Here is a 72089-nt window from a genome sequence, read left to right on the forward strand (position 1 = left end):
TTTAGTCTTAACCATTAATCCTAGCAATTCTCATCTTTCATTATTAATGGAATGAATCCTAATATTTTTGAATCATTTCAATATAGTCCATATATCATTATTTGGGGTATTACAATTCTCCCCCTAATAAAATTCATCCTCGAATTTCAAAGAAGTACCTGAAGCAAAGAGATGTGGAAACTGCTTTTTCATATCCTCTTCTATTTCCCAGGTAGCTTCTTCCACCTTATGATTCTGCCAAAGCACTTTGACTAATAGAATCCTCTTGCTATGCAATTCCTTGGTTTCCTTAGCCAAGATCTTCACCAGTTCTCCCTCATAAGTCAAGTCTGGTTGGATTTCTATCCCCTCAGGAGTGATAACATGTGAGGGATCTGATATGTACCTCCTAAGCATCGATACATGAAAAATATTATGGATCTTGTCCATATCTGGAGGCAAAGCTAATTGATAAGCCACGGGTCCAATCCTTTTCAATATCTCATACGGTCCAATAAATCACTGACTCAGCTTTCCTTTTCACCCAAATCGTAATACCTTCTTCCAAGGCAATATTTTCATAAATATTTTGTCTCTCACATGAAATTCTATTTCTCTCCTTTTTAAATCTGCATATGACTTCTGACGATCCGAGACTATCTTAAGATTACTTTGTATAATTTTCACTTTATCCTCCATACCTTTCATCAAATCCAGCCCGACTAGATCTCGATCTTTCAGTTCAAACTAATTTAATGGTGTTCAACATTTTCTCCCATAGAGGTTAATACGGGGCCATCTTTATACTGGATTGATAACTATTATTATACACAAATTCTGCTAAAGGCAAATACCTTTCCCATGATCTTATAAATTCAATCACACATGCCCTAAGCAGATCCTCCATTATTTGAATAGCTCGCTCTGACTGCCCATCTATCTGCTAGTGGAAAGTTGTGCTGAAGTTCAATCGAGTACCCAATGCCTCATGTAAAGACTTTCAAAATCTTGAAGTAAATATGGGGTCTCAATCGGACACTATCGATATCGGCACTCCGTGCAGTCTAACTATCTCTTTTATATAAAACTCTGCAAACTTATTAATCGAGTAGTCTACTCGAACTAGAATAAAATAAGTCGTCTTGGTTAATTTGTCCATTATAACCCATATCGATTCCTTTTTACCTGGTGACAACGGTAACCCCAAAACAAAATCAATTGTTACCCATTCCCACTTCCACTTAGGAATAGATATAGGCTGCAGTAACCCGGATGGCACTTGATGTTCAGCTTTCACTTGGTGACATGGTATACAATTAGCAACAAACTCTGTTATAGCTCTTTTCATCCCAGACCACCAGTAACGACTTTCCAAGTCTTGATATATTTTATTTCCGCCTGGGTGCATAGTCAGAGGGCTATAATGTGTCTCATATAGTAGATCCCTCTTAAATTCATCATCATCAGGTATACAAAGTCTTTCCTTATAGTATAGACATCAATCCACTTTTATTTCAAAGTCTTTAACTTTATTTCTCCCTACTTGTGACATTATCTTCAAACATTTCTAACTTTTACAACTCTTTAACTCGATCCAAAAGCGTTAGCTTTAACTTAAGCTCAACATTTAAAGCACCTTCTTTCTTTATTGACATGCGTGCATCCAAGGCTCGTAAAGAATCAAAAATCTTCTTTGTCTCAAGTTCAATTCTTTCTATATCAATAAATACTTCAGACTCTTGTGATCTGTATAAATATGGCACCGCTCACCATACAGATAATGACGTCAAATTTTCAGTGCAAACACAACTGCCGCTAATTCTAAATCATGCTTCAAATAATTTTTCTCATGATTCTTCAACTGTCTGGAAGCATAAGCTACAACCTTTCCATCTTGCATCAAAACATACCCTAATCCATTATGGGATGCGTCAAAACACTATGTATTCTTTTCCCGACTCCAGTTGTACAAGTATCGGTGCCCCCGTCAATATTCTCTTGAGCCCTTCAAAACTTTCTTGGCACTTTTCCTTCCATACAAAAGGCACATCATTCTGCAACAGCTTAGTTAGCGGCAAGGCTAACGTTGAGAAATTCCTTACAAATCATCTATAATAACCAGCAAGTCCCATTAAACTTTTGACCTCAAAAACGTTCCTTAGGGACTACCAATCCACTATAGCTTGGGTCATTCCTGGATCTACTCGAATACCTTCTATGGAAACAATGTGACGAAGAAAAACAACCTCGGCTAACCAAAATTCACACTTTGACAATTTGGCATACAACTTCTTCTCGCAGAGTGTCTGAAAAACTACTTGAAGATGAACATCATGCTCTTCTCTTGACTTGGAATATACCAAGATGTCATCTATAAATCTCACTACAAATTGGTCCATGTATGATTGAAATATTTGGTTCATTAGATCCATGAATGCCGCTGGTGCATTAGTCAAACCAAACGGCATTACTATAAATTCATAATGCCCATACCAAGTATGAAAAGTTGTCTTTGAAATATCATCTTCTTTGATCTTTAATTGGTGGTACCCCGACCTTAAGTCTATCTTAGAAAACATTGATGCTTCTTTCAATTGGTCAAACAAATCATCAATCCTCGAAAGAGGATTTTGTTCTTTATGGTGACCTTATTCAACTGACGATAATCGATACATAATCGTATAGTCCCATCTTTCTTTTTCACAAATAAAACAGGTGCTCCACAAGGAGAAACACTAGGTCTTACAAACCCCTTATCGAGTAATTCTTGCAGTTGGGCTTTCAATTATCTCAATTTAGTCGGAGCCATTCTATATAGAGCCATGGATACCGGTTCAGTACCCGGATGAATTTCAATCATGAATTCTACCTCGTGATCTGGGGGAAGTCCCGGTAATTCCTTAGGAAATACATCTGAAAATTCTCTAACTGTAGGAATATCATTTAATCTAACTTCTGAAATTTTGGTATCTATCAGATTGGCTAGAAAAGCTATACATCCTTTCAACACCATCTTCTTCGCAGTCATCACAGATATCACATTCGAGGGTAATTTATCTTTTGTCGATTATTACTACTTCTACACCTTCGACATTCTTTAAAAAACATTTCTTATGACAATCAACTCATCCATAATGTGAGGACAACCAATCCATACCTAGAATAATTTCAAATTCATTGAAGGGAAATTCCCTTAAATTGGCCAAAAACATAATCCCCTGGATATTTATAGGGAATTTGTTACATACTCTAGATACTTTCGCACTATGGCCCATAGGATTTATCATTATCATCTCACTTACTATTGGTTCTAAAGGAATTCCTCTAGCTCTAACCAACTTTGTACTAATGTATGAATGTGTACAACCAGGGTCAACTAAAACAAATGCAGGTTCATCGTAAAGATGGAAAATACCTGTTATGATTTCAGGGTCATCTCGATCCTCAGTGGTCTTAAGGTTGTAAATTCTAGCAACTCCTTAAGTCTCTTATCTTGGCATTGATTCTGTATGTCCCTTGGACTTACCTATTCCTCTGTTTCTATTTGAGGTTGCCACTGATATTTTCGACTGTGTCGAATTATCACCAGATTTCTTATGGTAGTTCTGCACAAAGTGACCCATATCGCCACATAGAAAACAAGCTCCACTGACAAATCTACATACTCCTCGGTGCAATTTGCCACAAGTTTGACATGGATTTCTTTCCACATAAGCTCTATGTGAGCTACCAGCAAAAGGTTGGGATTTCTACTCTTCTCTGATACTGCTGCAAAGCTATCTCTCTCTGAGAATCTGGAACTCGAGCATTTTCCTCTTTTAGCATAATGGGGAGAGAAAGGCATTTCAACTCTCTTCCCGCTTGAACACTCCGCTCTGCCGCTAATGTTTCCTCTTAAGCTCTTTCAATAGCTTTAGCTCTGTTTGTAACTTCTTGCAGACTCAACAAGTTCAAGGCCATTATCATCTATTTCATCTTTGACCTCAAACCCTCTATAAACCAATCACATCTGGTCTTATCATTTGGCACAATTTCAGTGGAAAAATGGCTCAACTTATTGTATTCAGCCTCAAATTCATGTACTGCTCGGTCACCTTGCCTTAAATTAAGGAACTTCTTCAACATTACTCATTTGAATTGCTCATCCATATATTTGTTTTTAAATTCTTCTTGGAAAAATTTCCATGTGACTTGCTCCGGTGGTGCATATATCATAGTATTGGACCACCATACTCGAGCTGAGCCTCTTAACAAAGATATAATTCCTCCCAACATCTCCTGATCTATAAATTGTAGGCTTTTAATCATAATCATCACATCATTTAACCATATATCTGCTTCCATATGACCCTCACCCTCATCTCCTCTAAACTCTAAAACTCCTAAACTCTTCAAATCTTTTGGAATCAAAATTTGAGATACTGGAGGAGCAGGGGGAGGTTGAAACTGTTACAGTTTTCCCAAAGGCCAATAATATGATGATTGTAATAATACTTTTATTTACCAATTTTATTGAATAAAGGCATTGCCACTATTATTTTCAGTTATATGTTTGTGTTTAACATAAACTAAAAGATAATAAAGTCCATATAATAACATTATTAAAAGATCCATAGTCAAGTATTATTATGGGCATGGACAATAATAATACGCTTAAGACTAACGTGTTATTGATTGATGACAAGGAGTTTTCATTGACATAGAGATGTACGAATTGATACAAGATTATATTGTTAGAGAACAATGTATTGGATTGACCCATCATGAGCATATGTCTTGCATTATTATGTAACGGTCATAACATTGCTCATGGTAATGACTATATGTATGATCCTCATACTTGAGATCAATGTTATCCAAACATATATTGTTGTATGTTTTGATATAATTAAACATGCTCCGTAACTGGTTGCACTATAAAGATTGTTATTGGATATATCTCGATATATGTAGTGGGGTGTATATGGTTAAGATAGGATTTGTCCTTCCTACATAATAGGAGATATATCACAGGCCACTTGATTGAGTGAGACTAGAAATGCATGGCCATACTCAAATAAGTTGATATGTAATATCATAAATTATTCGTTAATTATAGTCTACTCTAGATATCAAGAAACAATATATGTGCTATACAAGTGTGAATATTCTAAGACTTGTGCTTATTCTAGATATAAAGGACAAAAGGATGTAATACATAAAAGAGTTAATCACGAAGATGATATGTCGAATCATAATTTCTTGTAACTTAGGTTACAATGATATATTGCTAGATGTCACTCATTCCATGTAATATTAGAATTTTTCTAATAATTACTACTAACGTTACAAGAACCTAAGGGTCACACCCTAGGATTGAGATGAGAAAAAATGTACAATTTGTTTTATGTTACTAAAATATATCTAGAGTTAAGATATGTATATTTGATATACATATGATTTTAATTATCCCGAATATAATAAGTAAGCATTAAAAGAATGTAATTTATATTACAATTCTTTTAATTGGTATATATAATTCAGAATAATTAAATAAGTTTTTTTAAATAAACATTAAAGATTATAATTCAGATTATAAGTCTTTAATGTATATTTAATTGAATTAATTAAATAATATTTTATTTATTAATTTGAAATAACTTTAAAAATCCTATGTTAGGGTAATGGATATAAAAAGGTGTGTTAGCAGCCGTTTTTAACACACTCACATAAACCTTCAGCCGTTTTTTCTCAAAACAATTTTGGGGAAAACAAATACTGCTCTCAATCGGGTGAACTGAGTAGAGGCCGAGACGTAATTTCGTGGAGGCTTACTATTCGAACTGATCTACACTACCATTATTCACTGATGTTCTTACTGTTTTTCAAGGAACCCGCTGTAAGTATTTGCATCCCTTTCTCTCGATTTTGGTTTTACGTACTTGGATCGCTGATGAGACCGTTGAGTTTTGTTTCCGTTGCGCCATGAGGTGCGCCAACGGTTCCAACAGTGGTATCAGAGCCACTTGTATGATCCAAATTCAGGTTAAAATTTTGGATGATGCGATATGTATAGAATGCTTGTTCTAGTTTATCGATTTTGGTAAATATGATGATATCATAGTTCGAATCGATAACCGCAATGATTAATATATTAATTTCTTAATATGTTTTTCGATCGATTTGTTACTGCAAGGATTTTACGAAATCCATAAGTCAATCGTTGACATGATGATCCGTGGGAGTGCGATAGCATATCGCGTTTGGTAGTGGAACAAATGTTGTTCCGATGCATAAAAGCTTCGGGGTTGAAATCCCAAAAGCACGATTCTATTGATAAATGTTATCAAATTATGTGGTTTTTCTATAGAAACGTAAGAACTATTTTTCAAAAAAAAATCCCACTGGCCGCCGCGGTACCGATGCTGTATTTCTATAATATGTTTGTTTTGCACGGTGTTTGACATGCATGGCTATAGCCCTTGTTCACTTTATTATGGTTTAATTTGAAATACGGTCTGCGAGCTGTGCCTTTCTATATCTCTGTTGTATTTCTCTTCTCATCTTACTCCCTCGTATGTAAAATGAGTTTCTTTTAAAATTTTAAACCCATGAAGATTCACAAGGAGCAGAAGAATGGCGAGAAGATACCTAGATAGTAGTCTTAGGCTTTAGGGTTCTTGGTTCTCCCATTAGCTTGGGATGGGCCACATTAGTCATTATTTTGGGCTATAACCATTGCATCTTATTTATTGCTATATTTGTTATGTATGTAATGCATCAAATGATAAAATAAGAATGAATGTTGATGAGATCAATAAGGGCCTAATATTAAAACGAACAATGATGTGATATTCACCGGTTCAAATATTGGTAATAACTTAGCTAGGTTTAATAGGATTAGAAACCTAGAGGTTAAATATTTGGATAAGTCATGAGATGACTTGAACAAAAGTTGTTCACCAAAATGAGGAGTTACATGAGATGTAACTAGTAAAGTGTTACTTACCTAAATAATCATTATCCTAAAAGAAAAGCCAAAGTTGATTTAGGAAATTGATGTATTATGGATTCTCACCCACTAGAAAAATTTTCGTTGAATTTTTCTGAAATTAAAACAGAGGTTTTTTAATTTTGAATAAAATAGTGGGAGTAATTTGTAAATAAAGTCCTATTTATAAATTTTAATTCAATAAATTTACTTACTTTAATATTTCCATTGTTGTAGATTTAATGGCAAACAACACTTTATCACTGCGATCACTCCTTGAGAAGGATAAACTTAATGGCATAAACTTCCTTGACTGGTTTCGTACTTTGAGAATTGTTCTCAAACAAGAAAGGAATGAATATGTCATTGAGGAACCTGTTCCTGATTAACCCGCAACTAATGTTTCAAGAGCTGACAAAGACAAATTCAAGAAACATATAGATGATATGTTAGATGTTGGATGTCTAATGCTTGCCCCTATGACTCACGAGCTTCAGAAGTAACATGAGGACATGGTTACATATGAGATGATTCTAAATATCAAAGAAATATATGAAGGGTAAGCACGTCAAGAGAGATATGATACCTCTAAAGCTCTATTTTAATGCAAAATGGAAGAGGGAACTCCTGTAGGACCTCATGTCATCAAGATGATGGGCTACTTCAAACGTTGGAAAACTGGGATTTCCTCTCAAAGATGAATTGGCTACCGATGTTATCCTGCAATCATTGCCATATAGCTTTAGCCAATTTGTCCTTAATTTCAACATAAATGAAATTAACAAGACTTTACCACAGTTACTTGGCATGTTACGAACTACTGAAAGTAACATGGAAAAGGTTGGACCTAAGCCCATTCTGATGGTCCACAAGGACAAAGGAAAGGGAAAGAAAAATGTAATGGAAAAGTCTAAGGTAAATGGACCAAACCAAAAGGGAAAAATGCCCCAAAGGGTGAGTTAGAAAGTAAGGAAAATGTTTCCATTGCGATAAGATCGGACACTGGAAGAGAAATTGCCCTATTTACCTTGAAAAGGTCAAGAAGGAAAAAGAAAACGGAACGTTTGTTTCAGGTATTTATGATATAGATGTTAATTTGTCAACATCTGCTTCCTGGGTATTAGATATCGGTTGTGGTTCTCATATTTGTACTTCTGTACAAGGACTGCAAAAGAGAAGGAACCTGGCTAAAGGAGACGTGGACCTATGAGTGGGAAATGGAGAAAGAGTTGTTGCATTAGCTATAGGGACATATGTTTTATCTTTTCCTTGTGGACTTGATTTAAATTTAGAGGATTGTTATTATGTTCCTAGTTTGACTAAGAACATTATTTATATTTCTTCTTTGGACAAGATTGGTTTTGAGATTATTATTAAGAATAATTGTTGTTCTTTTTATTTTGATAGTGTTTTTTATGGTTCGGCACAATTGGTTAATGGTCTCTATATTTTGGATCAAGAAAACACCATTTATAACATAAATACTAAGAGATCAAAAACAAATTACTGGAATCAAACTTATCTTTGGCATTATCGTTTAGGTCATATAAGTGAGAAACGTATATCAGAACTCCATAAAGATGGATTCTTAGATTCATTTGTTTTCGAACAATATTACGTATGTGAATCTTGCTTGTGGGGAAAAATGACTAAAGCTCCTTTTAATAGTAAAGGTGAGCGAGCAAGTGATTTATTGGGGTTAATACATTATGATGTATGTGTACCAATGAATACACAAACCAGAGGTGGATTCCATTACTTTTTTACTTTCACCGATGACTTCAGTCGGTATGGGTATATTTATCTTATGTGCCATAAATCTGAAGCCCTTAAAAAGTTTAAGAAATTTAAAAATGAAGTACAAAATCAACTAGGCAAGAGTATTATGGCACTTCGATCAGATTGAGGTGGAGAATAGTTAAGGATAGAGTTTGATGAACTCCTAAAAGAATGTGGGATTGTCTCACTGTTTACACCACCTGGTACACCACAGTGGAATGGAGTTTCTGGAAGAAGGAATCGAACACTGTTAGACATAAATCGATCGATGATGAGTCATAATGATCTTCTGACTTTTTTTTGGACATGCACCTGAAACAGCCGCTTTCACACTAAATCGTGTTCCATCTAAATTGGTTCAAAAGACACCATACGAGATATAGATTGGGAAACGTACTAGTATGTCTTTTATGAAGATTTAGGGTTGTGAGGCTTATATAAAACATTAGATGTCTACAAAACTCAAATCTAAATCTCATAAGTGTATATATTTTGGATATCCTAAAGAAACTAAGGGATACTATTTCTTCAACCCTAACGAGAACAAAGTGGTTGTTGCTCGAACAGAAGTTTTTCTCGAAAGAGAATTTCTCTTAAAGAAATGGAAGGGTAGAAATATTGAACTTGGAGAAGTTCAAGAACAACAGATAAATGAACCTGAAGTTGAGCATGTTTCACAAGTTGTTGAGGATCATTCAACAGATTTAGAAACACAACCACTGCGTAGATCCACAAGAGAACGCTGTGCACCTGAGAGATTTGTATTTCTCGTTACGACATATAGAGATGTTCTTCTTATGGATCAAGATGAGCCCAGGACTTATCAAGAGGCAGTTTCTAGCCTAAACTCTGAGAAATGGCTTGAAGTCATGAGATCTGAGATGGATTCCATATCAGTAAACCAAGTATGGACTTTGGTTGAACCACCTGAAGGGGTCAAACCTATAGAGTGTAAATAGGTTTTCAAGAAGAAAACTGACATGGATGGTAATGTACAAACATGCAAGGGGCGATTAGTTGCTAAAGGTTTTCGACAAGTTCATGGTGTAGATTATGATGAAACATTCTCCCCTGTAGTTATGTTTAAGTCCATCCGGATCTTGCTCGCAATAGTTGCATTCCATGATTATGAAATCTGGCAAATGGACGTCAAAATCACTTTTCTTAATGGAAAACTTGAAGAGGATGTGTATATGACACAACCAGAAGGTTTTGTTATTCCAGGAAATGCTGGAAAGGTTTGTAAGCTATTTAGGTCTATTTATGGAGTAAAGCAAGCTTCTCGAAGCTAGAATCTTCGTTTTAATAATGCAACCAAAGAGTTTGGTTTTATCATAAATAAAGATGAGCCTTGTGTTTATAAGAAGGCTAGTGGGAGCACTGTTTCTTTCCTAATCTTGTATGTAGATGACATACTCATCATATGAAATGATATACCTACTTTACAGTTTGTTAAGACTTGGTTAAGTAGTTTTCCTATGAAATATTTGGGTGAGGCAATGTATATCTTAGGAGTTAAGATCTATAGAGATAGATCAAGACGACTTATAGGTCTAAGTCAAAGTACATATATAGACAAAGTACTGAAAAGGTTCAGTATGAAAGAATCCAAGAAAGGATTTTTGCCTATGAGACATAGCATTTCTCTTTCGAAGAAAATGTGTCCTTCAACTCCACAAGAAAGAGAACGGATGAATAAGATCTCATATGCTTCAACTATTGGTTCTATCATGTATACCATGATATGTACTCGACCAGATGTATCGTATGCTTTAAGCATGGCGAGTCCGTATCAAGCGAACCCTGGTAAAAATCATTGGGATGCGGTTAAAAATATCCTCAAGTACTTAAGAAGAACTAAGGATAAATTTCTTGTCTATGGAGGGGAGGAAGAGCTTTGTATAAAAGGTTATACTGATGCCAGCTTTCAAACTGACAAGGATGACTCACGATCGCAATCGGGTTTTGTGTTTTATCTTAATGGAGGTGTTATGAGCTGGAAAAGTTCAAAGCAAGACACAGTAGCTGATTCTACAACAGAGGCTGAATACATTGCAGCTAGTGAAATAACAAAAGAGGTTGTTTGTATCAAGAAGTTCATAATGGAATTAGGGGTTGTTCCCAGCATATCAGATGTTGTAGAACTCTGTCGTGACAATAATGGAGCCATTACTCAAGCAAAGGAATCCAGATCTAATCAACGATCCAAATATATTCTTAGGCAATTTCATCTCATTCGTGAGATCATAGAACGAGGAGATGTGGAAATATGCAGCGTACACACAGATGACAACATTGTTGATCCCTTGACGAAGCCTCTTACATAGCAGAGGCATGATCGTCACACAGAGTCACTCGGTATTAGATATGTGAGTGATTGGTCTTAGTGCTAGTGGGAGATTGTTAGAGTATGCCCAAAGACCAATCATATGATGATTATAATAATACTTTTATTTACCGATTTTATTGAATAAAGGCATTGCCACTATTATTTTCAGTTATATGTATGTGTTTAACATAAACTGAAAGATAATAAAGTCCATAGAATAACATTATTAAAATATCCATAGTCAAATATTATTATGGGCATGGACAATAATAATACGCTTAAGACTAACGTGTTATTGATTGATGACAAGGAGTTTTCATTGACATAGAGATGTCAGAATTTATACATGATTATATTGTTAGAGAGCAATGTATATGATTGACCCATCATGAGCATATTTCTTGGATTATTTTGTAACGGTTATAACATTGCTCATTGTGATGACTATATGTATGATCCTCATACTTGAGATCAATGTCATCCAAACATATATTATTGTATGTTTTGATACAGTTAAACATGCTTCGTAATTGGTTGCACTATAAATATTGTTATTGGATATATCTCGATATATGTAGTGGGGTGTATATGGTTAAGATAGGATTTGTCCTTCCTACGTAATAGGAGATATATCACAGGCCACTTGATTGAGTTAGACTAGAAATGCATGGCCGTGCTCGAATAAGTTGATATGTGATATCATAAATTATTCGTTAATTATAGTCTACTCTAGATATCAAGAAACAATAGATGGGCTATACAAGTGTGACTATTCTAAGACTTGTGCATATTCTAGATATAAAGGACAAAAGGATGTAATACATAAAAGAGTTAATCACGAAGATGATATGTCGAATCATAATTTCTTGTAACTTAGGTTACAATGATATATTGCTAGATGTCACTAATTCCATGTAATATTAGAATTTTTCTAATAATTACTACTAACGTTAAAAGAACCTAAAGGGTCACACCCTAGGATTGAGATGAGCAAAAATGTATAATTTATTGTATGTTACTAAAATATATCTAAAGTTAAGATATGTATATTTGATATACATATGATTTTAATTATCCCGAATATAATAAGTAAGCATTAAAAGAATCTAATTTAGATTACAATTCTTTTAATTGGTATATATAATTTGGAATAATTAAATAAGTTTTTTTAAATAAACATTAAATATTATAATTCAGATTATAAGTCTTTAATGTATATTTAATTGAATTAATTAAATAATATTTTATTTATTAATTCGAAAAAACTTTAAAAATCCTAAGATGTTAGGGTAATGGATATAAAAGGATGTGTTAGGTCTAGCAGCCGTTTTTAACATACACACATAAACCTTCAGTCGTTTTATCTCAAAACAATTTTGGGGAAAACAAATACTGGTCTCAATCGGGTGAACTGAGTAGAGGCCGAGACGTGATTTAGTGGAGGCTTATGATTCGAACCGATCTACACCACCAGTATTCACTGTTTTTCTTGCTGTTTTTTCAAGGAACCCGCTGTAAGTATTTACATCCCTTCCTCCCGATTTCGGTTTTACGAACTTGGATTACTGGTGAGACCGTCGAGTTTTGTATCTGCTACACCGTGAGGTGTGCCGACGGTCCAAACAGAAATCGAGTCAGTATAGCATCAAGGGCTTGCATGAAAGTTCCAAAATCATGTGCCAGAATCCCTTGAGATGCAGGTGCACTTGCATTTTCATAAGAAACAGGTTGTGCACTATTATCCTCATAACTTTCACTCTCCGTTCCCTCTTACATTTCTTGTTCTCCCGCTCTTCGCAAGTTAGATGATTCTAGCATCTAATAAAACATTCATAATAATAACAATACCATTAGTAAGAAGTTTTATCAATCACCTTCTACTGACACCATCTCAGTAACATTTACAACTTTATTGGCATGTAATCTTTAATCTTCTTTTTTTAAATAAATCTAGGTTTGGTCGAGAATCGGCTAAACATATAGCTCTGATACCAATAAATGTAACACCCATATACATATATACATTTTCGTATACGTATACAAGTGTCACATTACTTTAAAAACGGTTTACTAATTTTGTAAAGTCTTTAAAATTTTATTGCAAACTTAATTTCCACATAATTAAAAATATACAAAATGTTATGTTAAATTTAATTGCATGCCAACAAGTTTACAAAAGGATTACTATCGTCTTATTGTTACTGGTGAGTCAACCTTGGTGAATGATATCTGCCGCTACGGCTTCACTCCTTACTTGATTAATTCTGCTGCTACCTACGCGTGGAAATACACACGTTAAGTATATATTAGTGAGTTATAAAAAATAAATAACCTTTGAGTATTCAAACATATTTCATTCTCCATTTATCTTAATCCTTTGTCATGATTCTTTCTTTTCATTTGTAACCTCCATTTATGTTTATAATACACCATTATACACTTTAATCTATAACATTTTTTCTGTTGATAATGCACCCATATGCATTTCAACTATAGTATACTTTTCTGTTGATAATGTACTCATATACATTTCAACCATAGTATATTTTTCTATTGATAATGTACCCATATACATTTCAACTCTAGCATGCTCTTTTGTTGATAATGCACCCATATGCATTTCAACTCTAGCATGCATTTCTATTGATAATACACCCATATGCATTTCAACTCTAGCATATTTTTCTGTTGATAATGTACCCATATACATTTCAACCATAATACACCTTTATATTGATAATGTACCCATATACATTTCAACTAGGCATCCTTTCATGCAATAATGCACTCATATGCATTTGTATTTTCATACTCGAACTTATACACAATAAAACATACATTAACAATTAAACAATTTATATTAAATAATTGCTAATCATTTCCATCTAGATTGCATACAATAAAATGTACTCACCTGGCTTTCCTCGCTAAGTGTCCAAAAGTAAGGATGATTACTCCTGAACTTTACCCTTGCCTTTTGCCTTACTCGCTTCGGAAGCTTGATTTTGATCTATCCCACATTCATTAAATACATGTGTAATATCAATTGTTAGTGTATTTCCTAACAATTATAACTTAAACATTAATCAAAATACTTATTATTAACTTTTCTACAACAATATCACAACAACTTAAAAATTTTGGCCCTTCAGTATCGATACCACTACCATGGCATCGATACTACCCTACTTTGGTATCGATACCCCCTACTAGTATCAATACCAAAATTAGATTCAATGTTACTCGGTATCGATACCCTCACCATAGTAATGATACCACTTCGTTAGGTACCGATACTGATTGAATCAATATCGATACTTCTCAAATGATTTAGCCTAATTTTTGCCTATGGTATCAGTACGTTCTATCAGTACCGATACTCCTGCCCAGATTTTCGAGTTTTCAACTCGAAATTTACCTAACTTTGGCCAATTTTCCTCTCATTTACCCCTAAACATACTATATAACATTTCTCTACTTAACCCAACTAACTTTCCATCATTTAAACACTTAAAACATCTAATATTCCTTAGGAGCATTTGATTCTATGAATCACACCACAATTTCTAACTTGTTATTTCACTCAACCAATTCTTCTAATCTTTCATTTACCTTATTGACAAGTCAATTTTACCAACAAACATTAATAAACCTTCATATATTAACATATCATTATTAAACCCATTTCTAAAATCTCTTTTATTTCCTTTATCTCTTTGTTTTAATCTCATATAAACCTTCATTAATCTTCCATCATATACAAGGATTCATTAACTAGAAAAAATTGAAGGAATAAACCATTAGATTGAAAATTTACCTTTAAGCTTATGAGAGAACTCTTCTATGGGGAAAAGAAGAAGAAGACGAAAGAAAGCTTTTACCACCTAATCCCCTTTTCCCTTATTTTTTATACCAATTTAAAATACAATTAAATTCTCTTTCATATAAAAGACCAAAATGCCCTCTTAATAATCATTAGTCACAATTTAGTCTTAACCAATACTCCTAACCATTATCATCTTTTATTATTAATAGAATAAATCCTAATATTTTTGAATCATTTCAATATAGTCCCTATATCAGTATTTGGGGTATTACACCATGTTTAGGAAAAAATGTTTAATCTTGTTTTAAGGTTTTTCATGAAGGATTAAAGGTTGTAAAGCTTTATAATACTATTAAAAGGAAAAATAAAAGTTTGAAAATCCTAGAGATCATTTAATTTTTTTTTGTAAATATAAGGTTTGAAGATGGAAATTAATTTTGAGGTTTGTCATGAATGATTAATTATTTAGCATGGTTTAAAGTGTTGTATGAAGGAAGAATCCATGGTTAAATTATAGGGACCAATTCAACATGCTTAGAAGTTAAAGGGAAATTTGTGAAAAAAATGAAATTGAAGTGTTCAAGTTGTTTTCCATCACCTAAGCTTTATTTTGATGGTAAAATTATTGAATTTGGAATTGAAATAAAAGAACTTTTAGAAAGTTCTTTCTACATGTGTGCATGGTTAGAATGAATTCTAACGTATGCCTCACTAAAGGAAAGGAAAAGGATCAAGTCTAAGGTTGTTGGAGTGACTTTATTTTGAGTTTGTACAAAGTGTCAACGTGAGTGCATTTTTATGTTATTTGTTATTTATATATCATAAGACTTGTTATAAACCAACCTTGAAAATCTTGAAATGATATTACATTGATAATTTACTTAGTGATATGTTTCTTACATGTTTAAAAAAGTGATGTGACCCCATCTAGCAATCAATTCACCTTCACCTTTAAAGTTGCTAAGGGTGAACGTGGAGGGAGTTTTCTTTAAACACATCTTATATTATATCAAATATGCAATATTTATATTCATAAACATGAATTGGAAAAATAATCTAATTCTAGATGATCATGTCATTTGTCTTATTCATATTTATATTATGATTATATTTAATATTATATGTTTTGCATATTTATATATTATGATGCATTTCGATTCATTTTATGTTATAAATTTTCATATTATATGATTAGGATATTCATTCATGCATTCTACATATATATATATATATATATATATATATATATATATATATATATATATATATATCCATTTGTTGCATTTATATTATATGTTGCATGATTAGGTTTCATATTCATTTGTGTTATATATTATATATACTACTAATGTCCAACAGCCGTCGCCAAGCACGAATTCCAACCGTTGCCGCTCAGACTCTTCACCTTCTAGTGCGTCGATCGAGAGCCATCGCATTTTCCATTCGATATGAGACAGGTCGTAAAAAATCCGGGGTCATTAATGAGACTCATTCACGACCATGCCTTCCCCGTCAGTCTCCGTACGCCTCGTCAGAATCCACAGTAAGTCAGATAAAAAATAGAAGAATCTATTTACTTTTTCCTTTTTGTAATTAAAAGAGGTTATATAAACCGTCTTTAAATCATGTAACTATGACTGTAAATGAGACGAGATAGATCGTGAGTTACTCGAGATCGACTCGGTTAAGGCTCGAAAAATACTCGGATCGAATGTACTCAACTCGAACTCTAGTTCGACTCGAATTCTTAACGAGCTGAAACGAGCTACTTGATACTAGACTCGAAAAACTTGTGAACAGCTCGAAAATATAATTTATTAAAAAAAATTTAAAAAAATAAATTATTAATAATATTAATATTTATATGTTGATTTTTTTTTAAATACTTAAAACTTTCATGTATATAAGATTCAGGTTCAAGTTTGAGTTTAATGATTTAATCTTGTTAAGTTTAAGATTTTTTTTTATTTCAAATCTTTTCGAACTGCTCACGAACTTCAGTTCAAGATTTCGAGTTCGAGTCGAGCTTAAAATTTTTAAGCTCGCGAGTTTTTGAGTCGAGTCAAACTCCATTTCAGAGTTTTCGAGTCGAATCGAACTCAACAATACTCGAACTCGACTCGTTTACACCCCTACATGTAACAGATGATTTTTTCTCACTAAAAAAAAGGAATACAATAGAAATTTGAGAGGTATTTGTACCATATATTTCGTGTTTACATTTTAGCACTCATTTTCTCCCTTTTTTTTCTCGAAAAACATAGTAGATTTAGAGTTTTTTTTTTGAGAAAATCGCCTCAGTGACCAAAAAAAAGTTATAATATACGATTTTAACCAACTTTTTTTGGATTTGCCAAAATGACCAACAAAATCGCAACGCGAAATAAAAATCGCAACGCGATCCCCAGAATCGCAAATCAGTTTCCAAAATCGCAACGCGATTCTTGAAAATCGCAATGCGATAGTACAAATTCGCATTGCGATTTTCCAAAATCGCAACGCGAATATGAAAATCGCAACGCGAACACATAAATCGCAACGCGTATCCGTAAATCGCAACGTGTATCCGTATATCGCAACGCGTATCCGTAAATCGCAACGATAATACATAAAATCGCAACGCGTATCCGTAAATCGCAACGCGATATTTAAAGCGCCATTATAATCGCTACGCGTATTTTATTTTTAAATTACAAAAACCAATATTAAGACAAAATCCCGTAATCGCAACTCATAACCTAAAACCTAAAATCACAACTCAGTCCCATCTCCATCTCTCACTCTCTACGGCGAAGAAATCCGTCCCCATCTCCGAAGATTTCCGTCCCCATCTCCGGCGAAATCCCTCACAACCATTCACGGTCAGAAATCCCTCACAATATTCAGAAATGGAAAATCAACCTCCGAGGGTTAGTTTTTTTAATTATTTTTATTTTGAAATGTTTGCATTATTGTAGGTTTTTCATATTGAAACTGATGATAAGTTTACTGGTCATTTCAATAATAGATTAACCATTTCACTTAGATTTCATTTCGCGTTACGATTCTGTCGTTGCGATTTTCATTTCGCGTTGCTATTCTCTCGTTGCGATTTTCAAGTTAGTATTTGTCTTTGTCTTTGTTCTGTCTTTTGGTTGAAGTAATGCAATCCATTCAAGTTTCAATTTGCAGAAGAGTCGCAACGAGATAAATGAAAATCGCAACGAGAGAATGACTGTCGCAACGAGAGAAATGAAAATCGCAACGAGAGAATCGCAACGCGAAATGAAAATCGCAACAAGAGAATCGCAACGCGAAACCAAAATCGCATTGCGATTTTCATTTCGCGTTGCGATTTTCTCGTTGCGATTTTCATTTCGCGTTGCGATTCTCTAGTTGCGATTTTCATTTCGCGTTGCGATTCTCTCGTTGCGATTTTCATTTCAACCAAACGACAAAACAGTGTTGCAAATTTTAGTTTCAAGAATAAACTACTACTTTTTATGTTTATTGTTTTTGGTATATCTTCACAGTGTAGTTTTTGGTATATCTAACTTGGTATGTTTATTGTTTTTGTAGAAATTTTTTTCGGCTCAATTGACCTTGAGAAATAAAGTCAGCCTGGCCACTACAATTGCTTCGAAGCTTTCACCTGCTCAAAGACAATTGTTTGAGGAAACCTGCTTCGGGCCATGGCTGAGAGTACAGCATCCGGGTGGAGATGCTAATTTGACCCATTTGTGGCTTCAGACCATGACATCAAATCTACCCGACAGTATACAACGTGGTGAGGAAGAGATATGGTTTCATTTTCCACCAGCGTATACTTGTTTTGGGCGGAAGGAGTTCTGCTTAATCACTGGTCTACGATTCGAACACGATGATGTAGGCCGGTACACTCGTCATATCGCCCGCCCATCATGGTTATCCCGGGTTTTTCCGGATGAGTCAATGGAGAAGCCGAACCTACATGTCGACGACCTGAAGAAATTGTTTAATAAGAAAGCTGGTTTCACTCGGATGGATGACGTCGATGTTGTCCGAGTATGCCTTCTACTACTTGTGTATGCCGGCTTTTTAGGCAGAGAGGCCAGACAACCTATTCATCGGGAGCTAATAATATTGGTAGAGGACCTGAATGCATGGAATCTGTTTCCGTGGGGTTCGTATATATGGAAAGCTACCTGGACTAAGTTGTCGTCTGCCTTTGATGACCGCAAAAGTTTGCGGGGCGATGGGTCCAAATACACTTTGTCAGGCTTTGTTTGGGCCTTTAAGGTAAGAATTTCTATATAATGTTTCTAAAATTATAATTAATTATTTAACAATTACTAATTTTGTTATTATATTGTTTGTAGATTTGGATATTCGAGGCTTTCCCCAGCATGCGTACATATGCAATAAAAACGTCAAATGATATTCCCAGGGCTATTTCCTGGAAGAGGAAAACTCTGTTGGATTGGGAAGACTTAATACCATATGCGACAATAAATAATGTAAGTTAACACAAATACTTTCATATAATATATAAACAAGTTATTAATAGTAGACGTTTAACTTTGTTTGAGTTTTTATATTTTAAGAGGCCAACATTCCATTACAAAGACTGACACCCACGGAGGAAGAGCTTGCCACTGATTGGTGGCAAGCTAGTCAGAGTTTTTTGATGGCACGGATGATGAGCAGCATCCACTTCCTCCAATTCGAGAGCCATCACCTCACCTAGAGCCATCACCCGATCGACCCGACTATACACCTCTAGAACGAGAGCCATCACCTATCCCGTCACATCATCGAGCCTCTTCTCCACTATCACCTCATGATAGGCGACCGGCAAAGATGCCACGACTCCTATCTCCCTGTTCTCCACCTCCACCTCAACGGGATGAGTCAAGGGAGTTACGTGATGAGGTCAATGCCTTGCGTGAGGAGATCGGTACTCTACGCGATAACGATGGTGCATGGCGTGTGGAGGTGTCAACTTTACGTGGTGAGGTTGCCGCTCTACGTGAGATGATAGTATCGTTGCAGAATGAGGTTCATACTCTACGCAACGAGGTAAGTTTAAGATTTTCCATATTTAACTTAATGATAAATTTACTCGTAATTTCACTTAGATTAGCCATTTCACTTAGATTGCTTAGTAAATTTATTCGGTTGCTGCCAATTCTGCTAAACTGTGTATTCTTTAACACTGTGAAATAGTATTTGTCTTTGTTTTGTCTTTTGGTTGAAAGTAAATTTGTTCGGTTGCTGCCAATTCTGCTAAACTGTGTATTCTTTAACACTGTGAAATAGTATTTGTCTTTGTTTTGTCTTTTGGTTGAAAGTAAATTTGTTCGGTTGCTGCCAATTCTGCTAAACTGTGTATTCTTTAACACTGTGAAATAGTATTTGTCTTTGTTTTGTCTTTTGGTTGAAAGTAAATTTGTTCGGTTGCTGCCAATTCTGCTAAACTGTGTATTCTTTAACACTGTGAAATAGTATTTGTCTTTGTTTTGTCTTTTGGTTGAAAGTAAATTTGTTCGGTTGCTGCCAATTCTGCTAAACTGTGTATTCTTTAACACTGTGAAATAGTATTTGTCTTTGTTTTGTCTTTTGGTTGAAGTAATGCAATCCATTCAAGTTTCAATTTGCAGAAGAAGAAATAGTTTACTTTCGCAACACGAAACTTAAAATCGCAACGCGAAACCAAAATCGCAACGTGAAATGAAAATCGCAACGACAGAATCGCAACGCGAAACCAAAATCGCAACGACAAGATCGCAACGCGAAACCAAAATCGCATTGCGATTTTCATTTCGCTTTGCGATTCTTTCGTTGCGATTTTCATTTCGCATTGCGATTCTGTCGTTGCGATTTTCATTTCGCGTTGCGATTTTGGTTTCGCGTTGCGATTTTAAGTTTCGTGTTGCGAAAGTAAACTATTTCTTCTTCTGCAAATTGAAACTTGAATGGATTGCATTACTTCAACCAAAAGACAAAACAAAGACAAATACTAACTTCAGGGTATTAGTTTGAAACATATTTTTCTTTGTTATCTGATGCATTTTGTGAACTATGATAGAATAATGACTTGGGTGAATACAATGCAAGTTTGAAACATATTTGTCTTTGTTTTCACTGTTTAAATATCATGTATGTTTATTTACTGATTTTTGTATTTAATTATTTAGCGGCCCGATAGAGTGGATGCTTTACGTCAGGTTATGCTTGCACGACGGAGTTCACGCATCAGACAGCGTGCACGTGCTATTAAGTCTCCGTACACCCCAATAGTGCGAAGACACCGCAAGAAGAAGCCCGACTCGCCTGTCATCCCTCAAGAGTCCACTCCTATCGTTGAAGAGGCCCCCCCTATCATTCCTCGAGAGTCCCCTCCCACCGTTCAAGAGGCCACTGTCATCATTGAAGAGGTCCCTCCCACCATTCAAGAGCCCGATTCACATGGCGTCATATGTAGGCTTCTTGAGAAACCCTCTGACGTGCCGGACATGATGGATTCAAGTTGGCTCTCGTATGAGTTACCGGCCAGTACCATACCGGTATCTGAAGAGGAGAGGGATCAACTACCGGACACAATTCTGGATAACACCCTTTGGGCTAAGACCGCTGTTGATTTTTATCTACATGAGCAGAGCCAGGGGTGTTTCACTGACATATGCAAGCTCACCGATGATATCTATTTGTTGCTTGATCGGTCTTGGTGGGGCGTATTATTAGGGGTCGAAGACAATGGCTATTTCGATGGGGGGGTAAGTCTTATATTTTTCTTATATTTCAATTTGATTAATTTTTTTTTTAAATTTATGTAAGTCACTAATATATGTCTTTTTTTGTAAAACAGCATATCGATGCGTGGGTGACACGTCTTCTAATAATAAGAAAACTTAAGAAAAATAAAAATATACGATATACAATTATGCCGACGTCTTTTCACGCCGTTCACTTGAAGAATGCACGAGATGAATCATTTGATTTGGGCAATGGACAAGCTAAACTTTATCCTGCATGGTGGGAGGTCGATAAGGTTAGTATTTATTTTAGATTGAGTTTAAAGGTTTTATGAAATAAGTGCGCAAATGAATGAATTATTACTTATGATTGCAGGTGTTTATCCCTGTTTTGGAACGTAAACATTGGATTCTCGTCGAGCTTCAGCTCCCATCCCTTAAGACAATAGTGTATGACAGCATGATAAATTACATATCATTGGCTGATTTAAGAGATGTTATTAAGGGATGGAGCTCTCATTTGGCTAAATTCTTGGATGCGATCAATTATTGGACTCGTTCTGGAAACAAGAAGCCAAAGAAGCTCAATATTACAGTTATTAGAGACGAGACCGCGCCACAACAAACGAGCGGAGCCAGAGGAGATTGTGGTCCTCTCGTATGATTGTTTAATTGATTTGTAAAAGTTGATTCAATAGTAGATGATCGGAAATAAGAATTATTGCTTATTTTTTGATTGTTTAATTGATTTGTAAAAGATGATTTGTAAAAGTTGATTTGTGTAATTGATGCGAATATAATTCTTATTTGTGCTTGTTTAATTGATTGAAATGTAATGGTTGATTTTGTTGATTTCAATCTGCATTATGTTGAAGGCAAAATTGACTATCGCAATGCGAAATAAAAATCGCATTGCGATTTTAATTTCGCATTGCGATTCTCTCGTTGCGATTTTCATTTCGCATTGCGATTTTCATTTCGCATTGCGATTCTCTCGTTGCGATTTTCATTTCGCATTGCGATTTTCATTTCGCATTGCGATTTTCATTTCCGCATTGCGATTTTCATTTCGCATTGCGATTTTCATTTCGCATTGCGATTCTCTCGTTGCGATTTTCATTTCGCATTGCGATTTTCATTTCGCATTGCGATTTTCATTTCCGCATTGCGATTTTCATGTTGGGATTTTCATTTCGCATTGCGATTCTCTCGTTGCGATTGTAATTTCCGTGTTGCGATAGTCAAATGCATGCCTAATAGTGATAACAACTGAATAACAAGAGTTGGTTAAGTCAAAATGGTTGGCCTGAGTCATTAATTCAACTGAAAATGTTAAAAGTTCACACATAAAATCCACATAATACAACGTTTGCATTTAAAAATCACCTAAGTTAACAGTCCCAAAAGGTGAAGCCAATTGTGATTTTGATGAGGATCCATATTTTGGTAGAGGAAAAGATGATTTTGATGGCACTGGTGATCCACATGTCAACCTTGTATGACCACTTTCCTTGCACAGACTACATGTCGATCTCTTCTTCTCTTCACCCTTAGACGGTATACGATCGTGACTTTTTGGTCGGCCAGGTAGCCTTCTGTCCATGGCTGGTGGCAAAACTGTTTGTAAGTCATCTGGTATGTCCCACTCAGAAGGATGTGGAATAGGGTAGACAATCTCGGCATAAGTCTGTCGATAAACTTCTGTAGTGTAGCAATCCATAGCGTATGCGCTTGAATCATCTTGGTTTAAATGAAGAGCAACTTTTATAACATGGCCACACGGATAACCAGATGTTTGCCATTTCATACAACTACACGTCTTTGCATTTAGATCGACTAGCCCATTTAAGTTATTATCCAGTACTTGAAACAAAGTGTTTGAACATGGTTCAACTCTCTATGACGTTGACTTCACAACACGTTTCGTTATCTTTTTTTCAGTCCATGGTGTAACACGATGTTCCAATGTTCCTGTAAATTTAAATAAACAATACTTAGTAAATATATAAATATGATAAGTTACGAATTCAAAGAAATAATACCTGCATGGTTTCTTTTCTTGTAGTACCACTGTTGAATAGAGGCTCGAAAAAACTCCATTAACATAGTAATGGGTAATTTCCGGGAATGACGACTTAGAGCGTTGATTGATTCTGCACTATTAGACGTCATGAAACCATATCTTGCTCCAAGTTGATGTACTCTTGACCATCTTTCAAACCCGACATCTTCTAGTGTTTGAGCACACTGAGGCAAAACACGTCTTAAACAATTTATATGCTTATTGAAATCCACTTCCCGATAAGCTTTTACAGCCTTCCAGTATGTCCATTTGTGCTTTTTTATACCAGCAGACCTTGATTTTAGATTTCTATACAAATGAACACCACAAAGTCCATGAAAAGCATCTGGGAAACACCTTCTAACAGCGTTGTCAATTGAGTTTGCCCTATCGGATATGATTGTCAGATTGCTAATAGGACCTATGCAATCCCTAAGATGCCCCATAAACCATGTCCATGAATCAGATGTTTCAGATTTGCCAACCCCGTAAGCTATTGGCAATATCACATTGTTAGCATCCATGGCTACTGCTAATAAGTTTACTCCAAGGTATCGGCCTTTCAAATGTGCTCCGTCAACTATAATAACTGGGCGCATGCAAGTAATAAACGAACGAATCTACAAAATAATATACACAAGAAATATAATCATTTAAATGTGAAATGCATGTAACTAACAAAAATGAGTCAACAAAATTATATTGATTTACTAAAGGTAGCACCAATGGCGATAAACAGCAACTCAAAGCGTCCATCTCTATCTGTTTTGATATGAGTTACCGACCCAGGATTTTTCAACTTTAAATTGTGACAATAAGCCGGCAGTTGGGCAAACGATGCTTCTGGCGACCCCCTCAACAATTCCAAGGCATAACATTTGGCTCTCCAAGCTTGAGAATATGATATACTAATCTTGAACCGAGCATTCATGTCAGTCATAATTTCATGTCCCCGATATACCCTGCCATTCAAAAACATTAACTCAGCCAGAAAACCACCCAACACCTTTTTGTTTGCCTGTCTATGGTGAGGAAAAACTTGGGTTCTTGAACATGTATGTTTATCAATAAAAGTCCTAACTTGAAACATTTCGCAATCTTTTATTCTCTTTGCAATCATTCGCCACATACAGTTTTTGTCAATCATACACCTTGTTTCGAAACGATCTTTGCTTGATTTGTTAACTTTTAGTTGATAGCCATCTTCCACACATTTCGTATACAAAGCTATCTTCAAGTCTTCCTTTGTATCAAAACAATCATCTTTCTTGATACGAATAACTTTTGTGTAACAATCAACTGCTTTCTTTACCAACTCTTCTTCCGGTATCTGAAGTAATTCTGGCATATTCCAGTTATACGCCCGTGGCATTTTCTTTTCTTCGGGATTTTTTCTTCTTCTTTTTCTTCTTCAGGATTATATGAATTACAGAATGGATGTTCAACATGTTCATTCACAGTCGTAACTTCCTCCTCATTATCATCAACAATACATTCTTCGGCAACGGCTGTTTCATCATCAAAATTCGGGTATTGACCAATATCAAATCATTACACGCAGGGTCTGTTTCTTCTTCTGAAACATCATCAAAATCCGTGTATTGACCAATATCAAAGTCCGGATATTGACCAAGACCAAATTTCGAATACTGACTAGTACTCACAATTTTTTCTGTTGGCTCATCATCGTCTAACTGGTCAATACGAAAACCGGAATTTGGTGCTGAAAGTTGATTGGGATTTGGATTAGAGAAAGGTTGTCGGTTTTGAGAAAAACTTAGTTGATTACTACCCGCTACTGACCCAACAATACTACTTCTAGGTTCAACAACATACAATGTAACATCATCTTGTGAAACACTAATGTAAGCAATGAATCGTTCACATCTTCATTGTCGGTTAACAAATAAACTTTACCATTTCTCTGATAAGATAGCCTAAATCCACTTAGGGGCTCTAAATTCAATTTATTTGAAACACGTAGCATTAGAGTTTCATAAGTTAACTTTTGTAAAGACAATTTTAGTTGAAGATTCATGGGTAAAGGCATATATTGTAAAACACCATGAACATTATCCCATGACCCTCCAAAACACAAATCTATCCAAACATGATCAACATTAGATGATTTCATGGTTGTAAATTAATTTACTAAACAGACGAGCTGCGAAACTAAAACCTGTTGCCGGATTGGGAAGGATGTCGTTGGATATAGGAACGGATGTCGCCGGAGAGAGTGATAGATGGAGATGGAATGAGTTGCGATTTAGGGATTTAGTTTATGATTTCAGTGTTATATACCCAAAATTTCAGTGTTGTGATTTACAGATTCTCGTTGCGATTTACGGATTATCGTTGCGATTTACAGATTCTCGTTGCGATTTACGGATTATCGTTGCGATTTACAGATACGCGTTGCGATATACGGATACGCATTGCGATTTACGGATACGCGTTGCAATATACGGATACACGTTGCGATTTACGGATACGCGTTGCGATTTATGTGTTCGCGTTGCGATTTTCATATTCGCGTTGCGATTTTAGAAAATCGCAATGCGAATTTGTACTATCGCATTGCGATTTTCAAGAATCGCGTTGCGATTTTGGAAACTGATTTGCGATTCTGGGGATCGCGTTGCGATTTTTATTTCGCGTTGCGATTTTGTTGGTCATTTTGGCAAATCCAAAAAAAGTTGGTTAAAATCGTATATTATAATTTTTTTTTGGTCACTGAGGCGATTTTCTCTTTTTTTTTTAATCTTTTGTTCAAGCCGTACATGGGGTTCCTTCAATATCTTCTAATTGCCGTCTAGGACTCCATCATTGAAGAGGTGAACCGGAGGAGGCCGTTGGGGTTAAAGAAGGTGAAAAGACGATTCGTTGTTGGGTTGTTAGGGACCTTGTTTTGTTGTTTAGGTTCCAAATCTAGGCTTTAAGGTATAAAGCGATGGGTTTTAGGTGAGTTTGGGGGTTTGGTTGGGTTACCCGACCACCACCGGTGGTGCTTGGAGTAGGGAGTAGCCACCAAAATAGTGGTCGAACGTTGGCTTTAGGGATGGATCTTTGACATGTGGCGTCTAAAGGAAAAAGAGGTGAGAGAAAACAAAATGGGTATTGGTATTAGGGTTTGATACTAAATAACTAAAAAAGGCAAAAATATTTGGCCTTATATGTCACCCATGTTTAATAGCAGGGGATAATCGCACAAGTAGTTCCCCAAATATGTTGATATGTCACACCCCAAAAATTTTAAACATAAAATAATTTAGTATTTTTATTGAGGGGTTAAATTTTGAGATTTCATGAACTTGGAATCTATTTTGTGAGCTTTCTTTTAGTTTGAGGACTTGAATATGAATTTAACCATAAAAATTTAACTTGGAAATATTAAAATAAAAATTTTGTGGTTCAAATGGCTTAAACTGACGTCTTCTAGAAACTTCACCCTACGCCCCTACCACAGGGCTAGGTCACTAAACATGTGATTTTTTATTCAAACGATTTGATCATATTTTTATAGCAAGGAAAACCTTTTTGCCAGTAGAAACAAATCCCACAAAATATCCATAGCCCCAAACCAACTTTTTCACCCATCCACTGTCCTTCGTTGTTCAGCTGCCTTTGAGTGTGCACTGTCGCCACTAGTAGAACTGGCATTGTCCCCTGACCCAACCTCAACCATTGATTTACCCAAAATGACTATCGTTTGTCACAAATTTCGAAGAGAAAGTTCGATTGTTCCAACTTCGCCATCGTCTTCCGGTAGGTATCACTGTCCACTCCAATCGAGGCGTCTCTCTTGTTCGACCCAAACCCTGATGGTCATCGTTGTTGGTTCATTGCCGTTAATCGTGGAGGGTCAATCAAAAGTTCAAAGAAAACCTACTCTGTCGTTTAGATATTCATTGATTTCGACCGCCTCTCCGGACCCTTTCTCCATCGCCACTCGTCATCCCCACGCGTGGGGCAACTCTACCTGCCAAAGACCTTCCAGAAGCGGTATAGGTAGACCAAATCGACCTAACCCGATATGAACCAGGTCTATTTGAACCGAATGAATCAATCAATTGACTTTGATCGAACCTGATCGTTAACCTTATCGTTAACCTTGACCAGAGTTGAAATTTACCTTTACCAGTATTGACTTTCACTTTGACCAAAAAGTCAAAATTTATAAAGAGTCATATGTTATGTTTTTCGACATCTTGAGTCTGAATCCGAAATCTATTTTTCTAAATTATAACTCAAAAGTCTCTGAATTGAACCCAAACATACATATATAATTTAAGTGACTTAATTAAGTGCATTTAAGTTAATGAAAAAGATAGACTTATGATATCATAGTTTAATTAAGGTAAAGTGATTCTCCCGAGCGTATGTCAGCTCGACCCAGTTCTTCTAGATCTGTTCGTCCGCGTGAGCCCGTGATCACTCGTATGGTTCTGTAAACATTTTCTTAATCTGTTTAGAGTATTACTCTAATAGTAACATTGTACTGTTATGACTTAGGTTTGTGTACCGTTAAAGGGTACAGTGAAGTCGGTGCTCGGTAGATCTCTCGAACTGATTCCTTTCTGCGAGGTATGTTCTTTGTGTGCTATATACCTATTTTAAATATCTGTCTGAAATATTATGTGCACATGATTGTTTTATCTAATTTGAATTGCACTATTTGATCTGATTTGACCACCATATGATTTATCTGATTTCTAATTTAATAAATTGTAAAGTATACTTGTCTGATACATGTTTTTCGATTATTGTTTTTACTAAAAATGAATATATGTCTGATCTTTGAATTTTCCTAATACTATTGTTTACTGAAACTGTTTTTCTTTAGAGTACTCTAGGATCTGGTATGAAGTCTCTACAGGTTCAGCTCCAATCAAGCTGATAATTCCTTATGGACCAAAGGCAACCCTTGGGTGGGCTCCCAGGCCCAATTGGCCTAGTGGTAATACCTAATGGACCCTAAGGAACATCCTTAAGGTGACTCCTCTACTTTGTGAATTGGGTAAGTCCGTATTGGCATGAGGGTACTCCCCTCAATTGGGCTCCTACGCTACTAATGCTAGGTTGTTAGGAATTTCAGAAGCTCGAATCGACAACTGGAACGGTTTGCAAAGAGGGGTCGAAATGATTTTGTGTTTAGGGACTAAGGAGATTGAAAGATAGAGAATTGCACAGTGATTTATAGTGGTTCGACTTTCTCAATTAAAGTCTACGTGCACTACCTTAGCTCCTCACCAAGGATTTTCTAACAAATTCACTAATTTGTTCTTTCTTTTAAGGATAAAGAGTAACCTTACAAACTCCCTATTTTTTTCGGGTTAAACTAGAACCTTTCCATAGCTTTTATACGGGATTAGCTAGAACCTTTCTCCTTTACAAAATGATAAGAAATGTAAACAAGAAAACCTCTCTAAGGTAGGTGTTTACAATATTGAGCTCACAAGAATAAAATATTGACAAGAGAAAGATGAAATAAGATTGAAAAACTCTTCTCTTGTGTTTGATTGCTTGGATAGTTGTTCTCTTGCTTCTTCAAGTGTCCTTAGGTTGTATTTATAGCTTGGAATGTGTTTTAAGTCGTATATAGTTGTTAGAGATGTTTTGGAGTCGTTTGGAGATGAGAAACAATTAATAAAACAGCTTGGAGCGTGGGGGGAAACGGTACCCCCTCATGGGGAATAAGTTCCCTAAGTGCAATCTATTTTTGACCGTTAGACAGGGGGAATCGGTACCCCCTGGACAATTTGATTTTTCTTGAAACCCTTTAAAAAGAAAATATTTTTGGCTCGATTAAGGCTCAAAATACTCTGTAAAATTGTTTTAAAATAGCTTAAGTATAAAACACAATTTTACACTTTAGTAAGGATTAAAATGAACTTTGAAAGACTTGAAGTAATATTTTGATATTCGAATAATTACATCGAATATACTTAGAAAATCCTTTGTAAAATCTTAAAATTCATTTAACTTAATTTGTTATATCGAAACATCAAAATGTTTTCAACAATATCCGCCTTTTTGATATAACAAAACATTTGAGTAATTTAAGATTTTGAAATAAAGTTTGAAATTACTCCCCCTTACTTTAACACTTCTCCCCTTTAACACCTTAACACTTCTCCCCCTTTTTGTTAAATCAAAAAAACTCTAATCTTTTAAGTTCAAAATAACTTTGGAGAGTAAGTAGTAAATTTGACATTTTAAAAATCATTTGAAAAAAAATCAAAGCTCCCCCTCAATAAATGCATTCCAAATAAAATTATGCTTTTAGGATCTTAACACTTAAACAAAATTGAATTTCAAAAAAGAATAACAAACATGTTAGTAGAAAAAGGAATTCAATACATCCAAGTCTAAAATACTGTTTGCAATATCAATTATTGAAATTAAGTGCACATGCATAAAGTTTTCCAAAAATGTTATGCATTTGAAAATTTTGATATCAATTGTTAGAGATATATAATTTTCATTTAAACCACATGCATAAACATTTAATTTTAGGTCAAAAATTTTAAAATTTATAAAATCAAAACATTTGAAAAGTTGATATCAATTGTTAGAGAGATATCATTTGCATTAAAATTAATTTTGACCAAAATTCCTTATGATGAACTAAAAATTAAAAAAAATAAAACTTTAAAATGTTCATCATAAAACCTTTTTAACATACATGAGATTAAAACAATAATGTATAATTATTTAAAAAAAACTCATGCATGCTTAAAATCAAATGAGCAACCAAATAACTAAAATTAAAAACATTAAGCTTAGAGGTTACTCATTCCTTTTCATGTGTGGCTAGAGCATCTTGATTATCATCATTTTCATCACAATTGCTTCCACACACCTACAAGAGACATTTAACTAGATTTTGGTATCCAAATTATTTTGGATCCTTGGACGTTAGTTTCAATGCCCCTTGTTCCTTTCAGAACCCATACTTGCCTAATTTTAAAACGTTTTCCTTTCTTTAAAGGACAAGTATGTTCCAAATGACCATGATAATGGAAATGTGAGCATTTTGCCATTTTTAAACATAATAGATTGTTTTTAGAAATTAATTCCTTTTCTTTTGTTAAGCTTTCAAGCTTAACTTCTAACTCAAAATTTTTCTTTTCTAAATCATTTATTTTGATTTTTGAAAGTTCTAAATCATTTTTCAAAATTTCATTTTGATTTTCAAAATCAACTCTAGCTTTCAAAATCGATTTATTTTTAATTTTGAATTTTGAAATTAATTTCGTATATTTGGAATTCATGGTCTCAAATCCCAAATACAACCTATTATAAGCATCTTGTAACTCATCAAAAGTAAATGAATTGAATTCATTTGAGTTAGAAGATACCTCGGGCTCTTCAAGAGCCATTAGAGACACCACCTTTGTTGGTTCTTCATAGATTTCAGGACCAAATGCACACAACACCATGTGCATGGCCTTGGCATTAAGTTGAACTTTCTTCCGTTCTTTGTCACTCCGCTTCTTCTCCTTCTTATTTGGAGAAGAGTAGTCGTTCTCGATTATCTCTCATGCATCAAGATCATTGGATTGGATGAATACCTTTATTAATTTCTTCCAATGACGATAGTTGTCTCCATTGAAGTATGGAGGCTTGTCCGTTGGTAGGGAGTCTTCCATGTGGAACAAGCCGGAGGTGGAAGCCATTTTCTCGGTTGTGTCAAAAATTGGTAGAGCTTCTTCTAGGATCGTCTCAAGGTGGTTAAACCTTCTTAATGAGTTAGGCTCTGATGCCAATTGTTAGGATTTTCGGAAGCTCGAGTCGACAACCGGAACGGTTTGCAAAGAGGGGTCGGAACGGTTTTGTGTTTAGGAAGTAAGGAGATTGAAAGATAGAGAATTGCACAGTGATTTATGGTGGTTCGACTTTCTCAATCAAAGTCTACGTCCACTACCTTAGCTCCTCACCAAAGATTTTCCAACAAATTCACTAATTTGTTCTTTCTTTTGAGGATAAAGAGTAACCTTACAAACTCCCTAGTTTTTTCGGTCTAAACTAGAACCTTTCCCTAGCTTTTACATTGGATTAGCTAGAACCTTTCCCCTTTACAAAAGGATAAGAAATGTAAACAAGAAAACCTCTCTAAGGTAGGTGTTTACAAGATTGAGCTCACAAGAACAAAATATTTACAAGAGAAAGATGAAATAAGATTGAAAAACTCTTCTTTTGTGTTTGATTGCTTGGATAGTTGTTATCTTGCTTCTTCAAGTGTCCTTAGGTTGTATTTATAGCTTGGAATGTGTTTGAAGTCGTATATAGCTGTTAGGGATGTTTTGGAGCCGTTTGGAGATGAGAAATAATTAATAAAACAGCTTGGAGCGTGGGGGGAAACGATACCCCCTCATGGGGAATCGGTTCCCTAAGTGCAATATGTTTTTGACCGTTAGACAGGGGGGAATTGGTACCCCTGGGGGGAATCGGTCTCCCCTGGGGGGAATCTGTACCCTCTGGGGGGAATATGTACCCCTTGGGGGAGGGAATCTGTTCCCCCTAGGGGGGAATCTGTACCCCCTGGGGGGAATATGTATCCTTGGACAATCTGATTTTTCTTGAAACCCTTTAAAAAGAAAATATTTTTTGCTCGATTAAGGCTCGGAATACTTTGTAAAATTGTTTTAAAATAGTTTAAGTATAAAACACAATTTTACACTTTAGTAAGGATTAAAATGAACTTTGAAAGACTTGTAGTAATATTTTGATATTCGAATAATTTCATCGAATATACTTAGAAAATCTTTTGTAAAATCTTAAAATTCATTTAACTTAATTTATTATATCGAAACATCAAAATGTTTTCAACATAGGTTCACTTCGATACTAATTATGGAATATTTTTTATTTTACTCAGTCACTTATTGGTTTATATTACTCAATTGGATCTTATTATTATCAACTATGTTTTTAAAGATGTTTATTCATAATATGGTTTTAAGTTATCGATAATTTTTTGGAAATTTTTATTGTAATCTGCTAGATCTAGTCACTTATTGGTTTATATTACTCGAATATGGTTTTATAGATGTTTATACATGATCTTTATTATTTATTTGCTAACTTTTAATCCAACCTCCTACCTTTATTTTTTTCATTTTAATCCCTATTTATTGTTATATGCATTTATTTCTTTTTTATTTTATTTTTGTGCTCTTTTATTTTATTTACATTTAAGTCTTTACTTTTATTCACTTTACATTTCAGTATCTTTATTTTTTTATTTACATTTTAGAACTTTTATTTTATTCATTTTCATTTTAGTAGCTTAACTCTATTTATTTAAACTTCATTACCTATCTACTTACTGCCATTTACTTTCATCTTTTTTTTTTTACATGGTTCATTTTCGTCCTTATTTGTTTATTTATGCTAATATTTATGATTTTAGGTTCTAACCAAATTTTCTTTCATTTTAGTCCTTTGTGAAAGTTATAAATATTTATTTATTTCCTTTCTATGTGAGCATTTATTCTCTTATTAATTTAGTCAAAATTTCTAAATTCTTTATTTCTTACCTTTTATTTCTTATTTTATTCATTTTCATTTTAGTAGCTTTGTTTTATTTATTTCCACTTAAGTTCCTATTTAATTACTGTCATTTACTTCCAGGTTTTTATTTTTTGTCATGCTTCATTTTTGTTCTTATTTGTTTATTTATGCATTTATGCTAATATTTATTATTTTAGGTTCTAATCTAATTTTCTTTCATTTTGGCCCTTTTTGAAAGTTATAGATATTTATTTATTTCCTTTCTATGTAAGCATTTATTCTCTTATTAATTTAGTCAAAATTTATAAATTCTTTAATTTTTACCTTTTACCTTTTGTTTATTTTTTATTTTAATTTTTGCCTTCACATTTTATTTATTTAGTTTTGATTTTTAATATATTTTCCATTTTATTAGTCTTGAATCCGTACTTTAAATTTACTTTCTATCTATTTTAAGTTATGGTGATATTTGCATTAATTTAATTGATTATATAGCTATTTATTAAATATAAATTTCCTTTAGTATATATTTATATATTTATTACTAGTTGTTTCTTTACATATATATATATATATTATAGTGTTAACGTAAGTCATACATATTTATATCGCTTGGCTTCAAACTTCGGTATGTGCATCATACGTGCATTCATGATTATTATATATTTTTTGTGCTATATATATTATTTTTTACCATATCTATACATAATACGTTTCTTTATTTTTTTTAATGTGAAATAGGAATTAATCAAGGAGATTTTATCTTCTCTTAGATGTTAAGCAAGTCGAATTCCCTCGATTTCATTCACGTTCCACATTAAACATCAAACCTTAATTTTTATTGATTTAATAAGTTTTCGAAGAGAATTCGATTGTCTTAGATGTTATACAAACCAAAATTCTTTTGAATTTATTTTATTTTCAATAAAAGTCATCTATTGTACTTAATTATTTTTAGGGTAAAGTATAGAAATGGTCACTAAATTTTTCTAAAGCTTTCATTTAAGTCTCCTAACTTTTAAAACTTACAATACAATCCCCCAACATTTAGTCCGTTTGCAATATGGTCCCCCAACATTTAGTCAGTTTACAATATGGTCCCTGACGTAACTGTTGGGGGACCATATTGCAAATGGACTAAATGTTGAAGGATTGTATTGCAAGTTTTAAAAGTTTGGGAACCTAAATGAAAGCTTTAGAAAAGTTCAGTGACTATACTTCACCCTAATATTTATTCAAAATAGGCAAATATATATTCCCTCTTTTTGTGCAAACTAAGTCATGTGAGCAGCTTTATATTACCAAGTTATGTTTATTTGTAGCTCATATACAAGGACATGAGTAAAACATACCACTTACAAGCATATCAATAGCGATAAAAGAATATTTCTTTAAAAGTTACCTGCAATAGGCATGCCAAGTTCTGGGGCAGTAGAACCCGCTCCAGGTTGACTTCCACCAGACACAAATTCAACCTTTTGATTCTTCTTACTTTCTTGTGCCTTCCTCTCCCTTTCACGTTTCATGTCGGCCTCTGCATTAGCCATTAAACAAACAAGTGTACATAAGCTTAAAAAACAAATAAGAAAGCCTACAGTTCAACAAGAAAAGCTTTGGCAGAACAAATAAAATAACGCAAAACTCAACAACAAGAAGTAATACTTTGACTGTGTCCAATATCATTCAGACATACTAAGCTTTTTCAATAGACCAGGAGAGAACTACATAAGTAAATGCAATAACCTATTTCATCATAGTAGTCAGTTTTGTCATATCCATGAGGATCAATTACATCTTTGCCGAAGCAAGACCCTATCTGATCAATATCTTGATACTGCACAGGATGCAGCAAAATGTCGGGGTTCCTATAATCCTCTGCAATAACGTAACAGAAAGAATGAAGGTCATTTAAATATGTTCATTGAGCCAAAATGGCAAAAAGAATGCAACCAGAACATGCATGAGCTACTCATCTTTTAGTTAGAAGAAAAAAGAGAGATGACATTGAATCAATCAATACCAATGAAGTTCATACTTCAAAGTAGCCAGTGATGTTACACAAATATAACCGGACCCCATGAAAAGCTGCATAAAACCATCTGCAGCTTAAAGGGTGCCAAGGATCAGCAGATCTTGTGATAGCAAACTTAAAAATTTAAACTACAATCCTATATCTACCTTACTTTACATATAATTAACATAAAACTTGCAACACTACATACCTCAACAGTACAACATGTAGGTAGTTTTACAAGGGCAACATAAGTGTAAAAATTACATCCAAAGAAGTATAATTACCATCTGCTAGCATAAAAAATACACTTACTTGTAACTCCTCTAAACACTGGTCCTGTAATGGCGGTGGAAGAAACTTATCCAAGGGATCAACTTTGTTTATAGCTGACTCAGTAATAGCGTTGTTTGCCTCAGGTTGTTATGGTTCTACATCGGGTGATTCCGGTGTTCCCTGAACAGCCGCTGGAGATGTTTTTCCTTGAAAATAAACTGAAAACAAATAGTAAATTGGAAATAATGCGCTTTCAAGAGTAACATTTGAAGTTAAATTTATCATAAGAAAAAGAAAATTAGTAGTTAAGTACCATTAGCAATCTGATGCTCTAAACCAAACATAAGATCATCATTGCTTCCTAATTCTCCTTCCTGCACTTAAAAATAAAAAATCAATATAACCACAAGTCATTAAACAAGGATTTTTTTTCTTTTCAAAAAAGACCCTGCCTTGGGGGAGCAGCGTAGAGAGTTACCTTGTGCTCCGACGAGATGGCATCTTCATCGTGGCCGTAATCAACAATGTTAAGCTTTCCTCGTCCACTACTTTTCGAAGAAACTAGTCGTTGATATTGAGAAGTGGAGGTTTGGTGCGGAAACGACAGCATATTATCGTCACTTGTCGAATCTTCTTCCATTCTGTTTGATTCTCAGTGGTCATTTTCTTCCAGAGGCGGTTTGATCATGTAATTCTTCAGCTTGTTGGCAGTGGTCTTCTTCGATGTCTTCCATATCTTCGTCATCCTCGTCGTTGTACGTGGACAGCAAGCAATTCCTTCGGATTATTTCTTCCTCGGCGCCATGGAATCTAGGATTCCGAAGGGATTTTCAACTAAACTGTGGAGGACAGTGGAATTAAAAGCGTAAAGGATTACGGAACTGGATAGAGCTGTAAATGAAAGATATATGAATGATCGGAGATTGATTTGAATTTTTAACGAGTTTAAATCAACTTTATAATATTAAAAAAGGGTAAAGTATAGTAATGGTCACTGAACGTTTCTAAAGCTTTCATTTAGGTCACCAATTTTTAAAACTTGCAATACAGCCCTCTAACATTTAATCCGTTTGCAATATGGTCCCCTGACATTTAGTCCGTTTGCAATATGATCCCTGACCTAACTATTGGAGGACCATATTGCAAATGGACTAAATATTAGGGGACTGTATTGGAAGTTTTAAAAGTTAAGGGACCTAAATGAAAGTTTTAGAAAGATTCAATGACCATTACTATATTTTACCCTTATTTTTATTAAAAATAAAATAAAATACTTGAAGTGGGTCTCTTTGTTCTAGATGTTGAATAAATTAAAGTCTTTCAAACTATTATAGTTTACGTCACTTTTTTTATTATTTATTTTACGTATTAGATACAGAGAATTTAACACTTGATGTTAGGATTAGGGCTGTAAAAAGCTGATCCGACCTATAAAATTGATTGAAATCGACTCGAGTTAAAATTGTTTTTAACCTACGCTGTAGCGATCCGAAATCGACTCGAGTTGGAATTGGTGTTTACCTGAATCTAAGTTAGACCTGGAAATTATGAATCTGAACCCGACCTACATCCGACCTGAGAATGACTTAAACCCTAATTGAACCGAAAAAATGATACTTGAACCCGACCTGTATTCGACTGATGTGAATTTGAACTCGATATTAGGGATGGCAAAAAAACTGGAACCCGACGGGGAAAATCGAAAACCGAATTAAACGGGGATGGGGGAAAATCGTTTATGATAAACGGGGATGGGGACGGGGAAAAACCGTTTATGCTAAACGGGGACAAGGACGGGGAGAGATTTGGTAATCCCCGCCCCGATTACCTGATTACCCGGCCCGATAAATATTAAAAATAATATATATATATATATATATATATATATATATATAATAAATTTAATTTAAATTAAAAAATATATATAATATTTATATATTTAATTTAAATATATATATACCCGGCCCGATACCTGACCCGATACTCGTTTATGCTAAACGAGGATACTCGTTTCCCCGATTACCCGATGTGGATCCCCATTTCCCCACGGTTTTCCCTGATTACCCGATGAGGATCCCCGTTTAAATTCCCGCGATTTTTTAAGCGGAGACGAGTATGATTTTTTTTAAACAGGGACGAGGACGGGGAGACCAATACCTGGCCCGAACCCGGCCCGTTGCCATCCCTACTCGATATTGACGTGGTAAATAACTGGTATTACCCGACCTGTTTTCAACCTGACTTGTGATGAACCTAATATGTTTTTAACCTGGATTGTAAATGATCTTACTTGTTATTGACCTGATATGATATTTACCTGACTTTATATTTAACTTACTTATATATTACCGTGGATGAAATTATAATATTTTAATAAAATTATGAGTTTTTAAATTTATGATATAATTAAAAAATTAATATAATTAATTTTTAAATGTTATAATAAAATATTTATTATGATAATTAAATTAATAAATAGACTTATTATATAAAATTATTTAATAAAATTATTTAAATGTAAATTATATAAAAATGATTAATAAAAATATTGACATTGAACAATTATTAAATGTAAATTAATATGGTTTAATTTATGTAAATTATACCGTTTAATTTATGTAAAGAAAAAATAATATTAATAATGTAAGTATTTATTATGTAATTTATATTGACGTTTTATATTATTAATATAATTAATTTTGACAATGAAATGATAATTAATTTATTTTAAATATTGAACAGTAGATAGTGGCAAACATGGAAATTGAAAATAGCAGATTGTGAGAGGGATAGATTTGGAGTTGACCTAAAAGGCTAAAATAGAACAACAACAACAATAGATTGAAGCATATGAGCTTACGCCATCAACTGTCTGAATTTGTTTGGGGGGTTTACTCTTCCCGAGGGTTTTTTGTTCCACGTATCTTTTCTCGTTCCATGCAACAATTTCATTCACGGCAGAATCTTGTATTGCCATGTTTCTCCTTCTTTCTCCAAATATCCCTCTTTTCCAATATATTTACGCTTCCGTCACTTCCATCACTTCCATCACCTACAATCCCTACAACCTAAGTTAGGCTAGTCAACACTGTTTAAAATCACTGCCCTATTTCCCAGTTTCAGTATTCTCCCTCCATAGGGTAAAATCTAGATATGATGTACTTGGGTTCCATCAGCCATTAACAACTCAGATTTGCATACTCTATTTTTTTTTAAAGATGGGTATTTTGTATTGAAAATATACAAGGTACACCACCACATGAACCTCATTAAAAAACCTCTCTAAACCTAATTGAAGGAAAAAGAGTGTACCATGAGGTGGAATAAACGAAAGCCAGAGCTCTCAATTACATCAAACAATAAAGGAATCCCTTCCGACCCTCAGAATAATTCTAGTCCTACTACAAAGAAAACTACACTGCCTGAACCTACCTACCAAGAAAATTAAAACCAGCCATAATGAAACACATGTAGAAAGACAGCAGAACAACTAGCCACAAAATCTCCTGCGTCAAGGACCTCAGCAGAACACAAACACATGAATCGATAAATAGAGAAACCTCAGACTACACTGTCCACCCAAGAACCTAATAGCAACGGTAAGAACCCAACATAAGCTCTACAAAAGCCTCCAAAACTTGAAGAAAAGAATACTCAACGAACATCGATCAATCAATCATTAACACCGCGAACAGACCACATCACCTCCACTTTTCAACGTAAACAACCTACCTTTTCTTTAAATTTGAATCTGATAGAGAACTACAAGATAATTCAGAGGAATTAATATCAAGTTTCAGCAAATTTAATCTCTTCAATGCTCGATCTCTTCTATTTTTCTCAGTTTTCGACAGAACTTTCTCCTGAATATCCAACAATGAGCCAAATTTCCTATGCTTCATTTTAATTCTATTTGTCATCACCTCATCACTTGAAAAAACAGAAATATCCGATTCAGGAAACTTAGACGAGAGACCATCTTCGAACACTCTACAAGGTGACAATGCTATACACGGACTCTCCAAAGACATTGGATTGGTGGAATCGAACTTGGTCTGGCTTAACTACATCGCTATTAGAGAACAACTGCTCGTTGCTAATATTGAAGGCCCTATTCGATAGACCCTCAGCAAACCCAATCTGCTCATGGATCCCATTCCCTTCAAACGCTGCGTATGAAACTCCCACATCACCCACTTGCGCCCCCGTAGCCTCCTCCAAATTAATATTAAAATCATTAATCTGACTCAATGCTACACAATTGGTTCCTCACTACACAATGTTTTGGATCCAAAAGCCATATGCCCCATGCTATGTAATTCATGCGCATTAACTTCTATAATATCCCCACAATCAACGTCATCACCCACATGCACCCTACTACCTATCTCCAATGCACTAGGATATTCACTCATCTTACAAAGTAATACAAACTCAGATTCCCCACTACCTGCCTCCAAAGCATTAAAAGATCCACTCATCTTCCATAAAAATTCGTATGCACCATCCCCATTACTCACTGTCTAGGACACATATGCATGGGCCTAAAAATAATTGAGACATGAACCAACACCTGCTTCCACCATAATTGGAGACCATGAACCATCTTCAGCAATTAAACCATCAAGGAGAGGCCGACCTTCTTCTTGATCTTCTCTCATTTGAGCGGAATCAACAAATAAGGGAGAAATCAAGCCATCACAAACCTCCTTCACAGGAGACTTTGCTGACGATACGCCATCGATCTTTCCCACCGTGGAAGACGGAGAAACATCTTCCATCTCCAACAAAGACGAAGCTTCCCAAATGGAATCAGGGCTGAAACAAGGTTCAAACTCAGAAACAAAAATTGGAAAAATCATTTCCTCGACAATCAAATCAAAAGAATCATCGACTCGAGCTTGACAGTTAGTAATAATCTGAAGCAAAGCCCTATCAAACGAGCTGGGATTAAAGGTCCCTTTCTCAATGGAGATAAATTCTCCCCATTTTCCTACAATGTTTCTGAAAGTGGCATGACTCCACGCAAAAGATGGGACCCCTTTACACGATAGCCATGCCCGACGGCTACTGCACTGGATATCCTCCGACCATACTTCCACTTTCTCAAAACAGTTCTACAATGCTCCATTATGATGATTAAGGGTAAAATCCCTACTCTCTTCATCTTCAAAAATAATAAGGATTGCTAAACCACTTAGCCTCATAACTCTCGGACCTAAAAGTCTTTCCTTGTGCATAATAGCAGCCAACTCTTTCATTTTCATAAATTTTCTACACCAACCTACCAGACTGTCTCTAAGAGTAAGTAGCTTATCCTCATCAACAACACCAACAATGGGATCCTCGGAATGACTAACTTCCTCCACTCTACTCTTGACCACAATTGGATATGGCCCTGAAATCTTCTTTCTCCAGTAAGCATCACAAGGTTTAAATCTCACCATAAAGACTCTAACTTCGTTACCTTGAATCCTAGTTCTAACAGCACATTTGATGGCCTTCCTCGCATCCTCCAATCTAGAAAAATGAACAAAACCGAACCTACTTCCTCCCTTACTTCTTTTGTTTGGTATGAAAGAATCTACCACCTCGTCGTATACATCAAATAACAACCAAATACCTTGATGATGAAGAAGGTATGGAATATTGAAAATGATCACCGAAAAGCAATTTCTCTCAAACGAACACTTCACCTTACTCTCCATTTAATTAAATTATTCTTTACACTTGTATTTGTTTTGTTACATCATCACTCAATCCTCTTTGAAAGTATTATTTCAAAAAATATCACCAAACTATTATAAAAGAAATTGACACATATTATAACTCACTAAAATGAGGGGTGCAACACGAGGACTTCCCAGGAGGTCACCCATCTTAGTACTACTCTCGCCCAAGCACGCTTAACTACGGAGTTCTGATGGGATCTGGTGCATTAGTGCTGGTATGATCGAACCCTTGCATACGCTATTATCGTTAGCTTTCTAACGCTGCATCAGATTACATAAGGAAATAATGTAGATCGAACTGTACTTATAAATTAAGATGGAAAAAAGAATGAATGAGATTTACGAGTGAAAATACTTGTAAAATAATTTTTTTAAATTACTAATAATATATATTTTATAAATATAACAGTTCAAATTTAAATATTTTAATAAGATTTATGGGTGAAACTAATCCCTATCAATGTAATATCATCTCGAAACGAGGGCTGTTGTGCTTAAGACTCTGATCCTCAGTCACTTATACAACCTGTCACCACCAACTTACAGGCTGGCAACCCCTGCCCACTGCTCCAACAAAACTTTATAGACTATTATTTATAGACTATAAGTTACATATATTAACTATTGTTTATAGACTATAGGTTAATGTTATATATATATAATTTATATAAACTATTCTTTATATAAACTATATATGAATTATCAACTGTGTCTATAAATATATAGTTTAAGGTTTATGGTTTAGTGTTTAGGGTTTAAAGTTTAAGGTTTAAAGTTTAGGGTTTGGAGTTTCTATAAACTATATACTTTATTACTTTATATAGTTTATGCATATATATATATATATATATATATATATATATATATATATATATATATATATATATATATATATATATATATATATATATATATATATATATATATATATATACTATTATATTAGTTATACATACATACATATATATTATATATTAATATAATTATATAAACTATATTTTATATACTTTATACATATATAGTTTATATATATATATATATATATATATATATACATATACATATACATATATACATATACATATACATACATACATACATACATACATACATACATACATACATACATACATACATACATACATACATACATACATACATACATACATACATACATACATACATACATACATACATACATACATACATACATACATACATACATACATACATACATACATACATACATACATACATACATACATACATACATACATACATACATACACATACATACACATACATACATACATACATACATACATACATACATACATACATACATACATACATACATATACATACATACATACATACATACATACATACATACATACATACATACATACACATACATACATACATACATACATACATACATACATACATACATACATACATACATACATACATACATACATACATACATACATACATACATACATACATACATACATACATACATACATACATACATACATACATACATACATACATACATACATACATACATACATACATACATACATACATACATACATACATACATACTACATACATACATACATACATACATACATACATACATACATACATACATACATACATACATACATACATACATACATACATACATACATACATACATACATACATACATACATACATACATACATACATACATACATACATACATACATACATACATACATACATACATACATACATACATACATACATACATACATATACATACATACATACATACATACATACATACATACATACATACATACATACATACATACATACATACATACATACATACATACATACATACATACATACATACATACATACATACATACATACATACATACATACATACATACATACATACATACATACATACATACATACATACATACATACATACATACATACATACATACATACATACATACATACATACATACATACATACATACATACATACATACATACATACATACATACATACATACATACATACAACATACATACATACATACATACATACATACATACATACATACATACATACATACATACATACATACATACATACATACATACATACATACATACATACATACATACATACATACATACATACATACATACATACATACATACATACATACATACATACATACATACATACATACATACATACATACATACATACATACATACATACATACATACATACATACATACATACATACATACATACATACATACATACATACATACATACATACATACATACATACATACATACATATATATATATATATATATATATATTAATATAAATTATAGTTTATAAACTATATACTTTTTATAGTTTATATACATAGTTTATATATATAATTCATATAAACATAATTTATATATATAACTTATAATAATTATATAGTTTATAATATAAATATAGTTTATATATACACTTATATTATATTAATATAAATTATATACTTTAATATTTTATATAGTTTATACATTGTTACACATAGTTCATTAATACATTTTACAGTTTATATATAAACATATAATTTTTAATGTAAACTATTTATATAGTAATATATATATGTACTTAATATACTATATATATAAACTATATACATAAATCTTATATATTATATATTTTTATATATAAATTACATAGTTTATTAATAAACAACATGTAAACTACATATAAACTCTATATATATATTATATATTTGTCTTTATATATATATATATATATTATAAATTTTTTCAAAATTTTAAATGAATGCAATTGACCATATTTTCATTATTTCTTTCCATTTTGCATTTATTTTGATTTCATCCTTTTGTGTTTTTTTAATTTATTTCAATTTTAAGTCTTTCACTTTTACATGTATTCAATTTAGTCCTTAAATTTATATCTGCGTCTTCATTTGGCCCATTGTCAGTTGTTATTTATATTTTTGTAAATGACCCATAACTTTTTAAATGGGTATAATTTAGTCCTTTTTTATATTAATTTAAACCTTACATTTTAAATTTATTTTAATTTGGTCCCTTACCTATGTGCGTTGTTTAATTTATATTTTAAAATTTTATTTGTAATTTTACATTTATTCAATTGTGTCCTTAAATTTATATTTTTTACAAAATTGATCCATGAATATTTTTTTGTAATTTACTCGAAATCATATACAATTACGAAAGATGTCAAAATAATTAATCCAAAAATAAAAACGACCCGACCTGAAATCAATTCGTATCCGGTAAACTTCCGACCTGAATTTTATTTGTCAATGATGTGACCCGATCTGAACGAGATTTGACTGAAGTCTACCTAAACCTGAATTAACCTGGTCTTTATCTGCTTCGAACCTGAACTGACATCGATCCGAACTGAAAATGACCTAACATGAACCCGATCTGGATCTGGTGTCAAATAAACCTAAAAATGACCTGAATTGATTTGAATTGTACCCGACATGATCTTAGTCAAACCATCAAATTGACCTGACTTGAACTGTATTCGATTTTACCCGACCTACCAATATCCGACTGAAACTTGTCCGATTACCTAATTTTACAACCTTAGTTAGGATTAGAGAATAATAGTTCTTAGACTCTAGAATGGTTAGTGAATCTTTTTTTTTTACATTTTTTAGATTAGAGAAACATGTCATACATTTTCAATATTGTCGTCATATTATTTCAAACGGGGTATGTTCTCGAATTAATTAGATGTTCAATAACTTTCTAAATGTTGGAAGATTTTGAGGTTATATAATGAGAGAACATATCTTTGATTCTTTCATAAAACAATATCATAATCATGAGGTTTTTTGGACTTTAAGGAATACTTCTAAATTTTCTTAGATGTTAGAAAATTTTAAGATGTTATAAAGAGTTGTAAGTTCTGAGGTTTTAGCATTGTTCATGAAAATCGGGATGTCATCTCGAATGAGATTAAATTTCGAGATTCTTCTAGATATAGGGGAATGCCCGCGATTATCCATGAAATACTTCACACTCGAGATTTTACATAGATCAATTTGTGATTTTATTAGGTTTTTGAGCATAATTTTGATTCTTTTAGACGTTAGAGAATTCAAAGTTATTATCGAGAATTTAAAAATTCCTTATTAATCTAAAAATACATTAATTGCATGTATAAGTTGAGATAAAATATTCATGGTCAAGTAAGCGTCATTTTTACGGGAGTTGTGAGGGTACTAATCCTTTCTCACACATAATCGTGCCCTTGAATCCAATTTTGGTTTTTGTAGAGCTAAATTTTTTTGGTGATCCAATCACACCTAAATTGATTAGTGGATGCTCCCTTCATTTTTCAAAAAGTCGTACTATTTTTACTAGTAAAAAATGGTGTCGACAGCTTGGCGACTCCACTGGAGAATAATTTTTAGAGGGCATAACTTTTACTTGATCACGAATATTTTTGTCTCCAATAATTTGTTTGTTTTGTACAATATTATTTGTATATTTTTATTTATATTTAATTTGTATTCTCACATAAAAATGGCACGTGCATAACATGAGCTTTCTACCTGAGCTCTATCCAAATTAAGTGTAAGATAATTGCCATGCCTCCGTGGGTAACCCTCTATATGGGCTAGTAAACTACTTTCGAGGTACAGAGTACATATACCTTCGAGAGTAAACCTTTGAATTGGTATAGAGAAATGCATCATCTCAAGTTGAACTTGATCCATATGCACTTCTGATGGGTGGGGATGGAGGGTTTGGCACCCTAAGGAGGCACCATCAAGGACAATTTAAGTACCTTTTTCTCTAGGACCGAACCTAGCATATAATGAACCTAGTTAGAGCTTAACCAACCTTTGTAGTCCCGTAATGAGAGCATGCAAGGAAAAACTTTTATTTTGGTCTTTTTACGCTATTTAATTTTCATAAAGTAGCTTTATTAATAAATGCTTGAGAACTAGAAAGTATGCAGCTATGATTAATTTTTTTGAATAAGCATGCAAAGTAGATGACATGAGGTTAGGTTTTTTTTTTGTGAACTAAGCATCTTGGTAGAGATCATGTTCAGGTAGGATCAGTTAAATCATGTCTAGGTAGTCAACATTTGAGAGTAGGTTTTATTCATTAATAATATTTCTTACCATTTTATTTATTATTTTGCACTAACATGTTTCCTTCTTATTTTCATTCTTCTTGCATTTGCATTCTAATGAAATAAATGTGTTAATTCGTAAATGATCATCGATATTGGAATGTTTTCATAAAGAAACGAGATTTTCTAAACTGGGTAGTCAAATTTAGATGCCTAATGATATCTCAAAGATCTACGAAAAATAAACAATGAGTGAAGAAATTCAAAGCCAACTAAATATTTCCATCAAAGGCAAAAAGATCCAGACACTCTCCCAAGAGATTAGGTGCTAATTAGATCAAGAATGAAACCACTCTTCATTAAGACATGAAGACCATTTCCCCTTGTAAATTGCATAGGAGTGAAGGTCTCAAGATTCAACAATAGACAAAAAAGAGACATGACCGTCAATTGTGAAAGATGGCTCAACCTTGACGCAACAATGACTCTGAGCGCAATATCAGGAAATTATTCAAAGAAACGAAGACATAGATTTGTTTTGACCACATGGTGTAATGAAATCTTATTGTCTACATAAAGGTCGTTCTACGGTGATCACTTTCAAAATTAATTCCTTTTACTTTTGAATTCACATTTTTCATTTTGTGTTCTACATTTGCATTGCATTTATTTAATCATTTTTACATGCATTCAATCATGAAAATAAGAGAATAATTCATGGAGGATTCTATGACAGATATTTTGAAAGCAAATAGAAGTCATCTTAATCATACCAAAAGGATCATGAGCCATGAATAAGATATTGGAGTGAGTTAATGCTAAACCACAATTGGCGAAAGTAATTCAAGAAGAAGAAAAGATGAAGGATCAGGAGCTGCATGTTAGCGCGATACCTGAAGATCACAGGGATGGAAAATTTGTGGCTGAAATCTGACCATGTTTCCCCAGAGAAGAACTAGACAATTGGAATACAAAGGATCTTCATGTAGTTTTTTTATACCAAATTTAGAGTAATCCTCGAAACTAACCCTTATCCTTTTGCCCATTTAGCATTAAGGAATCTTTTGTGAGGGTTGCTATGTTAATTATACTTTTTCTACAATTGAAGATGCTTTCTTTCATTTCTCAAGTGCAATCATTCTATACATTTTTACTTTTTTATTTTTGACATTTTTTATTCTTTTATTTATTTCATACGAATGTCCATTAATCTTCCTAAATGTATATATTCGTTCCAAATTTTCTTTGCAAGTGTCTCAATCATTAATAGCATGAATTTTTCTAAATTTAAGCATAAGATAAATTTCAAGCGACCAATGTGTCTAGAAGAAGTCAATGAGTGTGAGAAAGAGGTGGAATGTGATGTTCCTAACAAAATATTAAGGTTGGTGGAAAAAAAGGATAAATAGATCTTGTCTCACAAAGAAGATATTGAGTTTTTGAATCTAAAGACCGATGAAGAAAGAATAGAGGTAAAGATCAGTGCTGCATTCTCGTCTAGGATAATATAAGAGTTGATAGATCTGCTTTGAGATTTCAAGGAAATCGTTTTCTGATTTTATCAAGATATATCGAGATTGGATACAAATATAGTGGTGCACAAGCTTATCATAATACTTGATCGTAAACCAGTTCGGCAAACACTTCAAAAATGAGGAAAAATGTTATTAAAGATTAAAGAATAATCAGATTGATGTGAGATTCCTCTAGGCTACCAAGTATTCAGTGGAGGTAGCCAATATAGTCCCTGTGTTAAAGAGAAATGGAGATGTACACATATGTACGAACTGCAGATATCTTAATAAAGTAAGCCTAAAAGGCAATTTCCTTTTGCCCCATTTTGATGCTTCTTTGGATAACACTACTAGAAGCAACTCGGTAGAAGACTATGGTGCCCATTTTCCATGACATGATACAGAGATTGAAATGTACATGGATGAGATTATTACCAAATCCTGATTTGAATAATAACACATCTTGAATTTGAGAAGACTTTTCTAAAGATCGAGAAAGTATCAGTTAAAGTTCATTATATCTGAATGAACTGTTGGGTTACCATAAAGAAAGTTCTTGGGTTCCATGGTCAGTCAAAGAAGAATCAAGATTAACCCAAATAAAGCAATTCAAAATCTTCCCCCGCCTTGTATGCAAAAAATTTTGAGGTTTCCAAAGAGGTCAAATTCTATTCCTCCATCCATTTCTCAGATAACCAATGAATGTGATCTAGTTGCTTCCAAGAGTATAAGACGATGAGAGCTATGAAAAGCCAAAATATATTTCTCGAATGCTTCAATTCTAGTGGCACAAGTTCTTGGTGGATCATTATTTCTCTAGTTAATAGTGTAAGAAGATTCAATGATGTGTGCTGGGGCAATATGATGAGTATGGAAAGAAAGAAAGAGTCATTTATTGTTTGAGCAAAAAGTTCATCGATTGTGAAGTTCGGTACCCACCAATTAAGAAGCTATGTTGTGTTTTAGTTTGGGTAACTAGAAGATTCATACAATACATGTTATACCATACCACTTGGTCGATATCTAGACTAGATCCATTAAAGTTCTTAATATAGTCACTAGCATGTGAGCCAAAAAGTGATAAATGGAGCACCATAGTAGTTTTTCTTGCAATTCGTGCCTCATATGATAATGTTTCTCTAAACTTTAATTTTCTAGAAGAAGATTTGAAGAAGAGTCTGTCTCAAATGAAAAATCTTGGAAGCTTTATTTTGATGGAGCATCTAAGGCTTTGGGACGAGGAATCGGGGACATTGTTGATTTCTTCATAATAAATCTGTTACCCTTTCACAAGTAGACCAAAGTTATTTTGCATTAACAATATGGCAGAATTTGAGGCTTATAATTTAGGGATAAGAGCGGTCATGGAAAGAAAAAATAAGTGCTGAAAGAATGTGAAAATTTCTCGTTAGTAGTTTGTCAACTACAAGGATAGTGAGAATTATCACAAGAAATTTCCCTTCGTCATGTATGCATGTTAGACTTCAGTACGTACTCTATTGGGGGTAACACCTTTTCTCTTTGGTATTAGAATAAAGAAGCCTTACTCATCGTAGTCGAGATTTTTTACTTTAAGTCTTGAAAAAAGTAAAGATGGGATGAAACTGAATGGGCTCAATCTCGATATAATCAGTTGAACCTCATTGAAGAAAAGAGGTTAAAATCTATCTTCCATGGATAAATGTGTCAGAACCAAGTGATGCGAGCTCATGATAAGAAAGTTCATCCAAGAGAATTCTGAGAGGGTGATCTAGTGATTGAAAAGATCTTGTCTATTCATAAAGATATATGTGGGAAATGAATGCCTAATTGGAAAAGGACTATATGTTGTCAAAAAAGGACATTTTCTGGATGAGTGTTAATTTTGATAGAGATTGATGCAGATGAATTGAGCAATCTAATAAATTTATATTCAAGTTAAGAAGTACTAGCATTAAAAAAAAGAAAAGGAAAAAAATGAAAGGGAAAAGAGAAAAGAGAAAAGAGAAAAAAAAGAAAAAAGGAAAAAAAAGAAAAGGAAAGAAAAGAAAAGAAAAAAGGAAAAAGAGAGAGAAGGAAAATAAAAAGGTGGTTTAAGATGAAGATACGTGAAGAACATCTTGAAACTAATGAAAGGATTTGAGTTGAAAACCTGAATGGGCAATTCAAATGCATTTTGACATTTGGAATCTGGCAAGTAAAACCCTTTCAATAGTCTAGTACTTTGGGATAAGCTTCACATCTACATACATTCTGGAAACATTGGAGTCTTTTTAGAAAAAAGCTTACCTCTACGTTTCGGGATTATATCCGTTTGATTAGTTCAGGAAGTCTAATATTTTGGGATGAGCTTCGCATCTACATATATTATGGTAATATTTGAAGTCTTTAAGATAAAAGTTTACCTCTCCACTTCGAGATTATATTCGGTTGATTATTTCAGAGAGTATGATATTTTGGGATGAACTTTAAATATGCATACATTTTGACAACATTTAAGATCTTCTAGATAGAAACTTACCTCGTTGCTCTAAATTATATAAAATTAATTGGTTTAGAGATGTTCATGCTAGTGATGTTTGGGGCATCTGACTTTTATTTCTTGATTTTTTTTTATTTTTTATATGATTGTCATGACTTTATAAAAATTCTAAAATCCTCATCAATGAATTTCAGCGTTCTCACTTCTATCCTTAATTCTTTTACCTTTAATCATTTTATAAGTATGTTAAAATAGTTCAACAGAAAACAAAAGATTTCTTGGTATTACTTTGAACAAATCTTTTAAGTGTAAAGAATCCAAAGTAGGCCATAACTTTAACACTCATGTTTATTGAAAGAGTGTATGGTGAGCATGACAACGAAAGATATTTATGAGCCGAAGTCATGGAAAGGTATACATGAGGATGATAGTCTAGACTGCTTCAAAAGCATTTTTTTTCAAGATATTGTCATATGGGGCAAACAAACATGATAATCCCTTGAGAATAAAAGAGATCCTTAAAGTTGATGAGACTCATTTTACCTCAAATGCCTAAACGTAAGTAGACATGATTGCACAAGATAGTAAGATCATTCTTCTATTAATATAAGCATGAATTAACAATCTACTGCATTGTTACTGGGGCAAATTTTGAAATAGGAATGTTCACTAATAAAAGACTGGAGACTCTACTTTGAGAAAGTTAATAAACACTTTTACATCCTTGGGAATATCATACATTACATTGCATAGGTACATTTAACTATATTCATATTTTCTACGTAAATGCATATTTCTTGTATGTCTTTAATAAAAGGAAGATTTGTGATAACAAGATTCTGAGAAGAAAGAGTCCTTTTAAAACCTCAAGTTTGGAGGAAATCATACTCAGAGTGGCAGTTTTTCATAGATACAATAGCTCAAACTACAGAAGAATCATAGTCTCGAATGAAGAATATGATATTTAATCATTTCATTAGAAGAAGAGAGAAAATATTTCTCGATTGAAATTCAAGAAAATTAGCAAAGTTTTGAATTTACAATTCCATGTTCAAGAAGAAGATTTTAGCAAGGAATCAATCTACATCTATATTCTTGAAATAAGTGGATCTCAATAGAGAATCTAAGACCTTCGGGTACTTTAAATACAATTGTCACTAATGTGTGATAACTTTATACAGATCCACTTCCATCATAGAAGGATGTGGGTCAACATCATTTTTTAACTTATTTCCATCACTGAAGAAGGTGGAACAACATCATCATATTGCTCAAACCTATCACATAATGAGGTAGATCAACATCAACATTTTGTTCGATTCCATAACAGAAGGAGGTGGATTGTCATTCCGTTCGATTCCATCACAAAAGAAGGTGGATCAACATAACCTTATTTTGGTCGATTCTATCACGAAGGAGGTAGATCAACATCAACATTTTGTTTGATTCCATCACAGAATGAGGTGGATCAACATTTTCATTTCGGTCGATTCCATCACAAAAGGAGGTGGATCAATATAACCTTATTTTACTTGATTCAATCACAGAATCTGGTAGATCAATATCAACATTTTGCATGATTCTATTATAGGAGGAGGTAAATCTGTATCGATATTTTGTTCTTTTCCATCATAGAAGGAGATGAATTAACATTGCCATTATGCTCGATTCCATTATAGAAGGATTTAGATCAACATAACTTTATTTTGCTCGATTCTATCACAAAATGAGGTAGATCAACACCGAAATTTTGTTAGATTTCATCACAAAAGGAGGTTGATCAACATTATCATTTCGCTTAATTCCATCACAGAAGGGGTTGGATCAGCGTCACCACTTTGTTCGACTTCATCATAGAATGAGGTGGGTCAATATTGTCTTTTTGCTTGATTTCATCATATAAGGAGATGAATCAACATTTCAGCAAGAAGGGTGAGTTTATATAGGGAAGATTGTTTGACTTAACATGAACTTTAAGGGAGAATATACAAGCTTATATAGAGAGCTCATCTACTCTATCCAGACAGGAGGAAGCGACCACAAGAGAAGAAGTTCATATAGAAGAGCTTGTTCAACCTCAACAGTTACCTTTATAAAAGAGAGAAAAGTTCATAATAAGAAGAACTTGTAGCCCGAGATTCGTTGGTAGTATGGTCAAATAAAATTAGTACTTTATGTCTTTTCTCTATTTTTTTCACAATAATAATCAAAGAGGGATGGTTGTAATCATCATTTTTAACCATTATTATTATTATTGGTATTATTATTATTATTATTATTATTACTACTACTACTACTACTACTACCACTACCACTATTTTTATTATTATTTTAAACCCAAATTATAAAATAAAAGATCCATTTATAAACCCTTCTTTAACAACATCCACTATAATGGAGGCTCATGTGCATAAGCCAAACAACTTAGGTTTTTGATATTAATGCTAAATGTCATTTTCTGCTAGCCTTTTGATATGTTTTAATATAATAGACTAGACCCTTCAAGATTAGGGTTTCTATACCCTAGTGTTGTAACAACTACGACCCGTATACTTCTACTAATACAGGTTATAGATGTCACATGAATTACTTAAAACATTTTCCAACTCAAAAGTGATTAAAATTAATTTCTCCAAAATGTTGTTATTATTATAAACTATTAAATCAAATAAAACTGTTGCATAATATTTAAAACATCTATTAATATAAAATACATCCCATTATAATAATAATACTGATTAATACTATCCATAGTGAAATAGAGTAAAACAATTTAGTTTAGCCATTAGAAGCCAGTTTTAAAATATTTCAACAGAGCAACTAGGACATTCATAAGTACATGCCATACTCCTTACTCCTACTCTTGGTCTTTACCTACACGTGAAAATCATCACACACTAAGTATATACTTAGTGAGATAATTAAAATAATAAATAGTGCAATACAACTCATGCATGAAATTAAATGTCTTTTTCTAATGCAATAAGATCACCTTACTTGCATGTCCAATATTTTAACATAATCACTTGATAATAATATCAGTATAATCATTTATACCAATAACCATAGCCCAAAAATAAACCTATGAAGACCTTGGGTATTCGAGTCAAATATATACAATGTAGTGCTAAACCTACACTAAGCTTACGCTCTAGTGCTAATCTGGATATGACACATAAGGTCGTTCCCACCACCTACACTTAGTGTCCTTACACACTAGTGGTAATCTTAACATGCAATTGCTATACTCTATGCATGCCAACTATACCCTGTCATTCAACAATTTACTTGGGCATATAGTATAATTTATTTCATCCATGGCATCATATATCCATATAATTAACATTAGGGTAGTTCATAACTGAAATAACATTCATTGAAAAACATCATATTTATCAATGATCAATGCTTATAATTTCACACTTTAACATATCAAGGTCATGTCAATTTTGTGATAAATGACATAATATCAAACTATACAAACAAGGTAGACTCATCGCAAGTATTCATGATGATGTATAACACATCTATGTACTATATCATGCATGCATTGCACTCACCTTGACACTTTATATATTTCAAAAAGATTTGCCTCACTATGCTCCAAACTTAATCATTTTTATACTCGATTTGCTTCGATCACAAAATCAATCACGATCTGTACAAAAATCATAAATTGATAACGATATATATGTTAGTATTGTACTAACATAAATACATTTCCAAAACAAAATCCAAAATTATACTTGAAACTTATTCATTACCAAAATACTTCAACACTTGTTAATTCTTTTAATATTGGCACCAACTTTTCCAAATTATATAAAATGGTCCTTCATCATTTTACCACTTAAATTTTAAATACCAAAATTCCAACATTGAAATGATTACTACCCAAGTACATTTACCAAGGCATAATTGGATTTAAACATCCCAAATTATTCGAATATTGCATATAAATCAATAAACTTTACAAACTTCCATAATGGTTCAATTTCACATCCTAACACTCATTTCAATTCCCAAACAACAATTTTCATCATAGTAAATCAACTATTGAACAATTAAACAACAACAAACCATTTTTCTAAATTTGTCGATTTGGTCCCCTTACTTTTCAAAAATTACCAAATGGTCCCCAAATTTTTCTAAGGCTTTTAGAATACTTCCTGTATTATTTACAACCCTTGCATAATTCTGTCAATAATTTTCTCATCCATTTAAGCCATGGTTGAATACTTCAAAGTTCCAAAACTAGGGCTTTCATGATTTTGCTCGTTTTTATTCGATTCAAGCATGAAATCAACCTCTATCCAACCTTGTATAATCTCTAAAATCAAATACCTAACAAAATTTCATCAAAACATAAAGTTCCCCAACTTTATAGTTGGGTTGAATCTTAAGGAAACATTTCTAGGAATATTAAACATATTTTAATCATAAAGCAAGCTTGAAAATGAATCTACAACCTCAAAAACATCAAGATTCATCATCAATTCCATAAATCCTAATATGAACATAAACCCTAGAATTTGGGATCTTTAAAATCAAGCAAGATTAGCAAGCATAAATGGTACCAAAAATTGCTTTTCTCGTGCAGGACAATTTTCTATTTCATAACATAACCTAAAATCCAAAGCAAATTGCTCAAAATTTGAAAAGAAATTTTCTATCACCTTCAGAGGAGGTTCAAGACTTGGAGAAGAAAGATGAAAAAGATGACATGAAATTTTAGATTAATTTTATGCTAATTTACCTTTAATTTAAGATTAAATTAATATTAAATTCATTTAATTGGGTAAAGACAAATTTACCCTTAATGAAACCTCATATTTATCATCAAACCAAGATACCTCAACCTTATCATCTTATAAAAGTCAAAGATGAACAAAATATTTCACACTTTACCATTTTGTCCATGCAACTTTCCAAAAATTACAATCTTGCCACTTTAATCCAACAGTCCATATTTAACATGGAATTAAATCCTCAAATCCAGTTGTTTATATTATTTTCCATAATTTTAAAATGTGAAAATAATATTTTTAAGTCTAATTTATCATCCTTCAAATTTTCCCAAAATTTCTATTCGATCTAATTTACCGATTTTTTCTCAAACTTTATCGTTTTATAGCTTTTAATACAAAATCCGTACGAAAAATTTGATTCCCACAGAAACGTCATTCTTGGGGTAAACTATTTATTTATAGGGCCAGATTGTATATCGTTTTTAGAATTATAGCTTTAGTCCCTAAACGTTTCCAAAGTTTATACATTGGCCACTTAACTTGCAAAATTTACATTTTGATCACTAACCAAAATTTTGGGTATTACAACTCTCCCCTTAAATAAAATTCATCCTCAAATTTTAAGATGTACCTGATGTGAAGAGATGTGTATACTGCTTTCTCAAGTCCTCTCTTTCCCAAGTAGCTTCCTCAATTTTATGATTTTGCCAAAGCACTTTAACTAGAGGAATCGTCTTGTTATGCAGTTCTTTGATTTCTCGAGCCAAAATATGTACTGGTTCTTCCTCATAAGTCAAATATGTTGGATCTCAATTTCCTCTAAAGCAATGACACGTGAAGGATTCGATCGATACTTTCTAAGTATCGACACATGAAAAACATTATGAACTTGTCTAACTCCAGAGGTAATGTTAATTGGTAGGCCACCAGTTCGACTCTTTAAAATCTGATAAGGTCCAATGAATCTTGGACTTAATTATCCTTTGTGCCGAAAATGCAATATCTTTTTCCAAGGTGATACTTTAAGGAAAAACTTTATCGCCTTCATAAAATTCAATCTCTTTTAGCTTTAAGTCTGCATAAGACTTCTGCTGATCAGATGCTTTCTTGAGATTATCATGACTTATCTAAGGAAAGTGAGAGCACCTAAATTTTTAGGCTATATAAATGCTAATCCGATGACTGTCGATTACTGATTAAATGGTGTTAAGAACATGATGAACAAGATTCCTTGTGATGATCAAGGAAAACTAGAAGGGGTTGTGTCTCTATTGATGGAGCAAGCTAGTGTGTGGTGGAATACAATCACCGCACGAGTATCTCCTTAGCATATCATGTGGGAATTCTTTCTAAGGGAGTTCAAGGAAAAGTATATTGGAGACGTATTTATCAATGAGATTATGCAATAGTTTCTGAATTTTGAACAGTTTGGGAGAACAATATATGAGTATGAATGTGAATTTCACAGATTGAGCTGATTTGTATCGGAGTTTCATCCGACGAAGATAGCCATAATTGATATGTTTATTTCAGGATTGGATCCTCAAAACAAATGAATACTGGTGTCTAACCATTTTACTTATTTCAAAGAAGCATTAAACAATGCTAAAGCTATGGAAAAAGTTAATCTTGAGGATCTGGAGGCGAAAAAGGCTCAGACAAGAAAACGTTTTGGAAGCTCTTACTCTGCACCATTTTCCAAACGCAACAAAGGTTAGCAGTAGATAAGTTCTTCCTCCTCATCATCCATAGGCAAAAAGGGATTTTCTGGAAGAAAGTCTAAGTAGACTCAGACAGCTTTAGCGGGTACCAGAGGTATATGATTTCCTCCTCGTTTAGAATGAGAACATTATGGGAATAGACATACATGTTATTGTTGGTACGCTGAAGGAAAATGTTATCATTGAAAACAAGCTAGTTACTTTAAAAGGGAGGTCTACAGCTATATCAAGTCCAGTCGGTAACAGGACCTCAGAAGGGTAGACGTGGCAAAGGAGGCAAACTAGGTACATATGAGGTTGCATCCAATCGTGAAGGCAAGACTGCTGCTCGAATCTATCACATCAAAACTAATGATGATCGAGATGCTCCTAAGATTATAGTTGGTACCTTTTATCTCTTCGATGAACATATTTTTGTGTTGGTATATCCTGGTTCTATTTACTCTTATATTAGCATAAGGCTGGTTAGAGATAGGGGATTCTCCTTAGAACCTATGTCTAGTGATATTGTGGAAATCAATTCACGTGACCAAAGTGCGAGGATTAGTCGGATATGTAAAGATTGTCTTATAAAGATACATGGAGTAGAATTTCCTACAAACATATTGGAATTACCTTTTGAGGAGTTCAGAATAATCTTAGGCATGGATTGCTTATCTTTCTACCATTGTTGGGTAGATTTTTGATTGAAGAGATAGTTCTTAAATGATGCAAAAGGTTCAGAGATAATATTTTTTTGGGTAAATCCCTTATCAAATGTGATTTCATGCTTTACTACTATGAAATTGCTGTCATAAGGATGTCAAGCAATTTTAGCGAATGTGGTGGAAACAAGAGCTGTTGAATTTAAGTTGAAAGATATTCCAACAGTTTGATAATATCCAAAGGTATTTCCAGATGAGTTACTTTGATTACCTCCAGACAGAGAGGTGGAGTTTGGTATTGTTGTATTTGCAGGTATAACGCCTATTTTGATGGCTCCTTACAGAATGGCCGCGAAAAAATTAAGGGAATTAAAGGCTAAATTGAAAGAGTGACTAAATTGAGGATTCATTAGACTGAGTGTTTCACCATAGGGACCACCGGTGTTGTTTGTGAAAAAGAAATATGGATCCATGCGATTATGTATAGATTATCGATAGTTAAACAAAGTGACTATCAAGAACAAGTATCATCTTCTGAAGATTGATGATTTGTTTGATCAAATTAAGGGAGCAACAATTTTCTCTAAGGTTGATATGCGATCCGGATATCACCAGTTAAAGATTAAAGAGGAAGATATTTAAAATACAACTTTTAGAATGTGGTATGGGCACTATGAGTTCATAGTGATACCGTTTGGTTTAACCAAAGCTCTGGCATCATTCATGGATTTGATGAACTAAGTATTTTAGCCTTACTTGGATCAGTTTGTGGTGGTATTTATTGATGACATTCTAGTGTACTCAAGGATAGAGAAAGAGCATGACATCCACCTTCGTATCGTGCTCGAGATCTGTAATACCCAAAAAATTTACACAATGACCAAAATGAAAATTTAAAAAGTTTGATGGTCAAAGTAGAAAATTAGGAAAAAGTTTAGGGAATTAAGTGATAATTTCCTAAAAAGTCTTTTATTCCATAAATAGATAATTTACTCTTGAGAGTGGGGTTTTATAGAAATCATATTTTTGGATTTGGAATTTCAGTAAAGAAAAATTATAAAGGGTTAAAGCCGGTAAGGAATCGATAATTCCGATCGAATTAGAATTTTACAAAAATTTGAAGGATGTTATAAAATGGTTGGAAATATTATTTTAATATTTTAGATCAGAGAAATTTGGTTTGGAAATGTGCAATTTTTCAGATTTAACCGAAACAGTGGAATTTAGTGACTAAAACGTAAGTTTTGAAAATTTCATGGGAAAATTTTAGAAATCAGTCAAATAAATTCAGCTTTGACTTTGAAAGATGATAAGGATGAGGTGTAATGGTTTTATGGTGAATAAGAGGATTCATTAAGGGTGAATTGGTCTTATCCAAATTAAATGAATATTTTATTCATTTAAGTGGAATATAATGTAAATTAATATGAAATTCACCCAATATTTCATTTCACTTGCTCATCTTCTTCTCCAAGCTATCGTGGGTGTTCTTCAAAGGTGAGAGAAAGCTTCAATTCATTTTTAAGCAATTTCATATGGATTTCGAGTATGCCATAAAAGAGAAATTGTTATATGTGAAAAAACGCTATCTTTTGGTACCAATATTGCATGATAATCTCGCTAGATTTCAAAGATTCCAAATCTAAGGGTTTGTGTTAATATAAGGGATCACGAAATTGATGATGAATATGGATGTTTGTGAGGTAGTAGATTCATATTCAAGCATGTATGATGATTAGAATATGTTTAATCTTTCTAAAACTTGTTCTTTAAATTTCGGTTATGGATGGTTTGAGTGAGAAAAATTAGGGAAAAAATATATATGGGTTGGAAATGATGAAGGAAATATTTTGCAAGCCTAAGAAAAATTTGAGGACCATTTTGTAATTTTTGAAAAGTTGGGGATCAATTCATAAATTCAGGAAAATTGATGGGTTGTTGTGTAAGTGTTATATAATTGATGTAAATTGTAGTTAGAATGTGAAATTTGACTATTTTAGAAGTTTGAAAAGATTTGTGATTTAAGTACAACATTTGCATAGTTAGGGTACTTAAATGTAACTATGTTTTTGTGTAAATTGGAAAAGTTGGCTCTAATGTTTAAATAAATTATTAAGAGTTGAGTATTTTGATAGATAATCAATTTCAAATATATTATGGAGCTATTATGGGATGTATTTATGTTAGTACAATACTAACATATATATTATTATGAATTTGTGATTTATACAGATCGTGATTGATTTGCGATTGAAGCAAGTCAATTATAAAAAGGGTTTATTGTGGACAATAAAGAGGCACAAGTATTTGGAAAAATTTTAAAGTGTCAAGGTGAGTGCAATACATGCATGACATTATACATGGATGTTGTATACATCAGTAGGAAGACTTTTGATAAGTTGACCTTGTTTATATCGGCATGATATTATGTCATTTTATAACTTTGACATGACATTGAAATGTTATGGTATGAAATTAAAATGCATTGATCATGAAAAATATGATTTTTTACCATGAATGTTTTTGGGTAAGAATTTCCAATGTTAAATATTGATAATATACTTTTCCATGGATGGATCAAATAAAATAGACTATATACCCAAGTAAGTCATTGAGGCACAGGGTATAGTTGGCATGTATAGCAGTTGTAGGTTTATATTTCACTATAGTGTGTAAGGACACTAAGTGTATATGGTAGGCACGACCTTATGCGTAATACATTTCGGTGTATATGGTGGGTACGACCATATGTGTAATACACTTCGATGTATATGGTGGTCACGACCTTATATGTAGCACTACGGTGCAAATATTACTCGAATGCCTAGGGTCCTTAGGGTTACATATTAGGCTATTGTCTATGGTTTATAGATTTTTGGTTAATAAATAGTAAGCATGAAAATAAGCTTATGAGCTTATGGAATAAATGGCAAGTATATTGGTAAGAAATTTTATATTTAGTTATATTAGTTTGATCATGGTAGAATATTGGATAAGCTATTAACATGATTTTATGGCATTTGATTTTGACATTGTAATTCATGCATGAATTGTATTGCACTATTTATTGTGTTAATTGCCTCACTAAGTTTATACTTAGCGTGTGATGATTTTCACGCGTAGGTAAAAAGCCAGAAGTGGAATAAAGAGGTCAAAGTGACATCAAGCATCAAGAAGTATATTTCAATATCAGTAAGGCATCCTATGATGTAATGTTGACTTTATTAGTGGCATGTATTTATTAATGCTATATTTCTTTTGTTGAACAAATTTGGAAACAAAATGGAAAATTTATAGTAATGATAGGTTAAGTTTTTTATGAGTTTTATATTTGTATTTTGCTGAAATTACTGTAGCATTTACTGTAGCAGTGGATAGTAACTGCAGCGTTTACTGTAGTAGTGAATAGTACCAAGGTTTAGAAATTTCCAGAATGCTTCAGGGGTACGATACCTTGCTACAAGTACCAATACCCTCACTGTTCACTGTTCATGGTACTATTCATAAAAAACTTTTGAATTAAATTTGTTAAAATGAAGCATAATTCATATGATATAATATTTTTTATAATATCAGTTACCAATTTAAGAAAATAAATTTTAAATCACTTTTAAAATGATAAAATGGTTTTAGAAATTCGGGTTACATCTATAATCTGTATACGGGTTATGGGTGTTACATTTATTGGCATCAGAGCTATAGGTTTAGCCGATTCTAGGACTAAACCGAGGTTATTTTGAGTTAAAAAGTGTATACATGCCACTAGGATGTCAAAAGTTACTAATAGTTGTATATATACTATGATTATGCTTATTAGGGAGTAAAGTTACTTTTTACTAAAGTATGATGATTCTGACTATGTTCAGATGTTGGAATTAAAGACAAAGGTAAAAAGTTAATAATGTTGAAAAGAAGATCGAGATTGAAAATGACCAAAAAGGGACTCGACATGACTTATGTAAAACGTCTTAAAAGGGTGGAGTTGTTAGGGATTTTACTCCATTTAGTGGAAGAAATGCCCAACTTTTAATGAAGTTTCTAGATGGGAAGAATTGATTAAAAAGTTTTAACGGCTTACAAGAAAAGTTGAATCGGATGAGGATCAAGAGGAGAATTCTGAATTTGGTGATGATTTTGAGGTTCCTTCAGGCAAGCTTAAATAAGTGAGAAATATTTAAGCTAAAGCATTGTTGATTTGAGTAAGAGGAAATAAGTAAGTGGTAAATATGATTTCCGCTAAAAGTTTAAAGAAATTTGAGTTATTAGAGAATCAAATGATTATGAGTTGGATTGAGAATAGATATCAAGTCCATAAAACTTGACAGAGTTACCTTGTGAGGGTAAATTTACGAAAATGGATTGTCTAACAATTCTAGGATACAATGAATTATTGTATAGATTGATATTTATTCTCAAGAACTTAAAAAGTGTCAGATTCCTAGTGAGAGGAAATATAGTAAATTTGCTTTATAGTGTGATTTTAGCATTAACTGCTATGAAGTTATTGCTAAAAATTTATCAAGTTTTCTTATTGAACGATGTGAACATCGAAACTTTCATTTGAGAATGAAAATGTTTCACTTTTCAAAAATATTATTATGGATCTGGAAAAGTTATATAGATTTCCTTAAGAATGAAATAAAGAATTCTAAAGTAGAGATATTCAATTCTATTTGATAAAGAGTGTTATTATGGAGAAAGACCTATGGGTCATGATACAAGTGTTAATCGGATAAATAGTAAATGTCCAATAAAGATTCATGAGCTATGTTAATGGTGAATCTTATGTGATCATCATTAACGAGTTTAGATTATTTTGATCATGAGTTGGTTGTCTCTGCATTATGGTTCGGTTAATGGTCGTAAAAAGCGATTAATTTAGAAAAATGTGGAGAATTTAAGAATTTTAATGATTGATGAAAAAGTGAAATCATCACTAACGTGATATCAACAATGGTTGCGATTAAGATGATATAAAAAGGATGCATAACTTTTCTAGCTAAGGTGATAGATACTCAAGTATCTGAACTAAAATCATATGATATTTCCATAACTTGGGAATTTCCATATGTCTTTTTAGATTTATTATTATGGGTTACCTCTAGATTGAGAGGTGGAATTAATATTAATGGTTATCAAGGCATTAATCATGTATCTATGGGTTCATATCGAATGGTTGCAATTGAGTTAAGAGAATAAAGAACCAATTGCAAGAGCTACTAAATTGAGGATTTATAAGACCGAGTATTTCACCTTGGGGTGCACCGGTGTTGTTCGTGAAAAAGAAAGATGGATCAATACGGGTGTGCATAGATTATCGATAGTTGAACAAGATGACTATAAAGAACAAGTATCCTCTTCCAAGGATTGATTACTTATTTGATCAACTTAAGAGAACAATTGTTTTCTCTAAGATTGATCTTAGATCGGGATATCACCAGTTAAAGATTAAAGAGGAAGATATTCTAAAGACAACTTTTAGAACATGGTATGGACACTAATGCCGTTTGGGTTGACAAATGCTTCAGCAACATTCATGGGTTTGATGAATTGAGTATTTCAACCTTATTTAGATCAATTTGTGATGTTTTTATTGATGACATTCTGGTATACTCAAAGGCAAAGATAGAACATGATGTTAATCTTCGTATTGTGCTCGAAATACTTAAGGATAAAATGTTATATGCCAAGCTGTGAAAGTGTGAGTTATGGCTATTTGAAGTTACTTTTCTTGGTCATGTTGTCTCAGTAGAAGGCATAAGAGTTGATCTTAATAAAGTTCAAGCAATATTGGAGTTGAAACCTCCAAACAATGTTACACAGGTCCGAAGTTTTTTGTGACATGTTGGTTATTATCGAAGGTTTGTGAAAAACTTTTCAATGATTGCTTCTCCTTTGACCAAGATTTTGCGAAAGGATGTTTCATTTGCTTGGAATGAGAAATGTCAAGAGAGTTTTGAAGCTCTAAGGAAGATTTTAACAGAAGCACCAGTGTTAGTATAACAAAAATTGGGCAAAGAGTATGTGGTGTATAGTGATGCATCTCATAATGGTTTGGGATGTGTACTTATGCAAGATGGTAAGGTGATAGCCTATGCTTTTCGACAATTAAAGACGAACAAGAGGAATTATCCTACTCATGATCTTGAGTTAGCAGCGATAGTTTTTGATCTAAAGATTTGGCATCATTATTTGTATGGTGAGAGATGCCACATCTACAAAGATAATAAGAGTTTGAAATATCTGTTGACTCAAAAAGAGCTCAATTTGAGACATAGAAGATGGATAGAACTTTTAAAGGACTATTATTTGATCATTTATTATCATCCAGGAAAAGCAAATGTTGTAGCAAACGCACTTAGTTGGAAGACTTTTGCAGCTTTACGAGCTATGGATGTGCGACTATTGTTGAAAGAAAATGGCGCACTATTGGATAATTAAAAATAAAGCCGATGCTTTTAGATCAGATAATAGAGCCATAAAAGAAAGATGACAGATGCTTGGAAAAGATATCATTAGTGGAAAAAGATGAGACTAAAGACTTTGAAGTCAAGTTAGATGGATGTTTGTATTACCGAGGAAGAATCTGTATTCCACATGATGATGAGTTGAAGAAAGATATTCTTTCTGAGGCACATTATAGTCTACTGACTATGCATCCAGGCGGGAGCAAGATGTATCATGATGTAAAGAGTGGATTTTGGTGGCCAGGTATGAAAAGAAACATTACTGAGTTGTTGCTACATGTTTGACATGTCAACAAGTAAAAGTTGAGCATAATGTTCTTTTGTAATTGTTGCATCTAATTTCTATTCTAGAGTGGAAATAGTAAAAAGTAATTATGGAGTTTGTTACTGGACTATCTTTGACATCAAATAAAAAGGATTCCATTTGGGTGATAGTGACCGGTTAATTAAATCGACACATTTCATTTCGATGCTAATGGACTATGCATTGGATAAATATACAGAGTTGTATATCAAGGAGATAGTTCGACTACATGGAATACTAATATCTATTATATCGGAAAGAGATCCAAAGTTCACTTTAAGATTTTGGAAATATTTGCATAAAGTTTTGGGTACTTGATTGAATTTCAGTACGATCTTTCATCCACAGACGGATGGTAAGTCATAAAGTACTATTCATATATTAGAAGATATGTTGAGTGTACGTGTGATTGATTCGAAGAAATCATGGGAAAAGAAAAGTATTTGATTTTAGTAGAATTTTACTACAATAACAGTTATTAATTGAGTAACAAGATGGCTCAGTATGAAACTTTATACGGGAGAAAATACCGAACACCATTAAATTGGTTCAAGTTAAAGATCGAAATCTTGTTGGCCCATATTTATTGAAAGAGATTGATGATAAAGTACAGATAATTCAAGATAATCTCAAGATGACATTTGATTAGCAAAAGTCATATGCAGACTTGAAGTGAAAAAAAGATTGAATTTCATGAAGGCGATAAAGTTTTTCTTAAAGTATCACCTTGGAAAAAAATGTGTTGTTTTGGGCACAAAGGAAAACTAAATCCAAGATTCATTGGATCTTATGAGATATTAAAAAGTGTTCAACTAATGGTTTAACAATTAGCATTGTCTCTGGAGGTAATTTAGATCCAGAGTTGAACAAAGTGAAAAATGTTATTCGTGTGTTGATGCTTAGAAAGTATCGATTGGATCTTTCACATATCATTTCATCAAAAGAAATTGAGATCTGACTAGATTTGATTTATGAAGAAGAATCAATTTGGATCTTAGCTCAAGAAATCAAAGAACTGCGTAACAAGATGATTCCTCTAGTCAAAGTGATTTAGCAAAATCATAATTTCGAGGACGTTACTTGAGAAAGAGAGGATGATATGAAGAAATAATATATTTACATCTTCATATTAGGGAGAAGAATTGGATTAAATAGGTTCAAAATCTAATGATTTGCACGAGCTTCAAGAAATTCCCAAATTAAGGAGGAAAAATAAGAATTCAAGAAGTTGGCAAGACCAGAAGAGGTTTTCACAAAAGGCGCGGGCTTAACTTGTTTATCTTGAGCTATCGCAGAAGAAGTCTACAAATAAGGCGTGAGCATGTCTTGCTAGTTCGTACAACCCTAAATTAGGGTTATAAAAATATAATGGAAAGTGCAATTCTTATAAAAGGGGAGTTAAGGTTTTCATAGAAAGTTTTAAAATTCGAGGACAAATTTTCTTAAGGAGGGAAGAATTATAATAAGCCAAAAATTTAGGCAATGACCAAAATGAAAATTTAGAAAGTTTGATGGTCAAAGTAGAAAATTGGGAAAAAGTTTAGGGAATTAAGTGATTAATTCGTAAAAAGAATTTTATTCTATAAATAGATAATTTACTCTTGAGAATGGGGATTTATAGAAATCATATTTTTGGATTTGGAATTTTAGTAAAGAAAAATTAGAAAGGGTTAAAGCCGGTAAGGAATCAGTAATTCCGATCGAATTGGAATTTTACAAAAATTTGAAGGATGTTATAAAATGGTTGGAAATATTATTTTAATATTTTAGATCAAAGCAATTTGGTTTGGAAATGTGCAACTTTTTAGATTTAACCGAAACAGTGGAATTTAGTGACTAAAATGCAAGTTTTGAAAATATCATGGGAAATTTCAGAAATCAAAGTTAAATAAATTAAGCTTTGACTTTGAAAGATGATAAGGATGAGTTGTCATGGTTTTATGGTGAATAAGAGGATTCATTAAGGGTGAATTGGTCTTATCCTAATTAAATGAATATTTTATTCATTTAAGTGGAATATAATGTAAATTAATATGAAATGCACCCAACATTTCATTTCACTTGCTCATCTTCTTCTCCAAGCTGCCGTGGGTGTTCTTCAAAGGTGAGAGAAAGCTTCAATTCATTTTTAAGCAATTTCATATGGATTTCGAGTATATCGTAAAAGAGAAATTGTTATACGTGAAAAACGCTATCTTTTGGTACCAATATTGCATGATAATCTCGCTAGATTTCAAAGATTCCAAATCTAAGGGTTTGTGTTCATATAAGGGATCACGAAATTGATGATGAATATGGATGTTTGTGAGGTAGTAGATTCATATTCAAGCATGTATGATGATTAGAACATGTTTAATCTTTCTAAAACTTGTTCTTTAAATTTCAGCTATGGATGGTTTGAGTGAGAAAAATTATATATGGGTTCGAAATAATGAAGGAAGTATTTTACAGGCCTTAGAAAAATTTAAGGATCATTTTGTAATTTTTGAAAAGTTAGGGATCAATTCATAAATTCTGAAAAATTGATGGGTTATTGTGTAAATGTTATATAATTGATGTACTGTGCTGGAAAATGTTGTTTTGGAATTAAAATGGAGTTAGAATGTGAAATTTGATTATTTTGGAAGTTTGAAAAGATTTAAGATTTAAGTACAACATTTGCGTAGTTGGGGTACTTAAATGTAATTATGCTTTTTTAAAAGCATTTGAATTGTAATAATTTCATTGTTGTAATTATTGGTATTAAGAATCTAAGTGATAAAATGGCGAAGGACGATTTTGTGTAAATTGAAAAAGTTGGCTCTAATGTTTAAAGGAATTATTAAGAGTTGAGTATTTTGATAGATAATCAGTTTCAAATATATTATGGAGTTATTATGGGATGTATTTATGTTAGTACATTACTAACATATGTATTATTATGAATTTGTGATTTATACAAATTGTGATTGATTTACGATTGATGCAAGTCAAGTATAAAAAGAGTTTATTGTGGACAATAGTGAGGCACAAATAATTGGAAAAAAATTAAAGTGTCAAGGTGAGGGCAATAAATGCATGACATTATACATGGATGTTGTATGCATCAGTAGGAAGACTTGTGATAAATCGACCTTGTTTATATGACCATGATATTATGTCATTTTATAACTTTGACATGACATTGAAATGTTATGGTATGAAATTAAAATGCATTGACCATGAAAAATGTGATATTTTACCATGAATGTTTTTGGGTATGAATTTCCAATGTAAAATATTGATAATATACTTTTCCATGGATGGATCAAATAAAATAGACTATATGCCCAAGTAAGTCAATGAGGGACAAGGTATAGTTGGCATGCCATGAGTATAGCAATAGCAGGTTTATATTTCACTATAATGTGTAAGGAGACTAAGTGTATATGGTGGGCACAACCTTATGCGTAATACATTTTGGTGTATATGGTGGTCACGACCATATGTGTAATACACTTTGATGTATATGGTGGTCACGACCTTATATGTAGCACTACGGTGCAAATATTACTCGAATGTCCAGGGTCCCCAGGGTTATATATTAGGCTATTGTCTATGGTTTATAGATTTTTGGTTAATAAATGGTAAGCATGAAAATAAGCTTATGAGCTTATGGAATAAATGAAAAGTATATTGGTGAGAAATTTTATATTTAGTTATATTATTTTGATCATGGTAAAATACTAGATAAGCTATTAACATGATTTTATGACATTTGATTTTGACATTGTAATTCATGCATGAATTGTATTGCACTGTTTATTGTGTTAATTTCCTCACTAAGTTTATACTTAGCGTGTTATAATTTTCACGCGTAGGCAAAAACCCAGTGGAATAAAGAGGTCAAAGTGACATCAAGCATCAAGAAGTATATTTCAATATTAGTAAGACATCCTATGATGTAATGTTGACTTTAATAGTGGCATGTATTTATTAATTTTTATGAGTTTTATATTTGTATTTTGTTGAAATTACTGTAGCATTTACTGTTCACGATACTATTAAAAAATTTCCAGAATGCTTCAGGGGTACTGATACCCTGCTACAGGTACCGATACCCTCACTGTTCACTGTTCACGGTACTTTTCATAAAAAAAACTTTTGAATTAAATTTGTGAAAATGGAGCATAATTCATATGATATAATACTTTTTATAATATCAATTACCAATTTAAGAAAATAATTTTTAAATCACTTTTAAAATGATAAAATGGTTTTAGAAATCCGGGTTACATCTATAATCTGTATACGGGTTATGGGTGTTACAAGATCCTTAATGAAAAAAAGATATATGCCAAGATGTCAAAGTGTGAATTTTGGCTGTCTGAAGTTGTTTTTCTTGGTCATGTGGTCTCGGCATAAGGCATAAGGGTTGATCCTAAGAAAGTTTAAGAGATAGTAGAGTGGAAAACCCTAAAGAATGTTACAAAGGTTTGAATCTTCTTAGGACTTCCTGGTTATTATCGAAGGTTTGTGAAGCACTTTTTGATGATTGTTTCTCTGTTGACTAAGCTCTTGAGAAAAGATTATCCATTTAACCGAGAAGTGCCAAGAGTGTTTTGAAACTTTAAAGAAGATTTTAACAGAATCACTAATACTAGTGTAACCGGAATCTGGTAAAGAGTATGTGGTATATATCGATGTATCTCATAATGGTTTAGGTTGTGTACTTATGCAAAAAGGTAAGGTTGTATCTTATGCTTCTCAAAAATTAAACATACGCGAGAGAAATTATCCCACACATGATCTTGAATTGGCATCAGTGGTTTTTGCTCTAAAGATGTGGCGTCATTATTTGTACGGTGAGCAATGCTACATCTACACAGATCATAAGATTCTAAAGTAGTTGTTAGCTCACAAAGAGCTAAACTTGAGATAGAGGATATGAATAGAACTCTTAAAGGATTATGATGTGGTCATTGACTACCATCATGGGAAGGCTAATGTTGTAGTTGATGCACTTAGCCAAAAGACTTTCACAGCTTTGCGAACTTTAGATACGCGTTTATCTTTAAAGGAAAATGGCGTACTGTTGGCTGAATTAAGGCTAAATTCAACGCATATAGATCGGATAAAAGAGCTACAAAAGAAAGGTGAGAGATGCTTGGAAAATATTGCACAAGTGGAAAAAGGTGAGACTAAAGACTTTGAAGTCAAGTTTGATGGATGGATGTATTACTGAGGAAGAATATGCATTCCACATGATAATGATTTGAAGAAAGATATTCTTTTTGAGGCACATTATAGTCCGCTGACTATACACCCAGGAGGGAACAAGATATATCAGGATTTAAAAAGTTTGTATTGGTGGTCGAGTATGAAAAGAGCCATTACTGAGTTTGTTTCTACATGTTTGACATGTTAACAAGTAAAAGTTGAACATCAAGTTCCTTCAAGATTGTTGCAACCGATTTCAATTCAATAATGGAAGTGGGAAAGAGTCACTATGGATTTTTTTACAAGGCTACCTCTGACATCAAATAAGAAGGATTCCATTTGGGAGATAGTTGATCGGTTAACTAAGTCGGCACACTTCATTCCAGTATGAATAGAATATTCATTAGATAAGTACGCATAGTTGTATATAATATAGATAATTCGACTACATGGAGTGCCAATATCGATCATATCCGATAGGGATCCAAGTCAAGATTATGGATTTTTTTGCATAAAGCCTTGGCTACTCGATTGAATTTTAGTATGGCCTTTCATCCACAGATGGATGGTCAGTCAGAGAAGACTATCTAGATATTAGAGGATATGTTGAGGGTATGTGTGGTTGTGTTCAAATGATCATGGGAAAAGTATTTTCCTTTAGCAGAATTTGCCTACAATAACAGTTATCAATCGAGTATCAAGATGGCTCTGTACAAAGCTTTATATAGGTGAAAGTGTTGAACACCATTAAATTAGTTCGAGTTTAAAGATCAAGATCTTGTTGACCCTGATTTTTTGAAATAAGTCGAGGATAAAGTGAGGATAATTCAAGATAATCTCAAGATAGCATCTGATCGGTAGAAGTCTTGTGCAAACTTGAGGAGAAAAGAGATTGAATTCCATGAAGGTGAAAAAGTCTTTCTTAAAGTATTACATTGGAAAAAGATATTATGTTTTAGGCGTAAAGGAAAATTAAGTCTAAGATTTATTGCACCTTATTAGGTATTAAAGAGATTTGGAACGGTGGCATACCAGTTAGCATTACCTCCGGAGTTGGACAAATTTCATAATGTTTTTCATGTATCGATGCTTAGAAATTATCGATAAAATCCTTCACGTGTCATTGCACCAGAGGAAATTGAGATTCGACCAGATTTGACTTATAAAGAAGAACCAGTGTAGATTATGGCTCGAGAAATCAAATAACTGCGTAACAAAATGATTCCTCTAGTTAAAGTGCTTTGGCGAAATCATAAAGTCGAGGAAGCTACTTGGGAAAGAGAGGAGGACATGAGGAAGCAATATCCACACCTCGTCACATCAGGTACGTCTTAAAATATAAGGACAAATTTTACTTAAGGGGGAGAGTTATAAAACCCCAAATTTTGGTTAGTGACCAAAATATAAATTTTGAAAGTTTAGTGGTTAAAGTTTAAACTTTGGAAAAGTTTTGGGATCTAACTGGTAATGTTCCCAAAATGAATTTTTATTCCATAAATGGATAGTTTACTCTTGAATGTGGGGTTTTATTGAAATCAGATTCTCGATCCAGAAATTGTGTTAAAAACTAGAAAGTGTTAAAGTCCGGTAAAAATTCTGTAAATCAAATCAAATAGAAATTTTGGGAAAATTAAAGGATGATAAATTATGCTTAAAATATTATTTCCACATTTTAAAATGATGGAAAATAATATAAACCATTGGATTTTAGGATTTAATTCCATGTTAAATATGGATCGTTGGATTTAAGTGGCAAGATTAAAATTTTTGGAAAATTGCATTGGCAAATCTGTAAAATGGGAAATAATTTGTTCATATTTGACTTTTGAAAGATGATAAGGTTCATGTATCTTGATTTTATGGTAAATATGAAGTTTCATTAAGGGTAAATTGGGTCTTTTCTCCATTAAATAAATAAAATATTCATTTAAGCTTAAATTAAAGGTAAATTATCATGAAATTGATCTAAAATTTCATTTCATCTTGTTCATCTTTTTTCTCCCAAACTGTGATCTCCTCCAAAGGTGAGAGAAAGTTTCTTTTCAATTTTTGAGTAATTTCCTTTGGATTTTGAGTTATGTCGTGAACTATAAAATTATTATACGCGAAAAAAGCTATCTTTTGGTAACATTTATGCTTGCTAATCTTTTTTGATTTCAAAGATCCCAAACTATAGGGTTGATATTCATATTAGGTTTTATGGAATTGATGTTGAATCTTGATTTTTTTATGTTTTAGATTCATGTTCAAGTTTGTTTGATGATTAAATCATGTTCAATCTTCCTAGAAATGATTCTTTGATATTCGACAAACTATAACTTGTGGAAACATTGTGTTTCAATGAAATTTGATTACGGATTTGATTGTACAGATGTTATAAGGTTGGATAAAGGTCGATTTCATGCATAAATCAAATCAAAATTGAGCGAAATCATTAAAACCCTAGCTTTAGGACTTTGGAACATTCGACCATGGCTTGTATGGGTGAGAAAAATTATGGAAAATTTATGTAAGGGATGGAAATAATGTTGGAATTATTCTACAATCTATAGAAAAATATAGGGACCATTTGGTAATTTTCAAAAAGTTGGGGGACCAAATCAAAGAGCGAAATCATTAAAACCCTAGCTTTAGGACTTTGGAACATTCGACCATGGCTTATGGGTGAGAAAAA

The 72089-nt window shown here is 33.0% G+C and overlaps 1 non-coding gene and 1 pseudogene across 1 annotated transcript; both read right to left on the minus strand.

The window, feature by feature from the left end:
* Positions 1-34557: 34557 nt before the first annotated feature.
* On the minus strand, positions 34558-36266 carry LOC120116959 (annotated as a pseudogene).
* A 5037-nt stretch (positions 36267-41303) lies between these two features.
* Positions 41304-41422, minus strand: LOC120116961. The gene has a single exon (XR_005515592.1). It is a non-coding gene; the product is annotated as a 5S ribosomal RNA (ribosomal RNA).
* Positions 41423-72089: the final 30667 nt, after the last annotated feature.

Source organism: Hibiscus syriacus, unplaced genomic scaffold (assembly GCF_006381635.1).
Source record: "Hibiscus syriacus cultivar Baekdansim isolate YM2019G1 unplaced genomic scaffold, ASM638163v2 tig00110313_pilon, whole genome shotgun sequence".
In the NCBI taxonomy this organism is placed as follows: domain Eukaryota; kingdom Viridiplantae; phylum Streptophyta; class Magnoliopsida; order Malvales; family Malvaceae; genus Hibiscus; species Hibiscus syriacus.